The sequence below is a fragment of the Pezoporus occidentalis genome, unplaced genomic scaffold, assembly GCF_034315485.1.
Source record: "Pezoporus occidentalis ecotype Australia unplaced genomic scaffold, CSIRO_AGI_Poc_V1 ctg55, whole genome shotgun sequence".
Classification (NCBI taxonomy): Eukaryota; Metazoa; Chordata; class Aves; order Psittaciformes; family Psittacidae; genus Pezoporus; species Pezoporus occidentalis.
The window spans coordinates 4,666,161-4,738,249 of NW_026915888.1; the positions used below are offsets into that span (position 1 = coordinate 4,666,161).

At 47.5% G+C, this 72,089-nt stretch overlaps 2 long non-coding RNA genes across 2 annotated transcripts; both read right to left on the reverse strand.

The window, feature by feature from the left end:
- Nucleotides 1–15,710: 15,710 nt before the first annotated feature.
- Nucleotides 15,711–26,005, reverse strand: LOC134173802 (uncharacterized). The gene is made up of 4 exons (XR_009968405.1): nucleotides 25,867–26,005; nucleotides 23,841–24,021; nucleotides 20,345–20,558; nucleotides 15,711–17,216 (listed from the first exon to the last, which is right to left on the reverse strand). It is a non-coding gene; the product is annotated as an uncharacterized LOC134173802 (long non-coding RNA).
- Nucleotides 26,006–29,219: 3,214 nt separating this feature from the next.
- On the reverse strand, nucleotides 29,220–36,209 carry LOC134173791 (uncharacterized). The gene is made up of 3 exons (XR_009968400.1): nucleotides 35,997–36,209; nucleotides 31,927–32,097; nucleotides 29,220–29,720 (listed from the first exon to the last, which is right to left on the reverse strand). It is a non-coding gene; the product is annotated as an uncharacterized LOC134173791 (long non-coding RNA).
- Between the last annotated feature and the right edge of the window lie 35,880 nt (nucleotides 36,210–72,089).

A 72,089-nucleotide genomic window follows, 5' to 3' on the forward strand; every position in this document is an offset into this window, starting at 1 on the left:
ATCCTCCCATCCTAGCTTTCAAAGAGGCACTACTAGCCTCTGGAGAGGTGCCGGCAGCTATCTTCTCTTTCTCCCAAGTGATTAAAGACACCACAGCATTCAGGCACCATCAGGTGAACATTGATGGCTGGGAAGTTCATCCAAGAAAGGGAAAAATAAAAGCCTTCTGGTAGAGGAAAACACTTTGGGGTGGAGAATCACTCATTGGAAAGGACCGTATGGATATGGGCTGGTGCCACTGTGACCATGGAGCCATTCACTGAGCCAGTGGCATCACTATCGGGGCTGCTGTCAGAAACCCCCTTCATTGATGTCTTTAGGAGCAGACGACACAGGTATCAGCCTTCTGGGTACAAGGGGTCTGAAACAGCATAACAGAATCCTGCTTGTGCTGCCTGTAGCTGTAGAAACCCGCCTGGATGGAAATTTTCCCTCCTCTATCCACAGATAAATCTTTACCCCTTTGTCACAGAAAAAGCCATGTCTCGAGCTCCGATCATATCTACCATCAAGAAGGGAAAGAAGGGGTTGAAACAAGGCTGCTGGCGCCTGGCCAGCATAGGCCCACTTTGCAGAGATATAAATCTTTCAAGATAACAGTTTTGATTTGGCACAGCATCATAGGACTGAAACACCTCCTTTGAAGCCCACAGCAATCATCGTGACTCACCCGCTGCCTTGGTTTTACACTGACATTTGTGACTCAAGCCCTCCCTGTGAAAAGCAGGGGTTTGCACATACTACGAGAAGTGTTGTACAGCAGTTTCATCTGGCAGCGTAGGGAAGAAGAGGCGGATTTTACACACAACCTTGGGAAAAAAGAAAGAAGGAGGAGGTTGGAGTCAGCTAAAATGTTAACATGACAGCTCTCCTTCTGTTCCCTGTTTGGAGAAAGCCTGAGCCATGGACTGCCAGAGGATAATGTCATATTCAAAAGTGTTTGGTTACTATGACCATACCGCATGAAGTGGAGTGACAGGGCAGAGCAGGCACCAGGGGACCTGAGGAGGGGATGGATGCTCAGTGCCCGGGACAGCAGCACCGCATCTCCAACTGAGAGCAGGTCCAGCCTGCCCCGGCACACGCCAGCAGCTTCTGTAGAAGAAACCAGGATTTTTGCAGCAGTCCAAGTCCCCTCTTGCTGTCACCCCCATGGGGCTGCACAGAATCACCAGCAAACCCCATAATTGTGGCCTCTGTAGAAACACCCAAACCCAAGCGAAGCCAAGGTCTGCGCTCCAAGCTAGGTGAAGAAACACATAGAATGGCTACTTCCCTATCGGCTACTAAAGCTGGATGTTACACAGATGTTTTCTTGTCCCAGGAATGGTATTTTTCTCTCTCCAGTGTGTGCTGTGCGGGGCTCTAATGCCCTGATAAAATGTTTCCTGGTTGGAAAGCTGCATGAGCATTGCCAAGGAAATAGCAAGGCATTCCAGATAATTATGCTTTAGTAGAGTTTAATCAAAGAAGCTGTGGACTGTGCTAGCACCAGAGGCATCCTGCAGATGTATTGATTTCCACTATGAAAGCCACATCTGTGTGCTGTAGCATGTAGAGAAACAAAAAGAGGATTGTGAATCCTGGCTGGAAGATTGTTGGAATAAGCTTGATAAATCAATGTACAAATGGGCTGTTAAAGACTGAGGGTCTTCTGCCTCAGCCTTTAATAGTAAGACCAGCTGCTCTTGGGGTACCCAGCCCCTGGGTGGACAGGGAGCAGGATGAAGCCCCCATAATCCAATGACAACAGTCAGTGACCTGCTCCACCTCTGAGACACACACGAGTCTCTGGGGCTGGAGATCAGGAAACTCCTTCAAACTGCTCTGGCTTTATGATCCTGTTCTCTTTTTCCGACAAAAGGAAGGAATCTCTTCCCCTCTGCTGCCACCCAAGTGCTTTCCCTTCAGAAGAACACACAGTTTCCTTTGAAGCGTGTGTCTCTGGTTGGTAGCTGGAGATACGCTCCGTGGGCTTGGGGAGGTTCAACTGTTCTGTCCTCTGAAGTTCAAGTCATGCAGCGACCCGATAATGTTCTTCCCAGAGGTAGCTTGGGGGGTCAGCAGGACTGCTGAGGTGAATCAGTGCGTTTCCACATGTCACGTTTCATACAAAGCTGTAATTCAGGGGTAAGATTGTCCAGACCTTACAACAAATCCCTCTTCTTCTGACAAATCACATCTACTCCAGGACATAGAAAATTGTCTGCATTTACAGTGCATTTCATGGGGTGTTTATGTGCACTTAGCATACCCTTAACACGACAATCCTGAAACCAGCTCTGTGTGTGGGAAAAGGGTTGATCAAAGTGCTGCATCTGAAGTCTAATGTATTTTATTAGTGCCACGTGTGGCCCCTCTAAGAGGCTGCTATGATATGTGGTGTGCACACACCGTTTGCTGCATAAATTCATAGCAGCAGCTCCCATATGGAGCTGTACTTTGTGTAGAGCTATGCTGGGAGCCACTGAAGCTTCGGTACACTCCACTCCTCTTTCTGCTGTCTCCAAACGTGCACTCAAAGCTGTGATGGAACAAAAGCTCCCCTGAATGGAGAGCCCTGATTATCCAGGCACATTTTCACTTCATTAAAATACTGTGGTTGGTAGGCAGAAATAGTGCTTGAAAGACTGTGAGTAGGACAGCAATGGCTACAAAAGGCAGGAAACTCCTCAGAAGGAGGAGCAGGGAGCCTTCCCGCAGCAGGATGCTTTCCAGCTGATCCCAGCACTTCTGGCTCAGAGACCCCTGGAAAAGGACAGCAATAACAGGGATCTGTTTTTTTCCCATGGGCTTTTCTACTTCACACACTGGCCACAGTTCCAGTTTTATTGATGGCTCTGGATCCACGCAAGTAAACACAATTGCCTTATGGCAGCTGACCTGTCGGGTTGTCCCAGCTGCCTTTGCAGGACCTCAAGAGCCAGGCCCTGCAGCACCACGCTTGTCTAACACTGCTTCTCCATTCCAACACTGGGATGCTCACATTTCCAGTAGGCTGAAAAATCTGTTTCTCTCACCAGATGTAATTCAGGAGCAACCAGCTCCCCTTGCATGGGAGATAGGCCAAAATGCTTGGAACCTGGGCATTTTGAGTGCATTTTTTCTTATTTCCATTGCACTTAAACCCCATTAACTCCCAATGGGAATGCTATTCATCACCTGCACTGCATGTAGCTGGCTGGAGCTTACAAGGTCATGGTTATTTAAAAAATAATAGGAAAAGTACAGATCCATCCCATTTAAATACCTTCTCTGTTGGTTTATTACCGTGCCCAGCAGCAGCTCCAGGCAGAAACCTCTGCAGTGGCTGCAGGACCAGAGCCCAGCTCCGTCTGCGCTAAGGAGCTGCTGCTCTGAGGAACTTACAGTAGCGCCAGCAAAGAAATTGCAATATAATTTATTCCTCCCTCAAAAGGCTGATTTATTATAGTGGAAACACTTATGAGAACAAAGCTGTTTCAACTACATGTTAGCTGGAATGTTTTTCTCAGCCACAAGATGAAAGTATCGATCAAAAGCAGGGAGACTTCCAGGGGATCTGAGTGAACCGATCTGCTGTGCCCAGCTCATCACACAGGGATGAGAGCACAGGCTGCCCATCACAGACCTGAACGTCCTCCCTGCCAGGCAACAAACCCTTCTGAGGCTGTCTCTCCTCCTCCCCTCTTCCCAAATATTCAAAAAGTCTTTGGTTTCACACTGTAGAGCAGGGAAACAAATAGAGCTACAAGTCTTCTGCAGGCAGCTGGGCAGTTTCTCACCTATCCAAGGTTAATCTGAACAACCAACACACACTCAGGCTTCCAGAACCCGAATTTTCAGACACAACATTTTCATTGGATCCCTTTTTTCCAGCTCCAGCGCACTGCAGCATCACACCCGCGTGCCCAGATGTGCTCTTCATGGGCACGTCCTTGAAAACAGCTGGCAGCCACTGGTGGCTGCCTGGAAAACAGGCTGAACAATCGTCTTCCCCTAAGGCAAGGCAGACCAGAAACAGTGTTTTATTAAAAGGAGCGATTGGTATTTAGATATTTGGCATATCCATTAAGCAACCTGAAAGGTCACCCTGTCAAACATTTGTGAACAAAATGCAGGAAAGAAGTCTCACTGCGCTCTCCCCCACATACCAATAAGAAGAAATTTAAACAAGAGTAGTCTTTCAGTTGAAGAGCAAACAGAAAGACTTGCGCTTCTCTTATCTGCAAGCCTTACCCCTCTCTCCAGAGATTTGCTCCAATTAGTCATTTCATATTAACAGTGGCTTGTCCTTCTCATTTCTTCCTATAGCAGCTTTCCACAGCCTGTGAGTGTGCCCAAGGAGCTAAACCTCAAGTATCACTAACTCCAGACTCCGGGCAGGAGACAATTCCCGCAGTTTGCTGCTCGGCCCCTGCACGGCTGTTTCAGGGAAGGCAGATAAAGCTCAGCTGCAGGTGTCCAGTGCCCTTCCCCACTCTGACAATCCATTTCTTTACCAAAAAGCTTTGACACGACTTCTACACATCTGTCAGGTACGTGGGGATGTGCAGGTAAGGAGCTCTGCTCCAGGGAGATCTCATAATTACTGTTCTCCTATCCTGAAAGCGTCGCACAGACACCACTTTTCAATATACTGGTTTCTTCCATCTAGGGTTGGGATCACCTCTGTTCTTCAAGGTGAGTACAATAATGCTGCATACCCTCTCTGTTGAGTTTGTACGCTGGCACTGATAAGAACATCTGTAAAGAAATCAGTGTTGAGTCTTTTGTCTCCGCTAGATCACATTTTGTGTTTAATACATTTGAGTTCTCTGGAGATGAACTGATAGGCATATCTCTTGACAGGGCTGTACTGTCTTACATCTCCGTTATGTCCTTCAGAAAGCTTGCTTGATGAAAGCATCCTGTTCTTGCTGGGTACCACAGCCACGGTGCCACCTGATCTCCTATTGATTGCAGTGTTTAGAGAATGCTGCATTCTGTCCCTGTGCAGTACATGGTTAAAATACGAAGTGAGACAGTGCTCCCTGTCAAACCACACTTGGTTATATCGACTTTGTCTTACAAGAGAACAACAGACCTAATTTAATTGAGGAGACTCAAAAAGACACCACTGTACTCTGAAAAAGCCATAATCTGTCCAGCATTCAGTTTTTCTAGCAAACTCATTAAATACATTGATCAACAGCCAGTTCCTTGCTCCCAGGTATGTCTGAGGTACTCCTTGCAGTGGTGTTATTCAGGTAAAGCCTTTTCAGAGAACGCAGAAACCTGACCTGAGCCTGCATCCCCATCATTGAGTACTTCACAGTTACTTGACATTTGTCTTTTCTCCAGTACTTAAAGTGATATTTCAATTCTTTCCACTAAGAAGTTGTCATGAGGATCAAATAAAAGCCATCTTCACAAGAAGTCTTTATACCTGCTGCTCTGGTTTGTTTACAAGCCTGCAGCTACTTCAGGCAACAAGCAAAGGTGAAGTACAATTTACAGCATCTCCCGGAAGTCTGAATTATTATCCCATCTTTTAAAATGAGAGGTTAAAGGACTAATCCAGGCTCCACAGTCAGTCTGAGCAAGACCAAGAAAAGACCAGGGACCAAGGACGTTTCTTCTTAGCATAGAATCATCTTTCCTCTGTAGCACAGCAACACTTCACAGAGTTGAAAGCTTAACGATGAACAATATATGAGGCAGAGTAAATTTCTACAATGGCATCATATGCCAAGGGATGCAATTCCAAGTAACTCCTGCCTTCATGATTTCTGCCTGATGAAGCAGTTTGGGAATGCAAACACGGGAGCTGTACCCTCTCAGCATGATGGCAACATGTTTTACTACTTTTGGAGATATTCAGACCACAGCAGGGTCGTCACATTGCTCCCAGCTCCCAGCAACGGGCACGCTTCCACGCTGCAAGGACACAGCCCTCCCTGGGACAGTGGAGCAGCACTCACCATGGAGCAATTCAGGGAGCTTCAAAGGAGTTGAAGCCAGGTCACTAACAGGAGGTTTATTTGCTTTTCCAGAAACTGATGGCCTCCTTTTTTAACCATATGTAAAGGAAGAGCCCATTTGCTCCATAATCAGCTCCAAGGGGATTTTTATGTGAAACAAATCTAGTGTGGGAGAGCACAGTGTGAAAAACAATACGTAGTCACCAGTTTAGAAGCAGGCATTGATCAGAGTAAATGCTGAGATGATCCTAGTAACAAGTGGGGTTTGTTTTTTCCTGATTTAAGTTGCAAATACTTGTTTTAAATACCTTTAGTAGAGCCTGGGCATCCAGACAAACTGGTAACAGAAGGCACAGGGACCTTTGCTGGGTATCCAACTGAAGTGGGTAAAAATAAACCACTGCTGCTGGATTCAATTTCCATATGGAAATGCCTCACAGCTCAGCCCACAGCAAGGAGTGGGACTTACGTTCCGTTCCAGCGAAGAGCTTTGCTGGCCCCATGCACAAAGATCTCCACTCCATGGAACGCTGCTCATTACCTGGGAAATGGGGTGTCAGAAAGACAAAACTGTCAGGTCTGCCATTCCCATCCCCCCCAAGCCAGGGGCTCTCTCCCATCCTTCTCCCTCTCCCCCCCATCTTAGACCTTCTCCACACTCACCCACATCAACCATGTGAACTCAATGTCTGAACGATTACTTGAGCTCCAGGTTCTGAATCCAGCAATGCAAATCAAACCTCTGTGAAGAGAGAGGAATGTGCTTTGTATTCCAGTGCGATGAACCTTCAAGTTTCTTACCAGTAAGTACCTGCAACATGCTCATGAGCTCAATCCTAAAAGTAGCGAACATGCCCCAGATCATCCCATTTCACCTCTCCCAATGTATTATTCTCATAATTACCTTCATTAAGTAACTGTACTTGAGCTCCATGGCTGCAACAAAGTAAAATGAAGAACGCAGCAAGGCATGTCTGAGCGCAGAGTCCTGCGGTGCAGGAGCCTTCCCCGGAACGCATGGACCAGATCTCCATCCCATCCTTGGCCTGTTGCCTTGGCAACATGGACACCTTCGAGAAACCTCCTGCGCAGTAAAGCCGGCTTAAATTTTTCAGTAGAAACATCACAAATGGCCTTTTCAGTAAACTCAGAGGTGTTCTATTTGTGGTTGAACTATCAGGGGAAAAGTAATCAAACAACTGGAACCTGTTTCCCTGTTTTGATCTTTCTTGACCCTAAAGCGTTGAGAAGGTTCAGCACTTTGCCAGTCTGGGACAGATTAGTCTGCTGTGCTTCACACAGCCTGCCCAGAGCGGCAGCACTGCAGGAGAGCAGCTCACGGCTGAGTGACATGTTTCTGCAAACACCTTACCGGCAGCCCTCTGCAGTGCATACCCGTGCCATGACAAGCCCTTCTCCCGGGAAATGGTCCCGTGTTCGTTTTACTCCTCCAAGTAAAAAATGCAAATGTCTTTTTCCCCTACATTCTCTGCCTTTGCTTCTGTGTATTTTGCAGAGCATCTCCTCGCCGTGCTGTGGCACCAGGGCAGCGTTAACCTGCAAGTGTAACCCTGCTGCACGCAGGGTGCCAGCCTCCAAAATCACCGGATAACTTGGGAGAGAAGCAGGCATCAGAGCGAGTGCTCTGGAAGAACTGAGCTCCCCCAAGGCAGAGTAAGAAAGGTTCTGGTTTGGAAAACAAGCGCCTGGGCACTGCCAGTCCCCTTCTCCTCCTCCTCGTCAGCGATTTCAGCTGCAAACGCAGGACTGGAAGCCCAGAGCGGGGTGATGTGGGGAGAAGCTGGGCTGGTTGGAAACTCATGACAAACACCAACCACCCACTTTCTGTCGTCACTCCTCCTTTTATGCATTCCCTTTGCCCTGTTTCTGAAGAAGAGAAATGCCTTTCCCTTAGAACTGGCAGTCAGTTTACAGGCTTTACTGATGGGAGAATACATCACTGCAGCTCATCCCCTCTGCTGCCATCCCTGGGCTTATCTCCAGCCCTTCTTTGGACCAGACCACTGCCTGGAAATGCACTGAGCACCGGGCTCATGGTGACACCAGCCCCTGATCACTCACCCCTCCTGCAGCTCAGAAATAAGGGCTCTTTGAAGTGATTTATTTCCATAGGTATAGTGCCAGCTCTGAAAAGATACAGTTTAAATTACTGCAGGTCCCCGAAGCACCACCCTAACTAAGCACCTCAGAGACCTGCTTAGATAAACCTTCCTACTTAAGCAGAGGCTGGATGGAGACTTGCTACTCCACATCCCCTGGGAACAAGAAGAACATCATGTGTGCATCCCAAACCAGTGCAATGGGGAGCTGGAAACACCACACATGGGCGGTGACAACGCTGTTCTACACTTACCCAAACTCTGCTCTGAGTGACTGCTCCTTGTTTCACCTCTGGAGGAAGAGGCACTGTCCTGCAGCTCATGCAAGAGAGCGGAGAGGGAAGCCAGACTGGGCTTAACGGGCAGCCATCCAGCTAGCTGGGAAATAACAAACTCATTAACCGGAAAACATGTCCCAAACTGTCATGTGTAAGGGTCACAAGTGCTTTCAATCACAATCACTTTCCCTCTAAGCAGAAGTGCACAAAGAGCCCTGCTTATCACCGAGGACAGCAGGAATAAATCAATAAGCGTCTTTATTATCTCTGGGCTGGAGCCCTTTGGCATCACCCGTGCAGCCACCAGCTGCAGACCACAGTGAGCCAAAGCATCCTGTGTGCTTCATGAGCTGAGTCCCTGCAGTCAATTCTGACTGACTCCAGCACACAGCAGGAAGATTGAAGTGCCAGATCCAGGCCAGACCTCTCGTGTTTGGTCCCCAGTGTCACGCAACGCCTCAGATCAAGGCGGGCTGCTACTAAACCAGAAAGAATCAATTTACAGAGGCATGTTTTCATGACCTCACATTAAGTGTCGTTGGGTCTACACCGAACACCATTTCTGGCTCGTTTTTCCAAGAAACTCCTCAGAAGCTCATGCTTTCAATCCAGTATGAGCAAGACGACTTTCTGAAATCTCAAGGCTGTGTGAGGAATGGGAGAACTACAACCCACAGCTCCTAAACCAGTGCCACTTTTCACTTTCCTGAGGCATGACAAGAAACAGCTTCTAGTCTATGGGGCTGAGAAAAAAATGGATGTTTAACTCTGGTGGCTTTCCGTGTGGCTGAGCTGGAGAACTCCTGACACAACCCTGCACAGTTACCGTGTGAGAACGATGGACGGGGACCTAACGGAAGGAGCATCAAAAGTTATTTTCCCACAGCCATGAAAAGCAATGGAAGCTGAACTGAAAACTGCATGAGACAGATCTCAGACCATGCCACAAACCTCCACCCCGGTCTGCACAGACCAAAAGAAGGCTCCCAGCATTAACGGCTGGACTGGATGATCCCACCTGAATGATTCTACAATTCTATGTTCTTTTCTTTATAGTCAAAAGCAGTGCATAAAGTGGGTGCTTTTTTTAAGAGGATGAGGCTGCTTTTAAACCACAGGCATGTGTTAAATGAGAAGGAAGTTCACTCCAGAAATCTTAGAGCAGGATGAAACAGTTGCCAGCAAGAGGGAATGATTTATTCATGCTCAGCACCAAGCTTACGCAAGGAGGGAAGTTGCTCCTCTCCTTTCTCTCTGCACTGCGCAATCTGCCTTGACACTTGACCAATCCAAAGTCCATTAAGAGATGCTTCATTATTGATATTGTAAATTGATTTAAGATTAAATTAATTATGCATGCTCAGCCAAAAACTATTGCAGCATCCCACAAGCATCTCTCCTGGACAGTCTTCCTGCAGCTGCCTCCTCCGCACAACCAGCCACAGTCAGAGGGCACATACGTGTAAATAAGCAGTTGCTACTTACTGCAAATATCTGCGTGTTAGCGCCTTGGTGCGTTATTTCTAATACAGAGACATGGTCGCACACAGAACTTTGCCTGCCGGTACTGTGGGCCATTAGACACAAACCCCCCAGTAACAGCTGCCATTATTCTGCTTTTATGCTCAAGACATTTTTACAACTGGTTTGGGTTTGTTTGTATGGACTTTTTTTCCTACTCCAGAGCCATGATTTGCCCCCAGCTGAGGCTAATCACAGCAGTTTATCACACCACATGCAGTCACCAGCCTGGGGGAATACTCCCTGATTTGTTGTTTTTTTCTCTCTGCTCCCATAAAATGCTTCATCAGTTCTGTTGATGTAAAGAGTATATCAGAAGCCAAAACTGCAGTTAACGCATTATCACACTTCCCATTCTCTAAGATGAAGCCTAATTATTGATTCCAGCTATTTTTGTGACAGAAGATTTGCTTCAACTCCTGTGCAAGTCAAATGCAGGACCCCAGAGGATTCAGCTGGCCCAGGACCTAGTGAACAACTTCCAGCAACCTTCTTAACAGGACTGATTAAACTTTTAAGGTTTTTCAATGACAAATGGGCTTTCACCAGTTTTCCACAGAGTTTCTCAGGAAAAGGCTTTCTTCTCTATTGGAGGGTGAAAACTGAACTGCTCAGACCAGAAACGCCGCTGAGGCCCCGCGTGGCTGCGGCGCCTGGAGCTCAGCCGCATCCCCAGGAGGGAGGCTCCTGTCCCACCGCAGGCTGAGTCACAGCTCGGGCTGCAGGAGCAGCTCCAGCTCGCAGCCCTTTTGTTCCACACACAGATTTTCCTTAGATGTGTCTCTGCTTTCTGGGTCAGTCCCTTGCCTCCAGCTGCAGCAAATGGCTGCGGGCTGGGCACAGGAACACGCTAGGGGCTGAAGCATCTTCTTGCAGGTAGGTCAAAGTGGCCTTGATCAGGGCACATCTGGCAAGTACCTGTGCAAATGGCAACCCATTTTAGATATAACCATGTATTTATGAGGGTGCTGTTCATTAGATGCTGTGCTTCTGCAAGAGGAGCACGTGCACCTCATTTGCATACCTTGTCCTTTCCTGCACAAAAACACATTCACCAGTTCCAGTCAAGTCTTCCACACGGGTCCCACTGAATTTGTTACTGCCTTGTAACACCAGTAATCCTGAAACTGGTAAGAAGGGGACAAAGAAAGAGTGAGGCAATAACTGGGAGCAAAACAGCTCTCAGTAGCAACATACCGCATGGGCTGTGGGCAAAGCCACCAGCCGGCTGGAAAGTGAGTTTGGTAAAACCCAGGCACAATAAGCACTCCATATGATGTATAATTTATAAAGTGTAGCAACACTCTTGAAAAGGCTTTTAATTTTAGAAAACCCACTCAAGAAGATAAAAACGCACCATTTAGAGGATAGAGTGGCTCCATGGGCAGAAAAGCCCTTAGATAGGAGGAATGGCTGTCTGGGACATTTGCATTTTGTAACTGCATGTGCACGGGGCTAATAAGAGCAGTGCAAGCAGAAAACACCAGGAGAATTTATACTCTGTATGGTAAAGGATAAGCTGTGCAAGAGAAAAGAACTAGGAAGAAGTTAGCATAAAAAGGACAAGCACAGGAGTGTGCCTGAGCCCGTGGTGGCAGCTGCAGTTAACCTTGGCCACCGGACCTGCCTCACTTCTGCATCACCTCTATTGAAATGCTGGCTCTGTTCTATCTCATCACTTTGTTAGAGAGGGAGTTTTCTGGGAAGTAACGGTAGCAATGACCTGTACATAAACCGGCTCTGCTGGTATTTCTAGCAGAATTACTGTAATGATTACTTCTGACAACCAGGCTGTTGAACAACTCTACCCGGCACATTTCCATATCAATCTGTGGCAGGAGCAATGTTTTCCCTCAGCAGCGAGTGACCCTTGTGTCCACACGAGGCTCTGCCAGCGTGTGAGTGTATGGTTTGTATTCCCAGGCCTGGCTTGGGTCACTGTTACACACAACCCACTACATCCTTGCTTGCAAAAGCAGATTTCTTCAGTGCTCCCTCCTGTAGATCATTAATCAAGAACTTCTATTTCAGCAGACACTCCAATAAAATGAATGGCCAAATAAATTCCTTCTATCAATGAAAGATGATTCATAACCACTTTTTGTATGTATCCACAGTAATGGAAGAAGATGAAATGCAGTTTTCTCCAGGTATTTTTTTGCTAACATTATGAGGCAAGTGTATTGATGGCTGCTTTCTACATTGAGAGTACAAACACAGAACAACAGCAACAAAAAATCTGCTTCCAGAGTTCTTATTGGGATTCTAGTGAATGTTTTAAATCCCTGTCTTTGAATGGATAAAATCACATTTCCTGGTTTTCAATTTGGGATGTTTTCAAGGCATCAGTTTCATTTTTCTGTATTTTCCACAGTCCATGACAGAAATGTCATCAGAGCAATGGCAAAGTTTTGTTCAGGATTTCAGAGACTGACTTCTAATCTCCATCACCTCACTGATCTATACCTCAGCAATTCCATTAATTTCCTTGTGTTTTCAGTCCTTTGTCTACCTGGATGACTTAGTATTAAAGTTTTCCAGAGCAGGGAATATCACTGATCAAATTTCTGCATCACCCAAGACATCAGGCCCCTGATCTACACGCTAATACAGTGGCAGTGGCTTCCTTCCAAATATTTCTTTTGTATATTACAATGAAACCAAGTTTTCAATAACGTAAAGACAACAGAGCTGATTAAAGACTAACTCCTGGGGAAGGACAAACACTGCTTCTACCTTAAGGGACGCATTTAGAAATTACAGCTCCCTTTGGCAGCTGGGAAGATGCTGGAATCCATTATTCATCAATCAAGTTGTCATCACCTAGAAGACCAGCTGGTGGCCCAAGAGACATCACCAATATACGTTTATAAATTTCCCAAGAAGAAATAATCAACAAAAAATCAAAGTTAAGGAGGATTTGGTGCGGAAAGAGAAGAGAGGGCATGTGGGGAGGAAAGGCACAGGAGGGGCAAACGAGAACGTCACTGAGGCAGGACTAGACGAGGTCTGGAAGTAAACCCCCGGTGTGTTGTCACCCAGATGAGGAACCTTCGTGACAGGGAATGCTGCGTCAGTCCCCAGTGCTGACTGTGCCCAAAACCACGCCTCCCCTGCTCAATACTGCTCTCCAAGAGTGGGGCTGAGGGACCAGCAATGTGGGATTGCTTGAACCAAACCATGCCCTGGGAACTGGAGGCTCCCGTGCACCCTCCTCATGGCTTTCCCCCCAGTAGTCCCTTGAGTGAACCAAAGTGGCTGTTGATGCCTCCTTGTCATAGAGCAACCTCATCTAACAGTGAGAAAAAGATGAAAAACAGGGAAAAAAGGCCATTAAAAAGGTGTCTCTTCAGCAAATACATAACAAAAGCATTTCACACACTTTGAGTGTCCCATTATCAAAATACATATAGTCACCTCTCAACGCTTAATATGGTTGAAATTATCTCACCTGTCTTCACCATTATTCTTGGTGACAAGTGAGCAGTATAAATGCCCCACAGCTCTAGGATAAATGTTCTTCCCATACAGATTATGTTACATGATATAGTGCTAACAAACATATCCATGGTAAGCAAACAGACATGCTAATCTATAAAGACTTAGATGAAGGAAGAAGCCAGCAATCTGTCAAGAGTTATCAGTTTGTTTTTCTCCCTGTGTAACTATAGAGATTTCTTTTTACACTATCTCCCCTTGCTGCTCAGGAGATTAAGCATGAATCGCAGCTGGAACACCATTTTCCTGGAGTTTAACCAAAAAGGCCTCCATCTCCCACGCCCCAACAAGGAAACAGTCTTCTCTGAAACTTCTAGTTCTGTAATTAGGAATGCTCTTACTGTGTATTTATCAGTAGGAATAAAGAGGAGAAACAGGTGAAAACAGCATTCCAGCACTGCTATCAAAACAAATAGAAGTGTGGCTTCAGAGAAGCTGTGCCATAGGTATTTGTAAGCACTCCTGTCTGGTTTTTGTTGCTGTTTGAGTGCTCCATCGCTTTCTTTCCTCTTTATCTTTGAAGACATTTGTGGCTTCCCCAGCCCACTCAACATTATTTCAGCTCTTGTCAGCACCAGGTATTGCTCCTTAGGGGCTGGGCAACCCATTGCACTGGAGGAAATGAGAAATCCAAACCACCTCCTCAGCTCTTCCTCATCTCATCTCAGCTCAGCTCAGCTCAGCTCCAAAACCATCAGCCACTTAATCAGGGTCACTGTCCCAGGCTCAGCACTCCTCATGCACCTGTGGTCCCAGGACAATGAGGGAAGTGCTTACCCTGTCGCTTCACTGTGTTGAACCAGTGGGAATTCCAGGCAGCCAAATCACCAGAAAACTATAAAAATTATTTAAAGCTATACAAAAAAACTCCCAAATTTTAGATTCAACCTGCATTTAGCAGTTAAATGAGAGAAAAACATGGGAAATATTAACTGAGAATCTCACATTGCCACTTATATTAAATGATAATTCACATCATGTTTTCTTTAATGAATGGGACAGAAATGCCTTCCATTCTACGTAAATTAGAAGCATTTATACCCTAAACAACTGAATCATAACGATGCAGCTCTGGTCCAACTGATGTCAATAGGATTACTCACGTGAGTGGTTACTTGTCAGTGTGATTAAGAGGTCACTTGCTAATGGCAAGTGAGACACCATTTGCAGAACACTGCTATCAGAGTCCCACAGTGCTTTGGAAATGATGGCCAGCTTCCCATAACTGTGCTCTGCCTCAGTGCAGGACATCTCCTGGTGCAGAAGGTGTTCCCCCAACACCTGCATGCTCACACCTGGGTCTGTCCTCTGGGCAGCTTATGGATCCAGCCCTGAGGTGCATCCCATTCCTCTTGGGGAGGAAGGAATCTATGGGACATGCTCTGTACAAAACAGGCATTTAGAGGTTTCTAAATGGCCAAGCATCTCTGTGGTTGTCTGTTTGGTACCTGCACACTACCCCACGTGCACACAAGTCACTGTCAGCATCTCATAACTATCTCTCCCACAGACACAATCTCTCCTCCTCCATCCTTCTCTGAGATGCTGCAGCCATGCAAAGAAAATCTTCAGGAACAGGTTAGGAGAGCATGAAGAGGAATAATACCTTCTCTGGAAGATGTGAATGCAGAGTTAAGTGCATACACCTGATTTTGCCCAGGACATCCATTCTGCACATCATCAGATTGTATGGCCACCTTTTACACATCCCCTGCAGATGGGGCTTGTGGTGTTCCAGCACCCTGGCTCCTTGCTGGCTTGTTTGTTCAGCATAAACTCATAGCAGAAAGTGCCATCTTCAGTCACAAACAATTCCTCACAGCACCATGAAATTCCTATGAAATCTCACATCCAAGTACTGGCCAACCTCCAACCCGCTTAGTTTGCAAGATCTGATAGGATCAAAGACTGAAGTGGAATAGCCCCAGGCAACAAAAAGTACAAAAATGTATGTACGCCAATGCAGTGAATGCTAATTCTACTCAAAATAAGTTTGAAAATAGGAATATAACACCTGCCTCTCTCTGTGAATACTCTGAGGTAACCCATGAGTGATACAGCTACCCCAGAACATGCACAGGCATTAATCTATAGGGGGTTTTCATGCAAACCCAGTCAAAAATACTACCAAGTCCATAAGAGCCAGTGAGTGAAGCTGTGAGGAAGTCACTCCACGAGCCAACACATGGGCAAGGCTGAGGAGAGCTGCTCTAAGAGCACAGGCAGAGTCAGCTCTTCATCCACAGCCAGTGCCAAGAGGTGGGCTCTTGGATGAGCTGTTTCCTCTCTATGTGACAATGTAAAGGGCCCCATGGACCTGCAGCAGCCCCTGGCATGACGTGGGGCAGCTGGGCAGCCAGGACACAAACCTTCACCTGGCTCCACCTGAATCCATTGCCTATTAGAAGAGCTGTTACAAACAGCACAAATTACTTCACATCATTTAATGTACTACTGGGATTAGATACTCCGCTGATGATAACCTGTTGATAACTGGGCCCTAAAATCTTTCTGTTACCCCACTGCACAGAAAACTTGGCCAAAAGCAGCATTTGTTGGGGTCCCACTTGGGAAACACACAGTGCTGGGCTGGTAAACAGGCAAAAAGGGCTATTCATCTGCAGAAGAGCAGGATTTGTTCATTACTCTTCCTGGACACTATTGACCTTAGCACAAATAACCAGACTGATGGCTTAGAGGCTCCATTTGGCTATCAGACTTAAACTCACTTTATAACATAACCTAATTCCTGCTGAGGCTGCTGGCGTGGCTAGCACGGCTCCCAGCTCAGCTGCTCCTGAACGTAAATGATGTTTCACTTACTTCTTTACTCTTTATCTACCAAGAAAAAATAAATACTGCTTTTAACTTGAAGTAACTTCATAAAGGGCAGAGAATGGACAAATCTTCCCACGTGTACGGACCCATTCAACAAAACAAAGACCCGTTAGATCTGCCGACTCCCTCTGTAACTCTGTCTTTGGGGAGCCAGCAGTAAGGGAACGTGATGAAATGGCTTCCCTGCTGAAGACAAGCTCTTGTGGGAGCAATGCACAGCTGATGCAGAGAGGGACTTTCAGACAGGACGAAGGGAGTTACTGCAAAAGTACAGAGAAAGGTGTCAAATTCTTACCTAGGGAAACCCGAAGTGTATTGTCTGTCATGCTGAGGGAGCTCCTCTGAGAAGAACACTATAGAGGAGCAGGGAGAGCAGTAGTTAATCTCTGATACATTTCAGCAGTGACACCTGGGATTCTAGAAATGCTTTTCCCCCCTTATGGCACCTACAGACAGTGCCAGTCACCTCCAGAATTCTATTTACCAAAGTTATTAGGATGTCTGTGTACCATTAAGGACCACTTGACTGGGTCCATCCTATTAGAGAGTAGGCTGGATGGAGCAGCAAGCAGCCTACTCAAAAGTTCATGGCAAGATGAATCAATGAGGAGCATAGTGCAGCAATGGGAGATTCCCCCATGGTTCTAGAGAGCTGTGAATAACACCTGTTAGCGAGCAGATGGGCCTGCTGCTCCAGCACATCCCTTTCATCCCCTCATTCAGCAGGTCCCTTGCAGGGGGATGTTTTGATGTGCTCCACCTCCCACCTATGGAGGCAGTGGATGTGTTTCTCCACTTTGCTTTCAACTCCTGCTCTGTGCTCACCTCCAGATGAAAAGGCTCTCCCTGGGAACCCTGCATCAGTGGTAAAGTAATTCCAACTCTTTGCAAGAGCAGCTCTGACTTCAGGACAGCAGTATGTGCATTTGAAGTCTACCACAACCTTTTTGTCAACAGCATTCTCATCACCACCAAGTCAACTTAATAAGCACAGTTCATCAGCCCTGTCCCTTTGACTGCTTCTTTCCTGAAGGGAGATATAATGCATTTAACATGTCAGATACTTAAAGGGTTCTTTCATGCACAGCCTCAGTTCATCGCTAATAAAATACAGTTCACTCTGCTGTTTTGCTCCCCGTGTGCTGCATGCTGAGCACACAGGTACTGAGCTCAAGACAGAGCTTCTCATCACGTTTTTTTTTAGCAGGAAATGGTTATCTGAAGACTCATTAAAGCCTTCCAGACCTTCAGTTGCCCTGTGTCAGATGCCATTAAACAAGTGCTGTAATGAAGAACAGCAGCAAGTGCAGGCAGGCGATGCTGGCGAGGCCCTGGCAATGATGCTCCTCTGCCTGGAGCAGAGGCAGCTCTTCAAACCCATCCACAGAACGAGCTCTTCTGACCACCTCCGTCCTGCAAGGCAGAGAGCAAGTGACTCTCTCTCCATGGGGAAGATGTCTCTGCAGGAACAGTGCTGAGCTGCTGGCTTCAGAGACCAAGCTGGCATCCCAAATATCCTGCTTTTCCAAGAGGAATTACTTCCTGAGATGAAGGCATTGCTCACAGGCTCTCAGTCTTTGCCTCAAACAATTTTATTTAGAAAGACACAACTTTGGGCTGTTTGTCCTGAGCAGGATGGATGTCATTCATCTCCTTTCACCAGTCATTAGAGCTTAATGCCTCCCAAAGCTTCTCAACTGCAAATTCCTTCCTAATACAAAGTTAAAAACAAGCTCTGAAATGCAAATAGCCCAGCAACCTACACAAGATGATTTATGCCATGCCACCTTTTTCATGCAAATAAATTAAAAGAAGAAAATGTAATTTAGGATGAACTGCATTGTATAATAAAATAAAAGAGTGACATTATGTCTGCAGAGCTCTGGGTGCAATGTGCTGCTGCCATTGCTGCTGGAGGTTTCACCTTCCCAAACAGGGTAACAGAAAAAGATTCTGATTTGTTCAGTTTGATTTTGTATACAAATCATTTTGTGGCTTCGGGCACGTCCAGAAAAGACACTTCTTTGAATTTCTCTATCCTGATGTCACTTCAAGGGAAGGCAGAAAGTCTGATTCCCAGTTAATGTTTGAAATAGCAAAGGAGAATTAAGAGCCTCCTGTAACAGCAAACCAAGACAAGCCCAAAACCCTGCAGTGGTCCAGGGATATGCTCCTCATGCTGGCTGGTTCAGAGAGTGCTGAGGATATCAGCAGGGTGAGATGGCTCCTTATCAGAAACCATTAGAAAAGCAACCTCAGAACAGGCCCCATGTTTTGAACAAACAAGAACTGTGAGATGCAGCAAAAGGTGAATGCTGAAGAGGTCAACAGCAGCAGCAAAACTAATGTGTATTCAGGTCAGCATTTTGTGACTCTGTTCCAGGAGTGCAACAGAGAAAACAGCTTCTGCAGGGGCTGCTGGAGACCAGACTCTGTAACTGGGAGCACTGGGAGTTGGGTGCTAGTGCAGACCCCCCCCTCGATGCTCTGGGGTGCATCTGGTGAGCTCTCCAGGACTGAGGTCCCTGCAGCTCCCTTTGTTCCACCTTATGGTAGATGTTAATGTTTGGATTTTTGTTCTGCTCTATTAAACTTTATCAAATGGAGGGGAAAAATCCATCCTGATAAACTGAGCGGCTATGATGAAGCCAGATGTAACTGTGCTCTGTTCAACAACCCCCCGCAGGAGCCGGCCCTTAGCTCTGCTGGCTGCTGTGCTCTACAGCACACTTTGAACAGGGAGCTAAATGGAAAAGGACTTACGGATTGGTTTGCTATGGCTCTGCGGTGAGTCAGGCGGGTGTAAAAGCACCCAAGGAGGAACACTGAAGCGTTCCCAAAGGGATGGCTTGCACAGTGCATAAATCTGAGCCAAGCGATGCTGCTCTGAGCCCCATTAATAGCTCAGAGCTTGTCCTAAGCCGTCAGCAGTCACCAGACACTTCCAGCTCAAGGATGCCCTGTTCAGGCACCCAGCCACACTCCAGTCAGAAGAGAAGAGGTTGCCAGAAGCTAAGGCATGACAGACAGCTCATGCACAGAGCCTGGGAGGACTCAGTGGTCCCACAGCCACATAAATTGAAGCTAGCAGTTTATAAAATCCAAGGATTGATCTACAAGGCTCTCCAAGTTCCAGTTTAAATCACAAATTTCATCTAAGACAAGACATGGCCCTTAGTTTTATTTTTATTAATATTAAGAGCAGTGAGGAAAAACGGCACTATTAAAAAGCAACAGCTACTTGTAAATGAACAGATTTTTTCTATAGCAGGGTCATTTCTCCTGGTAACGAGAAGATCCTGTCAGGTAATCATAACCCTTACAGAAAAATGCTTTGCCTTCGCTGCTGTCCTCCAAGACAGTAAATCTGAGACAATCTGTCTAGTTCTTAAAATATAATTCCTCTTTACTAGAACTGATCTTCTAAACAGGCCGGTGGACATCTTCGCATGCCTTCCTTTTCTCTGCTTTTTCATTGGCAAAGCCTCCAATCTGCTTAGGATTGTTTTGTTCATCTCCTGGTATATGTGGTCTTGCAGGAAGGGGAAGTCTTCAAACAGAAAAATATCCTAAGCATCAGCCAGGGACTGCAAAATCCCAGGCTCCGACTTGAATTCTGCCAAGGAGACAATGTGCGGCCTTGGGAAAAATCAGCTCTCCTCCCTGCAGGCTCTCCATCTGCTTCTCGCTAATAAAATGGGATTATAAAACTGCCCCATCCCAAAGGGCAAGTAAAACTTTGAAGGTGAAAATTGTGTTACAAGCATGATACATTATCATAACACAGCAAAACCCTTTCAGGCCTCTTTTCCCTCCTATTCAGTGAAAAGCAGCCACATTTCAAAATGAAAGCTGTGGACCTGCTTTTCCATTTGCGCAGACTTCTTTCAGCAGGCGGCAGATTAAAGCTGAGAGAATAATCCATTGCAATTAATTTATTCAATGAATTTAGCCTCATTTTCTGCTCACAAAATGTCTGCAAGCCATTTACTGTTTTTCTCCCCCTGGTTTACTCATTATTCACAATTATAGCAGTGTAACTCTTGGTCTGTAAATTACTCTTTAACAATTAGCTGAGTGTATTTTAGAAGCTATTTGGGTTAGTTTCAATTTAATACACAGGGCATATTGTCTCTTCTTTCTCTACTCATCATCAAGAATAAGAAGAAAGGGAGCAGATGTGGCTGGGATTCAAACACCCGCGTTCTCCACTGCACCCAAACCCACCCTGGTCGCTCTCGGAGGCTGGTTGGCCTCTGCAATAAACAGAGCCCACCAGAGAGTTCCCTGTGCACTTTTCCCCACACAGGGCTACTGCTGCCCCTTGATAGGTCCAGCCTTGCTCTTTTGAAACATTCCTCCTGAAAAAAAAAGGCATTTTTTGAGAAACTGAGCATTATTTGTGCCTCTGGGTACTTTCTTACATTGTTTCAGGTACATGTTTTCACAATCATTTCCATCACCAGAAAGAGTTGCTGCAACATTAACAATTTCCTTCAGTGTTAACCAAAAAAGGTGGAATCCTTCAATGCACGTTGAAGGGGGAACACTGAGAAATGGCATTTCCACAGAAAATGGCTGGGGTTCCTGGTGGTAGCAGGGATGCTGCCAAAGTCCGTGCAAGTTACCACCAGAGCAGCTTCACCTTGGTTCAGAGACTTTTGAGCATTTTAATGCGCTCAGGGCTTCACAAATAAATAAATTGCAAAAATGCAAAAAGAGCTTCTGGAAAATGCATTAAGGCAATTTGCAAATAATTGCAGTGAGCTGGGCTATTATGACTTTGACTTCTGAAGTATAAAATCTCCCAGAGATAATGATTATAATCATATTGAAAATAGTTGCCACCCTTTAATCTTCTAAGACAAAACAGAGATCTTGGGGAATTTGGGACCCTGTCACTCTAATTGAGCATCTGACAGGAAAGTAATTAGAGTGGAAAGCAAAGGGGTCGCCTGATTGCCCGTGCAGGATTCATCAGCTTCCGCTTGCCATCACACGGGGCGGCCAGTTCGTCTCCTGCACAGGTTTCTCATTTAAATAGCTTCCTCGCCAACGAAGGGGCTGTCAGACAGCCTATTTCCAGAACAGATTTGGATCTCGGCAACTCACACGTAAAGATTCACCATTCATTTTGAAGACAGCTCAGGAAAAATGGCACCAAAACACTGGAACAAAAGTCATTGCCTGACGGCTCTGTTAGGATGCAGGATCTCTACCTGAAGCTTCATTTTTCTAAAGCCAACTGAAACACATCAAAAATGGGCTGTGCAGAGGAAAAAGCACCATTTCCAGCAGAAACATCGTCCTTGTTCCCCCAGCCCCATTTCCAACGCACAGTCTGCTGTTATGGGCCGTGTTTCCTGGGGTCAGGTGGGCAGCATGCTGCATCCTCAATGCCTGTGCCGCGTCCTTCAGGACATCAGGCACTGCCGGAGGGACAGCATCACACAGAGCGTGGCCTCTGACCACCAACAGCCTAGAGGTATGGGAAGGGTCCATGGGCAAACTGCAGCCAGGCTCCTCCGCAGACCGAAAGGAGATTTAGGAAGAGCAGTGAAAATTGCAAACTGCTGCTCTTGCGTTAAGGGAGACTCGGAGTAGATTTAATACAAGAGCCGTGGAATTCAATGGAAAAATCCCACTGGCTTCAAAAAAGTTAAAAATTCAGCCCAAATCCACTGCAAGCTTCAGCGCTCGGTGGGTATCTGTCAGTGTAATGCATGACATGGATGCGCAAAGAAATCAAAAGATCATCCATTCAGTTGATTCAGCAGCTGCTCTCAGATGGTTGAAGGGAAAAGTAAATACCAACTGACAGTCGCAGCATATTTCACAGACTTTAATTAGGGTGAAGTATGGAGGCAATTCCACCCTTGATGCCTGTCTTTGGGAAATAATTTGATTTTCTTTTTAGTTGAAATGCCTGTATCCCATTATGTGTTCTCAGCACGTAATTTTAACCTCAACGCATATTTTAACCTGACTATTTCATAAGGATATTTCCTCTGTTTTCCACACATCCCAGCTGTGTCCATCCTGCTGCAACTCACCCTCACAGCCCTCAGAAAGCACTTGTTTTCCAGCCAACTCATAGACATTCAGCTGATGCTGTTTAACTCAGGGTCATTGCTCAGGGCTAACTATAAACAAGCCTCCCTGCATTTTCAGAGCTCTGGATGAGGTATAAAATCAAATTACCTAGAAAAAGCAGCACTTTGAGAAAGTGAACTAAAGTAATTGAAAAATAAGTTTGGTGCTCAGCCAGTATAACATTTGGATTTTGAAATACAAATAGTTCCTAAGATGAGAGTTAAGCTCATATCAAAGAGCTGTTTTCTGCCTTCAAATAATCTTAAAGGAGTGAAAGAAAAAAGGAAACCCAAGCCACACAGTGTGGGGAAACGCAATGCAATGTGGATTATCATTTCCCAAGTCTGTTTTCCATAATTGATTTAATGCTGTACTTGGATACAGGTCCCGATTAACAAAACAAGAAGGTTTTCTATCTTTACTCATGATGAGAATTTTTTCAGTCAAGCACTCTAAAAGTCTCTCCAAGGTGTAACCACTGTGTAGGACTACACTTGCCTTAGTGCTGGCAATAAAACTCCTGTGATTATACTATGAAATACATAAATGTGAAGACAGTGACAACAGCATCCACTTGACCACACAGATACTTCTCTGGATACTCCCTAGAGCCTTCCAGGCTGCCCTCCTACAGTACGGCTGCAGTTAATTCCTAGCATTAATTCCTTTTATTTCTGCCCTGGTTAATCTGACAAATCCATCAAGCTCATCTTGCCCCCAGCCCAGAGACCTGCCGCAGTCTGTGACTCGGATCCAAGGACAGCCCAGTTCTTCCATCCTGCCCATCTTCCACCCAGTGGCTACAACTTCCACGTGCAGTGAAAATTCCCACTTTCCACCCTAGAAATAGATTCTTAACAGTGTCTCAAGAGCAGTGGGGAACACGGTACCCCACAAGTCGTTCTCTCGATGAGGCACCAGGACTATGAGAGGCACAAAGCTCAGCCTTGTCGCCTTTTGCTAAAGCTCTTGTGGAAGTGGGCTCTGACATGGACATCCCTTGCTGGCAGGGAGGTGCAGGGACTTGATGGAAAGATTCTGAGAACCCTAAAGCTGAAGAGGTCTGCACAGATCTAAGTCATACCCATCACCTCCATGCCGTTAGATTTTGGTTTTCCCTTGTTCTTAAACCTGATCAGATGGTGCTGCCAGCATTTGAAAATTTACTTTTTCTTAGTATCATCTCATTACTCTTTGTAATCCTGCTGGTGACATGCTAAATGGTTCCTCCAGTCCTTGATATTTGTATCCTTGAAATGCTCATGAAGAGTTACACTTCCCCTTAAGTCATCGTTTAGCCAGGCTATACATATTTAATTCTTTAATCTTTCCTCATAAATCCTATCCCAGCTTTAATCATTTTTGCTGCTCTTTGAATAATCTCCATCTTCCCAGAACTGGCACAATGAGCAGAGGCCCCAGCAGAGGCTGACAAGAGATGTACATTGACAGACAAGTGCAATTGCTCTGCTCTGCAACTTATTACCTGTAATCCGTAATTATGTTGTACTTTCATTCAACTTCAGTCTTAAAAGTAGAATTTAACCTACCATTAAAGTCTCTTTTGAAGTGTATGTTTCCCATGTGATGCTCCTCCAGTACAAGGATTTGATTTACGTCCTCAATACCTCAGGTCTAGGAAACAGCAGAGAGGCAGCTCTCCCCCTCTTTGCATCTTCCAGGACAAATACCAGATTGGAGAGCTTGTCCATAGGGATGGCAAACGTTTCCCTGCAAAAGTCAGGTCAAGATGATTAATTTGAATTCACCTCCATTAAATACCTCCAGGTTATATCCCCCAAAAGTGGGCTGACAAACTTCTTCTGTTCTTTGGCAGTAAAGTCACGGTACCAAAGTTGTTGTCCCTTTCCTAACACCCACCAGCTTATGATTGCAAGGGACCAGCCAAGGGTTTTAAAATGTTGGCGTGGAAAGCACTCATGAGCCTCATGCTGCTCTAGAGGAAGGGAAGGATGCAGGCTTTGACAGACAGATAGATAGATGGGGAGAGATGGATGCAGCCATAAATATGTTTAATTATGCAGTGTCACATTTCTGAGTAATTCATTTCTTCTCCTCCCTTTCTGGAATAACAAAGACAAATGTGAAAACTTGAGTTAAATTACAATACAGGACCAAACCTATTCATTTGGACTATGCAGATGGATGATTCATTCTTCAGCAGATGTGGTCTCAACCATGCAGTACACAGTGTGTTGAAAATTAGCCAGCAGAGAGCCGATAGCTGCACTGTATTATTACTTAATGTATATGATTAATACAGCAGCTCAATGTTATCTGTGATCAAACACAATACCTAATACAAGTATTTAGGAGTTTGCTTTTAAGCTCTATTGTTACAAGGATTTTTTCACTGAACAAGTCAGACATTATGCTGGGTCATCAGGAAAGCCATTACACTTTGCATCCAAAACTCAAATAGAACGGGTGAATGTTCCTCTCAAAGCCAGCTTATCTTACAAGACCAAGGCACAAATCTTGAAAACACAGAGCTGATAAGCTGCAAGAAACACTAAGTCGAGGAATAGCTTTTGCCTAAAAGAACACATGATCAGAACAGACAGGTTTTAATCATTTACTACTATTTGTTTCTATAATCAGGAAATTAGGCAGGACAGTTTTTCTCAGTCAAGGACCTGAGGACCCACAGTCAGTGCGTTAGACTCACCAAACATAGCCTGGGACTTACCAGTACTTACAATTGTACTCATGCTAAGGTAACTGTACCCATGACAGCCACTGCTGATTTCACAGCATAAGCAAAACTCTGCAGATTGATAACAGTGCCAAGAAGGGCACCAGGCTGAGCTGGTGGGAAGCTGGTCCTGCTGGAGGCAGCACACACAAGGAATTGCTGCGGGACGCAGATGCATTTCAGAAGAGTGTGGAGAACTTCCCACAAGGCAGCGAGCAGGTCAAAGCGATGCTGAAGCTGTGTGCAGTGATCTGTTTGCCATTATTAGACTTGTGAATGACTCACTGTTGCTATTTACAACATATTAATATTCATTAAGATGCTTTTCTTTTTATCTTATGTTTGCCAGGATGGTTTTGCCTATAGCCATAAACTACACCAGGACACTTGCAAGGTGAGGAAGGGTGGTCTACCACCCATTGCTCAAACCAGACAAGTAGTAACTACTACAGTAGAATCAGAAGGAGCAAAAGGCTCCATCTAAATAATTCAACACAGTTAAAAATCACCAGTACCTTTAAGAGAGCTTTAAAAGCATTCCCACTCCCTGTCCTGCTGCAGGTCATGGGCTCTGAAAGCAGCAGACAATTGTTAAGTGTTTCTAAACCTTCACAGGATTGTTGCATGCATCTGCCAATGTCTGAGCACCCCATCCACCACCCCATGTAGTGCCCTGCACACAGAGTCATTCCTGCTAAGCCAGGTCCTGCTCTTACCCTGGCATTTGGCAGCACTGGGATGGTGGATGCTCCTTGGACCCATGAGTTCAACCCCACCACCTGTCCTCTGCCTCAGGAGATGAAGAGCACCGAGGGGGTCAGTGAGAGTTGAGCCAAAGGGTCCAGGCTGGGTCCACTCACCTGTGACCTGCTCAAACATGCAGTGGGACTGAGCTCTCTGGCAGCCGTGCCAGGAGCTGACGGGCCTTTGCTGGGCTTAACCACCATGAGCAAGAAGAACAAGAGCCAGCACCCCCACCTTTCACTAGGATTTCTTTTTCCCTTTTTGTTCACCTTCAAAAAAACCCAACAAAGATGTATCAGGCAGAATTAAAGACTCACCTTGTGTTCCTCCACGTATCTCATTAATCTTTGATACCAAGTCTGCTGTAAAATATCTAGCTTTTTAATAAGAAGCCGGTAAGATCTTGGAAAGCAAGAGCTCGTACGAATTGCTGCTGTTGTCTCTAGCACAGAACTTTGACACCAGCAAGGCAGAGCACCACACACAGTGAAGAACACTGATTTTACAAACATGCAATTTATCAAATGACACAAATCAGCTAAATGACATGAAAATATATCTGGAGACTTCATAATGTCACCCTACATTCCTGATCGGATTTGACAGATACCAGCTGAAGAGAGCTGCTTTAAGCTGCTCAGAATACTATTACAGGGTAAGATTAATCTATCACTTTGATGCCAGCTATTTTCTCATCTCTTAGGGGTTTTCTTTCCTTCTAATTTTACAAGTGTTAAACTATTGACATGTTTCCTACTCTTCTAGTTAAAATTGCATCCTATTTTCAAATCAGAGTGCCTCTTCATACCTCAGTTATATGCTGAGCAAGCAGATGGAACAATTCGTTTTCAATCACTCAGTGGAAGGCTGGGAAGGAAAACCAGGTGAAGCAACCCATCAGTCTTCGGCTGTCTTTGACTAGGAGACAATGAGCATGAAGCTTATCTTCATTGGTTTCTGCTGCAAAAATGTTCTGATGCAGGATATTGCTGCAACTGAAAACCACTTTAAGTGAGGCTCCAAGCAGTAACATTGAAGAATGTTCTTGGGGGATTCCATATTTTCCTGATTTTCTTTTTCCTCTCCTTCGCATTTTCTATTTATTGCTATTTTGCTAGTCAGCAGCAGCTTCGCCATATTTCTTGGTGTTATAACATCCACAAGCCACATTCCCACACTTCAGCCCAATGTAGTAATTGCATCTAATTTACTAACTTGGATACTCCAACTGCTATTAGGCAGATACATAAGTACTGCAGAATCAGAATAGTTAGTTGCACCTACTTTTTCACCTACCTTGTCTCTATCACATTACAAGGCACAATCCAGGTCATATGCCCTTCTGTAATACACATAAGCTATGCACTTGAAAGGGGCCGAGACCGGCTGTACCCCAGCAGAAGTGGTATCGTGCGAGAGCACAGACTAAACGAGCATCCTGCAACACAATGTCATCTGAGCTCAGCCTGAAGCAGCAGAATACAAACAATTACGGACAAATACTCCCATATACTATCACTTATGTTGGACTGAACTCAGCCGCTTGTTTTCCCACTCTCCTGAAGCAGCAGAAGGGGAAGCTCTCCATGTCGTGGGCTAAAATCCCAGTTTTTCTCTTGCTGCTTTTGTTCAGTTTCTCCACACAGAAGGACCTCGATGTTTTTAAGAGGTGACTTATTTTTTATCATTAATATCGAACTTGATCTGTAGCAAATGAAGCCAAGTGAAAGAAACGTACGCTAATCTCTGATTTGCTCGGGAGCACGTTCAGCTCACCCCAAATGCAGCAGCGCCAGTTTCCTGGTGGTACCTTTTTCTGCAATCACTTTAAAATAATGAGGAGCAGAAATAAAACCTTTCCCATGAAGAGAAAATTTGGTGTAAACAGAGATGTAATTGTGTGAATGGTTTGTAGCAGAGCCCTTCATGGCCAATACCTGCTGGTTATGGCAATCTGAAACTTTGGAAAGGGAGCAAAACCAAACATTCTACAAAGCTCAAGGAACGTTATAAAGCTGATTCTCATCACTCCAAAGAAAGCTAAACCAAACTAAGGGGGGAAAAGCCAGGGCTGGCGTTTCCTGTGTTCCACTGCAGCTCTCCTCACTTAAGTTGCTTTGGGAGAAAGTGAAACTTAATTTAACACAGTTCTAAACAGTAACTGCTGAGATGATTAAATGAAGGCTCCAGAAAGCTGCTGTAGCCTGGAAGAGCTCAAGACTTCATCAGAGAAGCCGTGCCTCTCACACTGCACGCCTGATACCCAGCACCCAAAGGGCTCCCTTTCGGAGGGCTGGCTGTACTAGCTGCACACTTGAGGGCTTCAAATCGCATCACAATAAATCACAGAATCATCGAACAGTTTGGGTTTGAAGGGGCCTTAAAGATCACCTAGCTGAATATACTGGGAGGACAAAGACAATGGGGAAGGACAAGGGGCGGATGGCACTGTGCCTCTGGCTATCCCCATTCCTGATACAGCACTGGTCATAATCTCTGGGGTATTTTTTCATCCTCCAGCCTCAGTGCCCACAGGGTTCAAAGGAAGATGTTGATGAACAGTGAATAATGTGTCCGTGTCCATAGAGACAGCATTGGCCGTGCTAAGCACACACAGGTCCCTGGGGGCTGCTGGCCAGGCAGCAACCCCAACCCAGCCACAGATTGGTTTTCTGTAGGCAAGGTTCCTTGGACCATGTCATCGGTGACCCTTTGCTGCTTGTTACCCCAGCTATAAGCACATTGGATAACAAATGCTGCTTGAGACTTGACAAATAACTTGCCTCCCAGCTACTCCCTTATCCCACCTACTATGTGGTTCAGAATAGATGGTTTTGGCATGTTTTGAAGTACACGAAAAACTAACATGGATCATATTTGTATCGTCTAAGTTTAATACAACTTGATGTAAGGCTGAACTGGGTTAACACAAAACTAAAAATAGCTGCTCCTGTTACCAGGATTGTTCACTAATTTTGACACAAGCCAACATCTGTTTTTATTAGGAGCTCACAGGAGTAATTTATCTAAATGAAATTGTAGCACAGAATTAGCATTATGCACCTGGGCCTGCTGGTTTTGATGCTTTGAATTTTTACACAGCTTTCAAGGCCAAGACAAGACATCCCAAACGCATCCTGAACTGCCCTGCTATCACTTGCTGAATGTGTCAGACATCATCAGAGGAACAGAGCCTGCCTTTGGCATCCAGGCAGAGGAAGAAGGACCAGCAGCACCCTGGCTGTCTTTATCCCTGGGTATCTGGACTGCACCACATCAGGCATGCCTTGACTTGTGAAACCCACTAAAAAGATGGGGCATCTTCCTAAAGCCATTGTCCAACAGCTGCATTTTGATCTTTGGTTCAAAAACACCCAGTAACGAGAAAACAGACACAAAAACCCTGATGGACGTTTGCAGAGAAGGCATTTCTCCCGCACATGGGTTTTCAGAACCAGGTAAGTCCCCATGGATATGCGGCTGTTGGTTAATGACAGCAGCGATTGCACCAGGCTTGTCCTGTGAGGTGGGGATCCGAGATTCCGGCTGAATGGCTCCGTGCCCCTGGGGCAGATACTGGGTGATGCTAACTCCAGCTGTGCAGGACAGGAGAACCCCATGCTCAGTTCTGCTGCAGGTTCCTGCATATCTGCTCCTAAATGAGAGCCCTCTGAGGAATGCTGGTGGGGGAAAGGGGATTACCCCCCCACCCCCATCATATTATGGAGGGGAGGCTTGGAGGGTTTGCGCACAGGTGAACACTGGAAAATGAACAGAAACATTCCATACCTCGGCATTCCAGTTCCCAAGCATCCCTAGCAGTGACACTGGCAAAATACGTAGTCTACATCCTTCTATTTCCAGGGTCCAGCTCTTCCCATTTCTTGCTCTAGCTGGAAGCAGTGAAGTCACTCACTGCTTTCTGCTTCACACTCAAGTGATTGCTTGATCAGAAACAGATGTGCAGCTGCTGGATAGAACAAAACAAAATAGAGGTTGCAGGGGAAAACATGTTTATTCAGCCATAAATATCCCCAGCAGCACCCTGGGGAAAGCAACAACAACCGAAAATCACTTTGTTTCTCTGGGAAAAAGAGAAGGCAACTGAAGCAGCGCAGCACTGTGGGACCGAGGGGCTGCCCCCCTGTTTTCTTTGCACAAGTTCTGCCTTCCCAATTGCATCGCGCTTGTTCGGGTTTCCCGCGCTATCAATCACGGCTGCAGTCTGTCCTTTTGAGATAGCAGCTCCGGGTCACCCGGCTGCGCCGGATCCACCAGCCTGGCAGCGATGCCTCCTCTTGCGAGGAGCAAACTGCTCGCCCTGGGTCTGTGGTCCTGCGGCTCTGACCCACCGCAGTGCTGTGGAGGTGCTGCCCCTCGGGGGGCTGCCGAGAGCTGAGGCTGCCGTGCGCGCACTCACCTGCCCTGCCGAGAGGAGCAGCTCTGAGCCCGGTGAGCACCCACTCCGTTTGTCCCTTGGCAGTACAGCCACCACCCACAGAGCTGTTCTTGACTGGGGAAAAACCCAGACCCTTCTAGCTCTGATGTGCCACTCGGAGCCAGCGCTAACACAGCAGTGGAGACAGGCTAGGGCTACACAGCACCAGAGCTGCTGCTCTCAGAGGTCCCAGAGCTGGGGGCACCAGTTTGTAATGCAGAGGTGATCACAAAGCCCAAGCTCATGTCTGGGGCTGAAGCTTAACACAAACCGGAGCACACAGAAAAGGTACTGCTATCTGGGAGCACTTAAATATAAATTATGTCTCCTTTTAGTCAAGAACAGAAGCATTGCTCACGTTTTACATACGTGCTGAGTTCCCAGGGGAGGAAGAGCTTTACGCTCACCTTTAACTGAAGCATGACCTGATGTGTGTGCTTTCCAGAGAAAGGCTAGAACTGGGGCAGGTTTAGGAGCTCTGCCTAACCAAAGCCTGGAACAGTTTATTCCCTCAGCCCTAGAGGAACCAGCCCTCATCCCAGCTCATTCCCTGCGCTCCTCAGAGCTGACTGGAAGCTCCTGTGCAGGTGGCAGGACCCCCCCACCAGAACCAGGGTCCCTGGGCCCACAGCAGCCCCAAAACACCTGACCCAAGCCCCAGCCTGCAGGAGATGCACGTCCCGAACCTCTGGAGCTGAGGACTGGCATCTACAGCATCTCCTTAATCTGCTGAGGGAGCGGCTGCAGCTCCCTTCCAAAGGACAGGAAAAAGAACAAGCACTTTATCTGCAGCAGCTACAGACACTGGGGCTTTGCCTTGCCTCTGTCCCAGAGCAGTACAGGAACTCAACCGCCATTTGATTAAATTAATCCATCCGAAATACTCACCTTGCGACAGTTAGGTAAAACGACCTAATAAAACCTCCTCCAAACAAGGTAATTCACAGTTTCAAGTCTGAATCACGTTGGCCTGAGAATACAGCAACTACAGCAGGTACACGAGAGACACATGAAGGGATTTTAATTGCCTGAAACCTTCAGTACTGTCAAAACTGTGGGACAGGGAGGGAGAAGCCTTTATAGTTGTCTCACTGCTATAGATGAGTAGGGTGTTTGAGCTTGAAATGCTTCTACATTATAAGAGCTTAAAATAGTAATCAACTTCTCTTATTCAAATAGATATCTGTTTTTCACTCCCATGGCTTTCTGCATGTACCAAGTCAGTAACTAGGTCACGGAGAGAGGAGAGCTGTGGGAGGAAAATAACTTGTCTTATATGGGGATAATTCATGCAGCCAGTTCCTCTGCTGGGAGGCCATCCGGGGCTGGGGAGCACAAAGGTTCCTCTGGCTGCTGGGTGTGCTGGAGCACCGGCCTTGGCTGGTGTGCCCCATGGACAACTGCTCCCACCCAAACCCCCCCGTGCACCCCCAGCCCCTGCACATCACACTCCTTCTGCCCTTGGTGACCACAGGCTCAGACCAGGCAGGTAAGGGCTGCACCCACTGGGATGCAGTCACTGCCAGGGGAGCACCCACTGCCCGCTCCCAGTGGATGAGCCACCCATGTCAGGCTTCCCACGGCAGATGACGGGGAGGAGCTGTGGGGCAGGGATGCTCTATAGCTGAAATGTAAGTATTGCTCTGCTACCCAGTGGAGAACAGAGTAACTGAGCACTGAAGACAAGTTGCTTTCATACACTCAGAGTGGCTGGGGATGAAGGGACCTTAAAGCTCACCCAGTTCCAGCCCCCGGCCATGAGCACGGACACCTTCCACTAGAGCAGGTTACTCCCAGCTCAGCTCACCCAGCAGGGGGGGGGGAGCTCCCTCCATCCTCCAGAGAAACCTCCACTTCTCAGGGCTGAAACCAGAGGCTGCATTCCCCTAAGCCAGAATTCACATTACACCTTTAGAATGCAGCAAAATGAAGATGTTAATTATGAAGAGAGAAGCTGCCAGGATTATTAGAGGTGTGTTGAGCAAATTAGAAACTGTTATTCATGTGGAGAATAGTTTAGCATATGCTTGCAGTTCTTTTCATCTATTGAAACCCAAGACTCTAACATATTGAGCTGCTTCTTGTCCCCACGTTACCTACCTGTGGCAGGCAGATCATAACCAATCCCCACGCTTCCAATTTATTTCCATCTTCCAAAGGCACCTTTCTGGCACGGTAACGCACTGAAGCGCTGCCAACGGTGCCCTCCAGTGTATGGTGACAACTGGGCTGCAGCTCCGACAGAGAAAGTTCTGCAGATGGGTCCTTCAGATCGAGTTAGCATCTCCTTGCCACCAGCCGACTGTGCCAGATTGCAGCTTAATTAATAATAGGCTTCTCTGGAATATATTCATTAGAACAACAACAACAAAAGCTGCCTAACGCAATGTGGCAGGTCCTCAGCCACTCACACCGGCCTCACGCGGCAGCAGCCACATCCCTGCTGAAGCAACAGAGAATTTCCATTATGCAGACGGTGAGAGTGTTGGTTTGGAGCTGAAAGCACAACCGAGAGGTATTTGTCTCAGCAAACCTTGCAGAGCTGGTTAGGGGGCTCCTGCGTGTGCCTGTGTAAGAGAAAGCACGTGAGGGCTCCTCGACGGCTCTGACTCCCAAGCATTCTGAGCTCCTGCTGGTTTTCAGGTATTTGCATGCTCTCTCAAGCATTTAATTTGCAGTTCTTCTTTCCTGAAACAGGCACGTTGTAGCTGTCACAAACTTGTATGCACACAGAATCATACCAACTTGCATGTACAACCAAGCAACTGAGCATGCCCAAGCTGTGTATGAGCAAGAGGTTGTATAACAACAATAGCTTCACAGTAGTTATATTAATGCCCATTTATTTCTAGGTATGATGTTCTGAATAATTTGCAGTAAAACTGCAAAATAATGTGATTTTATTCTTTATGGTGCCCACAGTGGGTTAAGTATGATGACATGCAGATATGCTGAATTGTGAATGTACAGATCAGATGCAGACGCTGCTCTGATGTATTGGAGATGGAGGCACCATGAGAGGGTGATCAGGGACCCATTCAGGCAGCAGAAGCTCACGGGTCAGAGGAGCTGGGTCTCTCTGAGCCCCCCGAGGACCCGGCTGGTTCCTGCCTGCCAGAACACAACAGAAAATTACAGACCACAACCTCCAAAAAGCGCTCCTGAAGCGAAGCTTTTGAAGACCGGAGATCAGCTCCGAGGCACGGAACACCCGCAAGGTTGGCAGCGCATTGAGCGGCTCTTATGCGACGTTACCTCAACCATCCAGCTCCAAGCCGGTGTGTGTACGTTGAATACTAAAATGATGCCATCGTTGTACAGAGGCACAAAAATCTGCTTCCCCAAACCCAAGTGAAGCCTGAAGCCCATCAACCAGAAGTGTCAGAGCTGTGAGCAAAATGAGGGGAAAAACCCAAGATTATCTTGAGGCAATTGTAGGCTTTTCATGAAGGGAGTCACGCTAGGCTCAGCGGCATGTCGCATCACACAGACACGTACATAATACTGACAGACTAACGCTGGATCCATACAGGAATCAGAGCTGCTCATTCAGAAGCTTTTAGCACACAGCTGTGGATGAACATTTGGCACCTCACCTCTGGACCAGAGCACAGCTGGATGGCAGCAAGCTGCGGGACTGAGCGTGCAGACAGGGCTGACCTTCATGGCACTTCACAGCAAAGAACCGTGTTGGTGGCCAGCAGGAGCTTCCCATAACTACAGGTGACCACAGGATGAGCCCCACACGCAGACTGGGTTATCAGCAACTGAAGTACATGGCTCCTGATACAGAGGCAGCAAGAAGTCTTAATCCTTGCCTGGAGTTAGTCCTGGATGGTTAATACAGGGGAAATCGGGTATTTGCTGGTTTTCCCTAGCCTAGGTTTCTTAAATAAATACTAAGTCACAACCAACCACGCTGAAAGTGCAAATGTGTTCCTGCATCAGAACAGCCATCGCGGTGCACAGAGAAACCTCTGGAGCAGATGGACAGAGCGAATAATTACATCTGACAGCTGACAACAAGACTAAGGCGGCGCCAGTCCCATGAAATATCTTGTACTTTGAAAGAGGTTGAGCTTAAAAATCCACACACAGCTCAAGCCCTGACTGCTTGAACTGTGTTTGTTTTGCTGCTCCTCCATCTTCCTAATGCTCTGTCCTGCCGGTTTCTAATGAGAAACTGTCCAAAGCTGAGCTATGAATGCAGAGCACACAACCTTAGGGCTGTATGAAAACCAATGGTCTCTGATCAGGTGACTCTCTCACTTGGCAGCCCAAATATGAAAATAAAACATTTATTTTCCCATCTATAACTGCATATTCTTGCTTTCTACTACCTATTTGCCTGCATTAATTCAGCATTAATTCAGGTTCTCGGAGCAGGGCTCTGCCCTCCAGCCCTGGTGGTGGCTTTCCATCCATTCCAACAACACACATCAACATTTGATAAAAAGCCATAAAATATGCTCCAGTCTGGTTTTATCTTCTCCTTTTGAACATGCAAATAATTTGCCTCCATCTTACCCAGAAGCTCAACCAGCAATAGGAAAGAACAGGATCATTTACTGGCTGGTGCTGGCAGAGGGAAGGGGCAAAGGGGCAGGGCAAGAGGGAAGGTGCTGTGCAGCCTCCCTTCTCCTCAGCCTTTTATCACCACATCCCCCCAGTCTTTTCCATTTCCAAGTGAAGGGAAAACCTGAACACGAGCTCCCACTTGCCACCGTGCTGCTCTTCCCAGTCACCTGCTCTCAGCACCGGGGTTCCTCTCCCTTTCTCCATTCTCATTAAACAGCCTACCCTCCCAGTTCAAACCCCATAAGTGCAATAATCAATTAGTGAATCAAATTGATTTGGCACTGGAAAAGGGCTGTGACAAGGAATGGGGCTGGCTGCAGCCTGCGGTTTGCTCGCTGTTACAGGGCAGTGCTTTGGTGAGCAGAGCCTCAGGACTCCCTGTGAGCTCCCAGCCCAGCACCCTCCCGGCTGTGCTCCACAGCCTGTGTCCATGGGCAGCCCACAGCCACCAGCGACCACAGACTTGATCTGCACACAGAGAGGCACCCAAGAGTTAGCTCAGCTTGGATTCTTTGTCCTCTCTGAGGATCAGGGAGGGGATCAGAAGGAAGAACGTGGCAAAAGGCAGCAGCGCAGCAGCCAGGATACAAGGATACAACCCAGGCACTCCATGGATGCTTTCATTGACTTTAATGAAGCTCCTCCCAGACTCACCAGCTCAGAGAGATTAAAGTACAAGCAATCACATCAAGCAGCTCGGGTGGCACGAAGCTTTCCCGTCAGCCCTCCCAGTGAATGCACACTCCAACCCATCGCAGTTTGCTTTGCGGGAAGCCACGCTGACCTACTTTAAGCCCATTTATATGTACTCCACGGATGCGTTCACTCACTTTATAAACAGAATATTTTTGCCTTGGTTAGACAAATGTACCCTTTATAGAAATCCTTCTTGTCCTGCAAAAGGGATGTTCCATTGTGAAATACTGCACGAGGATTGCTTACAAGAAATCACCTTGCATTTCCATGTCATCTTAATCATTTGCTATTACTATACACACAAAAACACACCCCTAACCAGCCTTCAGCTCTGACTCACCAGAGCTGAGAGCGCTCTTCTGGAAATACTCAGTGCTTTCTTGCCCATCCTAAGTACTGGAGCTTTGAAATCACACCTGAATCTCAACTTCTTTTTCTCAGTGAGGGGTGCAGCCTCGTTAGCTGGAGGAGCCGACAACCCTTTTCTGCCTCCTGCTAAATGAATTCTTTTTGAAACACCCATGAAGAGTACACACGTGAATGCCCCAGATTTGAAAGCCTGATGCACACACTAAGTCATTTCCCTGGTGATGCTGCATCTCCTCATGGCTGTGGAGCAGGGTGTTAGCAGGCTGCTGGAAGGACACAGCCCCTCCCAGCAGGCGGAAGCCTGTGCATGGGGTGGGATGCACTAAACAGAGCCAGGGACCAAGTCATACCTGTCCTATTTAGGTGCCCAAGAGCCGCACTGGAACAGAAGCAAACACAAACCAGGAGCAGGGCCAGGGACTGCAGAGCTGCACAGGGGGGGTGGAACAAGCAACAGGAACCTTTCACAGCACCCACAGTTCTCTGCCCGTATTTTCAATGCACATTAGGAGCTTCCTTTATGCTTAAACTTGAAAACTTGCCTACAGCAGCTGGAGCTCTTTGACAGCAATTAGATAAGATGGGTTCACTAGCAAGTTAAATTCACCCACAGCCACCCCTCCTTCTCCTTCCCACCCATTTCATGTTAGCAGGTGAGCTCTGTTATGATATCTAAAAAGTTACAGCCTGCTGGTGTTTCACCTTCTGCCCTAAGTAAGTCAAAGCAAATCACGAATCTGTTACCAAATGCATCAAATACTGAGAGATTAAATGATTTTGAAGAACCCCAGAAGCAGGCTCTCTGTAAACAGCTCACACAGAGCAGAGGTGCAGTCCGTTCAGCTCCTAGAGGCCAAACTTGCAAACTCATTACTATGTGTAGATACCCGTTTTGGAGGCTTTTGTCAGAGGCAGGCTTGTGCCCTTCCAGAGCCACACGAGAGCTAAGCCAGGCGCAGAGGAGGACTCCTGCCATCCAGTCCTCAGTGGCTTTCATTTTTTGCTCCACTTCACAAGCAATAACTGTGGGATGATAAGGATTTGCAAAACAAACAGAAAGCTGCACGGCGCTTGTGTTTGGAAGCTCGGAGCATGAAAATCCATTTCAGGGCCTATCTCCCCCCTCACTGCGATAAAACCCTCCTGAGTGTGCTGCATAAACCAGAGAATCACAGAATCTCCTACCAGAAACATAAACAATCCCAAACCTTGTTATTTTCTTGGCACAGTCAGGGCTCGGAGCACAGGACCTGAGCCCCCGTCCGTCTGCAGTTTGCATGTGCAAAAGCTCTCCTCACAGCTGAAACGGGGCGAGAAAGGATGCTGCCTTCCACACAGCACAAAACCAAGCAGGTGCCATGGACCAGCCCTGATCCGGCGCCCCGGGGCAGCGCGGAGCGCCTGAGTTCCCACAGCCCGGTGTAGTTTCCCTCTGCTCCATCCAAGCCGAAACTGCAGCATCCGTCGGACACCCGGGAGCGCTGGAGCTGCCTCTGCTGCTCCCAGCCCCAGCACCCGCGCTAACGGGCTTGCTCACAGAGGGGTTCAGATGTGACTGATGGAGCCCTGGTCAGCAGAGCCCCTCCGTGTACAGCCGTGCTTTGCTGAGCGCTTGCTTTTCCATCCCAGAGCAGGGAACCCGCTCCCTGTTTTCCACAGGCGGGCAGGGGGCACAGCTGCTGCAGGGAAAGGGCCCCCTCCAGCAGGCGCTGCGGGTGCTGGGAGCAGCCTCCCCAGGAGCCCCGCAGGGCCGTGCGGGGCCGGGGCTGCACTTGAGGGGTGGAACGCATTTAAGGAGTGTTTAAAACCTCTGTGCCATCCGCGGGACTTTGTAACTCACGCACCCAGGGGAGCGATGCTGCTGCTGCCCGGAGGAGGGACCACATTCACCGGGACGCGCAGCTTGTCATCTGACGTTACAATGAGTTGCTTTATGTCAACGCTGAAAGCACAGATTTGATAGGAATAAAAAGTAGAGTGGACAAACATAATGGAGGGAAATCCATTAAGAGACAGTAAAGGCAAAAGATTTGTTTTGCTCTGCAGGTTTCAGGAGCTGAAACCAGTCTGAGACGGGTGAGTATCTGAGGGAAGGTCAGAGATCTGCCTTGTTCTCCTCTCTGCCTCTGCTGCTGGCCACTGCTGGAGATGGGTCCTGGCAGTAGCCAGAGCACATCCCAGGGTCAGTAGGATACAAGCAACTCGCATCTCCATGTACACACATCCTGTTTGGGAGGAGAGTAGAATAAAGCTGTTTGCCTCACAAAACTTCAAGACATTTTATTTTCAGAACAATAAAGCCCCGAAGGGGAAAGAAGCAATTTTTTTTAACATAAAATTTCCCCTTTCACTCAGAGTCTTCACAACCTGTTAAAAAGCCTGTTGCTGTCTCTGCCTTGCCAGTCTCCAGCTCTCCCTCTATAGGTTTAAACTAATTAATTTCCCAGAATAATAACCTCCCAGGGACATAGAGCTAGACAATCCTTAGCTCCTCAGGAAGTTAACTTCCTGTAGGGTTGGGTAGCAATTACAACTCATCTGTCATGTGTCTTACGAGGAGACGACAGGGGTCAACACCGATTGTTTTTTCAGGAGCACTGTGAGAGAAAGCAGGAGAGTGGGGGTGTCCCTGTCAACAAGAACTTTACAGGGAGAGAGCGTCCAGTGATGCACAAGAACATACACAGCTCTTCCACCGGAGCTTGCACAAGGCAAACCCTCCCTGTGGAGCAGCAGCGGGCTGGCTCCTATCTCAAGGTTTGCTTTCCACAGAGCAGGGTGGAACCGTTTAAATAACCTCCCAATTAGGCAGCAATTAGCCTATTCTGGGCATCCGCACAATGACAAGAACAGCTGAGGCTAAACTGTTTCCACCTGAACGACAGATATTGACCGCACTTCCTGAAGAGAGGGCTCGAAATATTGATCCAGATACCTGGAGAACTGAGCATGTACCCATGAAACTTTAAACTGTAGGACAGATGGAGCCTAGTTCTCCAAACAATGGTACTACTGCTCTTATAATATAGCATTAATTCAAATGGGGCTCCTGATGCTAGGTGGTGAATGCAGAACTGTATGAAACCACTCCTTAGCCCATCAATAGCAATAACCTGCGAGATGTTAGGCTGGTGATCAGCAGCTCCCTGCTGCCCCAGGCCTGGTTAACACCAGGTTTCCAGCTGAAAAACACATCTGGAAACCACTTGCTCAGGGAGGAGTGGGAGGCTCTGGGGATGCATGCCTGGGCCCATGGCGACGTTCAGGGGCATCAAGCGCAGCTGAAGTAAAGAATTCATTTACCGAGGTAATCTATTTTCCTCTCTGATGTCCACCTACCGCAAAATTTACACCTGTGGGATTGATTGGAGCCTTTCATGGTCTATTTTTGACCTATACATTGCATATATTACAGTGCAATAAATCTGACATTTCAAATGCCAACAAATGGCTACAAAATTGGCCTCTGGTGAATAACAGCCCAGCAGTATTTACATGTAAGTATTTTGCCCCAGAATTTAATTTGCTAGACATAAAAGTTACGCTGAATGAAAGAGCACTGCATAATGCTCGTTAAGCACAGGGGAGAGACAGCGTTACTATAGGCACTGCAGCACGTGTCACTTCCCCAGCCATAAAGCAAATTCCCTGCGCAGCGGAGCTTTTCTGCCTCAGATGTAGACCACGCTTCACGACAAACGGCTCTGCTTGTTTTGCAAAGGCTGGAAGTGTGTAACTCATCAGTCACCACACTGCAGGTGTACGTGGTTATCTGAGTTACCCCCGTCTGAGTGCAAACCCGTGTCCTCCAAGGCCAAGGAGGAGGAAGAGGAGGGAGGTGCTGTGGCCGCAGAGGCTAGCAGTGCTTGTTGGACTTGAGATCCACGCTGACACCACAAACAGTTACAACACTGACAGCAAAAGGAAGATTTTAGTCCATACTAGTGGACCTTGATGTCTGCTGTGGCACTTAATTCCATCAAGGTGATCTCTGGCTGCTCCCGGTGAGGGTGAAAAGAGTGCATTGCTGCTGGCCACACGTTTGCTTTTAGAAGTCATCCTTTGTGGGGCAGACAAGCCCTGGGTTGTGGCTGACCTCTTAAAGAGTAGTGCGCTGTGAGCACTTCTACACACATAGCTCAGATTCAAGCAACTCCAAGCAGTTTCTGGCAGCTGTACTAGTCAAAATATAACTACTGTTAAATATAACCACTGTTAGGAAACAAGAGATCATCCCATCATCTAAATATTGGCTGAGCATGGCCGCGCACAGGAGCCAGGCAGGAACAGCACACTGCTAAGGAGGATGCAGCGAAAACTTGCATATAGCATCTTGTCCTGGTTTTGACAAAACAGTGACGTGAAACTAGATTTGATTAACAGCGTCCAAAACGTAAGGGTTAAACAGCTCATTTGTACACCATATGGGTACCTAAGGCTGTGACCAGCGCCTGTCCTCCTGCCCCGCTGGTAATGTGCTGACTTGTACAGGGTGCGCAGGGACTAAAGGATTTATTGAACTCCAGCCCATCCTTTCCAGACTGATACCTGGCTCTATGTGATAATAAAGCAGCATTTTTTGCATGCCTGGGCTGCCCAGAATTATTACCGCTGGATGACAGCAAGCACTGAGTGAATGTGAAGCAGATGGCATTTGAGAAATTTCATATTGGTTCCATCTTGATTTACCCCAGATAAAGTTCTTACGTAACTTTGACATTTAGTGGTTTAATCTAGGGAGATATTTCCCATTTCTTACCTATACTCTACCTCTTTTCTTATTATTTCTTGAGATTTAATGTTAAATGTTGATCATGTCACTGTTGAAAGAGATTAACTCTTCCAGTCGCCAGGGAAAAGCAATCAACGGAGCATGATGTGAGCTGTCTGATCACCGTATTTCAGACCCAGCTCTTTGCTTTTCTGGCTGAATGCATGTTTGTTAGCACAGAGCCAAGGACGAGCCTGGAGCAGCTGGGGACTGGCAGGGAAAGCTCTTTCAGCAACACAAACCAAGCCATTAGCCACCTCCGAGACGCCTTGCACCCCGGGAAGCCTGGGATCTGGACACACTGCCCACCCTCCGCAGAGGGGTTCGGTGTTTACACTGGTCATGGGCGCTGCTTGCTCAGTTCTGACTTTCACAATTGCCCACATAAGGGAGTTCGAGCCTGGAGGCACTGCCAGGGCAAGGACTGCAGAGCCCAACAGCAGCTCTTTGTGCTTCCTCCAGTCCAGAAACCCTGCCCAACCCATCGGCTGACAGCACAGCTCATGGCATTTCACACGAAGTGGAAGCCTACAAGGCTGGATGCAGTGTGGTGCAGCCTCTGGATCAGAGTTTACTCAGGTACAGCCGCCTGCTTTACCTCATCAGCTTCCTACCACGGACTCCTGCGAGCTGTGGAATCTCTGCTTTGACTCCCCAGTCTCTAAAGAAATAATCACAGAATCCCAGATTGATTTGGATTGAAGGGACCTGAGAGCTCCTCCAGCTCCAACCCTTGCCACAGGCAGGGACCCCTTCCACTAGAGCAGCTTGCTCCAAGCCCCTGTGTCCAACCTGGTCTTGGGCACCCTGTGCCAGCACCTCAGCACCCTCCCAGGAAGAGCTTCTGCCTAAGAGCTCATCTCAGTCTCCCCTCGGGCAGGTTAAAGCCATTCCCCTTGGCCTGTCCCTATATGCCCTTATGAAAAGTCCCTCTCCAGGTTTCTGGAGGCCCACGAGAAATCAAAGCTACAGACATCAATCACATTACAGAAGATATTAAGCCTTGAGTTGTTTGCTAGCACAGTATCCTGCATGTTGGCAGATTTCTGGCAATACCTGCCTGGTGGAGAGGGGACTTGGTCACAGTCAAGGCTTCTGAGCAAATCATGCCAAACCATTTACTTGTTTTTTCAACTAATACCATCTGTTTAACAGACCACATGTACTTACTCTGGCTCTTCCTCTCTGCTCTCCTTCACACAGCTGCAGTCCAGGAGTCTGGAACCCAGGAGCCCTCCAAAGGGCACCAGCTTACAGCGATGAGTGGGAAAGAAACACAGCAGGAAATATCCCATTTATTTGAGCCTTTAGGGGTGGGTTATTTACTGTATTAAATCAAACAGTTTTCCAGGTTCCAGCCCCTCCAGCCCCTCCTGACCCATGGAAGTGCACAGTCCCACCTTTTCTCTTCCCAAATCTGGCACACAGGACAAATGCGTGGCTGCCCTGGTTTACCCTGCAGAAGGAGCACAGCTGGGCTTTTCAAATCACTCAGCATCAGTCTATTTCTCAAAGTAATGACTGGCATCCTGCTGAACCAACAGAACATTAACTAAAATCAACGTGGGTCTGCAAATCCTGCCCATGTAACTTTTCTGTAGTGACAAGGATTATTGGCAGCCAAATCTTTTCTCACAGCCAAAACATCTTCAAAACAGAACATTGTAAAACTACTTAAGTGTAGTTATCTTCGTTCACACCAGGACACAGCTGATTATCCCAGGATATTAAAGCTTCAAACTAAATCAATTACTTCAGGATATTAATTCCATTCTAATTCCTAGACTAGCAAATTATCATCCCTTACAGCATCCAGAAATTATCAGTGTGAAATATGAAAGATATTATAGATTTAATATGTATATGTGTATTCAAACTGCTGTTACCTCATCTGCTGGTTACTCTTTCTCCAGATGCAGAAGCCTCTCACACAACCACCCACTGGTTACACACAGCCCCAGCTCTGCTGCTTCTTGCCTCTGCGGGGCCCACAAAGCACAAGGGAAGTGGTACAATGGGTATTTTAATCCCTATCCAACCATCTTCTTATTTCTAATGTATTATCCCATGAATGTGCCCAGTACATTACAAGAGATTACTGAGGCAATTAGGTCCTATGCAAATTACTCAGTGAACCACTTATTCAACCAACTTTAACCCCTTTCCCTTTTCTAATTACCCACTAATAGACTTTGACTGCTATGGGTGCATGTGGCTAATGGTTTTTAGAGAACATCTCCTGAGATCTCCTCAGGTGAGCTGTTCACAGCCAATGCATCCTAGCTGTGAACTATCTGTGGCATGTGGCCCCTCAGAATATCACCTTGGAGTATTTTTATTGTGGGACTGGAGGAGCGGAGCTTTTACAAGTAAAAGGAGTAAAATAGCAGTGATGCAAAGGTGTGAGAGCTGTGCTTCAGAGCGTTCAAAAGGAAAAGTAATTCACATGGGAAAAAACACCCAGAAAAGCTCATAAAACAAATTTATGTTTTCAATTTCATCAAATACCTGCGAGTACATTTTAAACAACATTCATCCATCTCTACCGCTAAATGCTTCGCCCTCAAATCCTACATTACATAGAATTAAAGTACATTTTCTCACAACCAATTTCCTGCCCATTTGCAGCATCAATCCCATGGCCATAGGGGCAGCCGTGGCACGCACCGTCTCGCACAAAGCTGCACGCATGGCTTGGCAGCAAGTGTAACATTGGCCAGCGAGCCCTGGGCTCCTAAACGCCAAGGCTCTGTCCAAACACTTCTGTGACGGGTTGTTACAACCTTCCCAAGGGGGGCTTAGCTGCTGCACTAACGATTTGCCACTAGAATGTGCTTTACAGGCAGATGAAAACTAACTAGGAGGGAAAAACAGACTGATACTGAGGCAACAGAATGCTCTTGTTACCCCAAGTAATAGAGTTGGTGAATTAAACACATTCTGTCCTGCCACGGATTGTGCTTCACCAGGTACTGCCAATATGCTCCTGGGGCTGAGCTCTGGAGGGGCACGGGGCAGCGTGTTTGCTCCAGGTGACTGGATAGTAAATGATTTGTCATTCCAGACTTGGTACAGGAGCAACTGCTGCTGGGCAAAGCTGGGCTGGCAGCTCCTGTCCCCCTCCTCAGCCCATGACCCCCCTGCATCCCTCCCCTTCCCATTCTCCGAGGGGGTCTCTGGGAGCAGGACACCTCTGGGGCATCACTGCAGAAGTCCGAGTGCACACTGACACAAGCACACTTTAGTGCTTATACTTAAGTATTTCACTTGTTTCATTGTAAGAAACAGCGTGGTTCTCACCAGAATGAGTTTAGGCTAAAAAGAAGGAAAAAAAACCAAAACCCTGGTGTCTGTTGAAAAGATCTTATCTCCCCTTGCGACCCCCCAGCAGCCATGCTTTGGGGCAGAAAACTGGAATACTGGTCCCCATGAAACTAGTCACAGGCAATTAATTACTGGTTAATGGGCTGAATTAGTTGCCATGAAAAATTACCCCTCTCTGACTTTATCATACACCTTTGTCCACACAAGCATGCTTAGAGGAGATAGAGATCCATTAATTAATACTTGTTATTGTTGCCTCCGGTGGAGCTAATCTTGCCTGAGCTCAGGCAGTCGGTTTCCCAATGCAATTATTCCCCATGGAATTCATCACACTGGGTCAGCCCCTGCTTCCTTGGGAATCTTATCATCTCCTTCGCACAGCACTGAGTAACTTCTCCGGAATGGGGACAACCGTGCCAACAGCCCGAGGACACCCCCATCCACCACCAAAGTCACCTGCAATGCCCTGGTGCTTGGGTGAGCAACACACACTAAATACGAGGTGACCATAACTGCTGCTGGGAGGGGAGTGAATCCTGAAGCTTGGCAATGAAAAGCATCTTTAAAAGTTCATGGATATTTTCAGGGGAAACATATGAATATTAATACTAAGCGCTGAGATAAACAGCTCTGCTATGTTTAAAAGGATGCTCTATTTATTCTAGGGTTTTTTTAATTATATAACCAGTGAAGTGTTAATGATTCCAAGCATTACTTCAGATCACTGGGAGTTCCAAAGCAACTTCTTCCAGTCTATGGCATAAATTCCTATGTCGCTCAGTTTGACCAATTTGTCAAGACCATTTCCATTAGTAAACATGAATATTTAATGAAAGGGAAAACTGGCATGAGCAACTTCACTTAAGCGACTAATGACTTACTGGAAACAAGTAAGATACATTAATATGCTGCTTCAAGTATTTGCAGAGCACAACATTCCAAATATTTCAGTAAAACCTTATTTTCCTCTGTCTTTATTTCTCCAGGTATCTGCCATCGTATATAGATGTCAGCAAATCGGCTCAAAAATAAATACATTTAATCACTACTGTTTGTTTACCATGGCTTTCACAAAAAGACCTCAAAGCATCTTCACCTCTTTCATTGCTAAATTAGCTAATTTGTTTCTTTGGTTGCTTAAAGATAAATACAAAGGCCTTGTGACTATAAAGCACTTGGTAATGTACATGGAAAGGGAGAAAACTACTGGAAGGCACTGAAAATCCAACTGAAGAGCCAGGAGTTATTGCAGAAGATCTTAAACCACAACAGGCATCTGAAAACAGCCAGTGAATACCAGGTTCTCTGTTCTCCAGCTATGCTATGGTGCGGTATTCCCCTATGAAACCAACATCAAAATCAGCTCTACTAAATACACCCCAGGGCATCTGGAGAAAAGTACCAGCAGAAACAGAAATGCAGGCGCTGAGGCAAGACAAACGATGAAGCCCTTTATCCTGGGAACCAGGAGAGGAGCAGGGAATCGTGTGCAACTGTCTGCACGTGTTTCTGGTCGCTGTCAGCCATGAACTTAACCAAGACCACCCCAAAGATGAGTTCTCACACAGAGCGTAAGAGCTGGCACCAAACCCTGTGGCTCTGTGTGACCTGCTGACACTGCCTTCCTTCAGGAGCAGCTGTGGGTTTGGTTTCAGGGGTTTTTGGTCTCAGAGCAGAGCACATGCCCTGGGAGCACCAAGCCCACCCATATGCTTGGCATCTGTAAAACATCATCACTCTGATGAACACAATTACGTCCATTCAAGAAGGAAGCTGGCATTTCTCCAGCAGCAGCTCTCTTCCCAACTGACCTCCCCTTGCCACGAATCCCTTTTGACAGGCGCTCACAATTACTATGGTGAAAAGCTGTTTCCTCCAGTCGCTATCCCCGTAAAATATACTGAGTCTTAATTACATGCTCAGTTTTTTCCAAAGGCTCTACCCATGCATGCAGGCAATAACTCAAGCTCAGAGGCAAGGGACCATGTAATAGAGCCAGAGCAGCAGAGTTGGGTGGACAACCACCCACCCCAGAGCCCCAGGGACACCGTGTCCAGTGGCAGACGCTATATAGGGGCATAAAGGCTCACAAAATCAAGGGATTCCCAGTCCCACGTGTACCCTCATTGGACTCTTCCCCAGTGTTATCAGCAGCAAAGTCAGAGGAACCAGGAGCCAGTGGAGCAGGACCCCTGCAGTCCCCACGACACACCAGAGCAGTTACCAAAATACGACATTGTCTCAACCCTCCCTTCAAAATACCGAAGAAATCCAACCCCAACCTCTCATTGCTCGTCACTTCAACAGTGATGAGCAGAAGGGTCAGGATGGGAATACCTGCGAGGTGCCTCCCCCAGCCCCACAGGAGGTCCTCCCCAGCAGCACCCCCCTGCGTCAGTTGGGAAGCAGAACGTTACTTCAGTGACTTTCACTGCCCCATCTGCTCAGCGTGCGTGCCCTGGGCTCCACAGGGGTAAAAGCCAAGCCACTTTCCCCAGGGACGTTTGGGAGCACCCAAGGACACCGGAACGCTGAAGGTGATCTGCGTGTATGGACAAGAAAGATCCAATCGATCATCTCGTTTGAGAAGGAAGAGAGCCCCGCTATCAGCCAGGGCTCACTGCAGATGAAACGTTTTGGTTTGCTTAAAGAAGCGCCTGACTGGCCCCCAAATCTGAATCGACAATCTCTGGTGAGCGTTTTCTATGCACTCATTCAAGAACATCAGACGCATGCCCAACCAGCCCAATTTTACATGGATTTGATATGGATTTGCTCCTAGAGGAGTTTGTCTGAAGTCTGCAACAAGACACCTTTGTGTTCTTTCACCTCATGCACCCCAAGCACCTTCCTTCCAGAGGGAGCAAAATGAACCCAAACCAAATAAGAAACCCCAAGGAGCATAAAAAAAAAAAAGCAGATGTCTTTGAAAAGCATGAAGTAAGTTTTCAAATGCTGCCGAGCCATTTGCAAACTTTGTGATAAAACTTAATTATGATTGTTATCAGGAAACAGAAAACACAGAAAACGTTTCAGTCTCTATAGGAACTGAAACACTGTCTTTGGAGCAAAGCATTGGCTGGGGCTGCCTCTGGTGCCAAACCAAAGAACAAGGACAGGACGACCTGTGAAATACAGAGCTATAAACTTTGATGGCCTTTCTGAAGAACTGCTGGGACATGGCAGAGCCGGTTTGGTGCTTTCCCAGCCTTCAGAGAGCGCTTGGAGGCAGCAGCCTCCCCACCGGTGGCTCTCGGGCAGGTTTTTAGTGAACGCTTTGAAAAGTAACTTGCTAAAAACCTTTCCACTTCCAAGCGCTCAGCCTTGAACGTCCTTTTCCTGCAGTTTCAGCACTATTAATTCTCTATCCAAGACAAGCCCCCCATTTGTTAAGGGAGCGGCATCTGCCTCATCCGGCTGGAGACTGCACCAAACCCAGGGGAAATGGGCACGCAGGTAACGTTCCTCCCTGACCTGCAGAAGATGAAAGAGAAAACCTCTTTTTCCCTATGTTATTTCCTAAGACCCATGCCCATAGAAGCTAGAGATCCATTGACTTCCCATAACATTTTCTTCCTTATCACTCCACACTCAGCATGGAGAGGGCTTATATCTACATACATTGCACTTAATGGGATCAACCTAAACCTTCCACCCTCCAGAAGGCACAGCCAGGAGCAGAAGGAAAGCCCATGCAGACATCCCCATGTTTACAGAGAAAACCATAACCCAAAGCTTCCGCTGGGCAGGCAGTGTCCCTCGGCCGGCAGAGCCCTCCACCCCACAGTGCCCCCAAGCCCCAGCCCTGCAGACCAATGGCCCACTTCTAACAGCAGCTTTTTGCTCTCACAGCATTTCAGCCAAGGGCTGCGAATATCAGTCAACCAAAATGAACTTTATCTTTGCTCCTCTGAGAATTCAGGAACAAGCCTGGTTTATCACTGCTAGAAATAAAGACACATTTCATGGCTCTCCCAGGACCACTTCACAGCCCATCCGAGGAGCTGGTGCAGAACCACCAGCCCTCACCCACTGCCCTCCAAACTTCTATAGTTAACACGTATGTGTTTGAGGCTTGGGTCAAAAGGGAAGGACAAGACTTCTCTGAACCATAAAAAAAGGTCTTGATTAATAAACCTGGCTGCAGGGTATCTTTAATATCAGTTCTCAGCCCCTTCACAGCAAGTGGTCATGAGAGAGATGGGAAAAAGGAAGCAGAAAAAAGAATCCCCAGAACTGCACTCAGCAGACCAAGGCTGCATCCCCACTCTGACCTCACAGCAGAGCATCTTCCTTGTCATATAGCACACAGCATTCAGAAACTCGGGTCATTGATTTCTCAATAGAAAGCTATTCTGGTAAAGAAAACAAAGGCGGCAGCATGATGTGGCCAGCACACTGCAGTTGTGAGTGGTGAGAAGCCAGCACAGGCAGGAAGGAAAGCAGGGCCCTGCTTAGCAGCCAGCTGAGGGGAAGATGGGCAGAGCAATCACAAAACCTCTCATGTAAGACATGGGAACTGCATTTATGGTTTCAGAGGACAGAGAGCAGGGACTAGAGCACGCGTGGCCACATAACCCACTGCTGAAATCAGCCTCTTCTGCAGATGAGTGATGGAGCTGCTACTGCCCATGATTTTTATTAAGATGCTTGTTCCCTTGGGAATCATGCAGGGAAAGATGTTTCAGGCTGGAGAACTGATAAATCATCCTGGGTTTCTGCAGGTCATGGACAGCCTCACTGCAGCGAATGAGCATGTCCTCAGCACAGGGTGGCACAGTCCCCTCCTGCCCTGGCTCCCCCAGCTACCACTTGGGCAGCTGCAGTATCAGAAATGTCTTTCCTGGACCTGCTGACCACAGATGCCCTGGAGATAGCCCAAGGAGCGGAAAGGCAGCTACTGTCATTCCCTAAGGAGCCCCGGATGGAGCTGCCTGCCTGTGCTTCCCCAGCGAGCTCTTTCCACCTCCCCGAGCCGATGGATTCAGTCAGGTTTCAGTGAGACAAGCTCAGATGCCCTGGTCTCAGGTAGACAGAAAGTGTGTGAGTCAATTCACCAAACTGCAGTGATCCATCAGGAAACACCATCCCTGACAATGAAGACCAAGTGGGCCTGGCTCTGCTTGCTAAAACTGGTGTTAAAGAGGCACCCTGTTGCAGATCCGGATTTATGAGCAATTGCTGGGTGCTGAGCACAGCAGTTACTGTGAAACCAAAGAAGCTGGAAGCAATCGGAAGGAAGTACGGATGCAGGGATGCAGCTGGAGGAGGACTGAGGCGTCTGGGGAGGAGAAGGAAGAAAGAACAAAGATCAGGAGGAAGCAGAAGAGATTAATGGTTTTAGAAATCTGTACCCAGCTCTGCCTGAAGCTGGGGGCTGTTCTGGGGTTTGTGGGGTTGAGTTACTCATCTAACCCTACCCTTGTGTGTTCCTCCAAGCCCATTCTCCCTAAACCCAACAGAAACAGCTTCGTCCTCACAACTTTCCACAGAGTTCCCTGCAGTTCTGAGGCACAGCCAGAATCCTGTCTGGAGCAGTGGCTCTGGGTCTAACTCTATCACCAGGGAATGGCAGCACTAAGCAGTAACTGCGCTTCTGGTCAGAGAGTTTATTGCTGCTTCTCTTCTGTTTCACTCGGAATTCCATCTTTGCAGTGCATTCTTTTTCTGGAGCAATCATTGCACAAGCAGGGCACTTGGACAACAGCTTTCTGGGGCCGGGACTTTATTTGGAAGGACATAAACCTCCCTGAGAACCAATAAAATACTCCAGTGCCCCTAAGACAGAGCCTGTGCATGGTGATCAGGGTCACTCCGTGTGGATTGTAAAAACACAGCAAGTTTCTCCAAATTCCCTCCCGCCCACCACTTTTTAACACAAAATAAGGCAAAACAGAAAAACAGCTTTGAGCACATAGGGGGATTTAACTTAGTACTGGAGGAGCTGAACCGCAGGGGGAAGGTGCTGGCACAGGCGTTATCCCAGTGAAGCAAGGCTAGAGCAGGAGCTGGAGGAGCAGGGGGAGATGTGAATGATGCGGAGCCTTGTGGGATGCAGAGGGAAGCAATAACCATGTCACCGGAAAAGCAGTGCTGGGAATTCCAGTGCCATTTCAAGACAGCAACGAGCAGATCCAAACCCACCAGGATGTGGAGGATCCATACTTGCACTGAAGGGCAGGCATGGAAAGACACTGGGATTCATTGCAGATATATACCCACACGAACACTTTGATTTAATGTGCACAAGTAAAGCTTTCCTTTCCATTAATTTGCACGATAAACATCATCACTAATTATATGCTGCGCTTACACTAATCACCTGCCTGAGGCCATCAGATTTTATGCAGGGCTCCTGCCAGATCTCATAAACCACATAGGGCTGGATCAGATGCTTGGATGAAAAGCCTCCTTATGATACACCCTGGTGCTAATATAATGTAATTGGTTGCAATTCTTCCTGCCAAATGGGCAGAACAGCAGCTAGGTCTCAGCTGAGCCTGCGTCTAACAATGCTCCCTCCTCATCCTCACTGCCTTCACAGTAAGGCTATGGGGTTTCCATCTTCACAGATGAGCATGGCCAGGGATCCAGCCTATCTACGAGCTCCTGCATAAGCTTCTCTATTCTACAGAATAGAGAAGGGAAAGCAAAGAAAGAGAAAGAAGCAACCACCAAACTTGACAAACTGCACAGACTTGGTGTCCCTGCTTTGTTTTGGTGCACTCGGAGAAAGCATCCAGCAGTCCCACGCAAGGAGCATCACCGCATCCCCAGCACAGCACTCGCACACGGGACACCAGGAGCTGACATGAAGACAGGCTCCTCAAGCCCAGGCACCCTCCTCCTCCTGCCTCCCTCCCCAGTTGTCCTGAAGCAATCCCTTATTCCGAGCTGAATAACTCTCGGCCGTGGTAGCAGCCCCACATGGTTCCGAATGCTCTGTGCAAATGTTTCTTTATTAATGAAATTAAGCAGCAGAGACACAGACTGTCAGGATAAATTGATACTCTAAGCTCTTCTTTAGCCCAGGCCTGATAAATCACGTGCAACACTAAGAACAAGATTTGTAAGGGTTTATTAAAAAGCTCAACTACTTTTCAATTCCCAGGCTCTGATCCAATGAGGTTGAAACTAGTATCCCATTAAAATTAATTGGAAGTGCTGAACCATTTCATGATGAATTCATTTCATACTTAAATATACATAAAAACAACCAGACTGGAATGACCTCCAGCCATACATATAAAAAATAAATCAAAATTACTCTGAAAACATATGGAATAAAATTGCTTTTATCATTGGCAATCACCTCTAGTGATGGCTCCAGCAACCTCACACCCCAAACATTTAACACTGAATAGCTTTGAAATGATGCAGACAGCACCAATTAAGTGTCAGTTTTACCGGTGTGGAGGAGCTTGGATTGCTGTGTAACAGCAGCCCGGTAAGAGCAGCCTCCTCTGGCTTCTGCTGTGGCCTCTTCTTAGGAAGAGCACAAAAAAGATCTTCATTTTTACCATTATGTTTTTTAAACATTTTTGCCATATTCAAACAGCTCCTCCCTGAGCACTTTTATTTTGGGGGAATAACTATTTATTTTATTCACTTCTCATGAAAATAAATCAAAGCAGAGAAGCAGAACACATTTGTTCGAGAGTTTCTAAAATGGACTTTAACAAATGGACTGTGAAACTTTGAGTCTGCCGCAGAACCAGAACTGAGAGAGGGGATTGGATTTGCAGTGCTTGCCACCTGTGAGCATCAGCCAAAGCCCTTATCTCTGTTCTCAGCACCAGCCACTTGTCCCCAGGCCACAGAAAACAGGCACCGACATCCAGGCAAGAAATTCACCTTCGTAGCTCATTACGAATCTTTGCCTGATCCGAAACGTTCAGCTCAGGACCCATCTCACAGGAACGCGAGTGCTCTTCCCTGGAGTCGGGAGAGCTCGCGTGTTTTAAACACCGTCAGAGGTGGAATTACAGGGATGCGTGTGGCGCTGATGCAGATCAGCATCAGAGACTGGGTCCTTTGCTCAAGCCCTGCCCTCGAGGGCTCTCCCCATCCATTGCTGTGCTCAGGAGCTGCCCTTGGGAGCGTGCAGGCTCATTAAGGGTGCAGCTCCCCAGGAGCGCTCATCAGGGCGGAGGAGGTGGGAGCTGGCGCTCGCCGGAGCCCGGCAGCAGCTCCGCGTTCCAAGCCAGCCCTGGAGGAGCTGCGGCGCTGACCTCCGGCCCGGCTGCCGCTCCGCTGCGGAGAGCCTCAGCCACTAACCGCGCACCGAGCCCCAGGCGGCCGGGAGGGGAATGCTGCTGAGGGGCAGGAGCAGGTCCTGCGGAGGGAGGAAAGGGCCCATAACCAGGGGGCAGGACACGCACCTCCGGCGCCGTTAAATGGGTAGAACTAAGGGTGGGAATGGGCCTTTTGCCGCCTCTGGGTTTGTCTGTGACAGCCGGTGCCGCCCTGGGAAGGCACCAGCGGCTTCCTTCAGCCTTGAGGAGTTCCCTGCAGCCATGTGGGGAGTCCCAGCCCTGGCCCATGAGGGCAAACCACAACACGGGCAAGCCCTAGAACCAGCATTGGGTGGGAGATGCCTGGGCACAGGGAGCTGCCCCCTGACCCACGAGGGAACTGTCCTAAATGGAAGAATCTTGGAACCAGCACCTCTGCTGCCAGCACTTCCTGTACCCAAACACCTCAAATACAGCCGGGAAAGCAAAAGACAGTGCTTGAAAACAGTTTAACAGCCTTACAGCAGAGGATGGATTTGACAGGACAGAGATCCTCAAAGTTACACAAACATCATTTTCTCTAGTGCAAAATCCAACAGGAAAAACAGCACCTCTTTAGAAAAGCTCCAAGGAACAGAACAAGATGCACCACAGGTAGAACTGAGTGCACTTTCTCCCCCAGACAGCGGGCAAGCTGGCATTAACACTCTGCAAAGGACGAGCCGATAGAGGAGAAGTGGCACAGGCAGCGTTAATGGTTTGTGCAGAACCCAGTTTCTGCCCCAAAGAGATGGCAAAGCAAACCCAGCCCACACTGGTGCAACGGCTCCACAGGGGTACCCAGGGGTAGTGGCTGGGAGTTACTTCTACAGGGAGCAAACACGTTCATGGCAGTGAGAGCCTGGACACCGGTGGCCACAATGCATTCTGCCTCCAGTGCAGCTGCGATATTTGGACTGACACCAAGAGCTGTGCTGCTGCAGAGGCTGGGAAGAGGGTAAATTCCACTTTTTTCCCCATTGAAAGCGATATTCCCCTCCTCCCGTTCTCAAAACCAAAGACTGAGTCAAGCAGCATTCCCTATGTTGGTTCCTATTTGATCAGAAAAGCTTAATAAACTTTTTTCTGGCATACAGTGAAATATTGAGAGTTAAATTCAGATAGGAGTTTGCAAGCAGTGTCTTTCTTAATTATAATCAAAATGCTTACATGGGAACATCCTGGCACCACACATAATCCTGACTGCAACCCACCGGGGTTCCTCTGCTACTGTGGAAATGCCACCACTACGCGGAGCCCATGGAAAAGGTGATGCCTGGCATTTAACCACCTGCCTCCCAAGACAAGTTTCCTGCCTCATTATAGTGCTCAGATTCAGCCGTATCCCGGTTGTAACCTGAAAGCAACTCATGAAGGAAGAAATCCCTGTCAGGAAAGTATCAGGAACACAGCAGATGCTCAAGTGCGGGCACAGCTAAAGAAACATCAAAGCCCAGAAAATTCCAACTCGAGACGTTTCTAATCAGTTTTCAGCGGGGAAAAGGTAACAATGCTTTAATCTATCGTTAAGCCCCAAATGTTTTTTGAAAGCGAGCACAAAAGAACCAGGAATACAGCGACGCTGGAGCCCCATTCTCATTTGAGAGTACTTCAGGGAACAATTTTCCCGCTGTCTGCTGCAGGTTTGGGGCTCTCTTTTGTTACTAGCCCAGGAACACTCCCTTCACTCATGTGAGGGTTCAGCACATCCCAGTATTTTCAGCTGTCGCCTGGGGCCGTCCCTCTGCTGCTTTCTGCTAAGCTGAATCCAAAATTCCTTTCGCACACCACAGAGACCCGTTCCGGAGCCACCCTACAGCACAAGGAGAACACACCAGCGCATCACACAGACATAAGTGACTTGTTACAAGGCCCACAGGACCCCTAAGACCAGGCTCCATTGGTGCAGCAGGGTTCAGGCCCCACGGCTGGAGCCCTGTTGCTGCTGCCATACATAGGATGATGTGTCCCCACTCGAGCAGTCACGTTTCCCTTTATCAATGCCCTATTGCCCTCATTTGTCCCCAAGCCTTTCCTGCTTGCCACGCTGCACCGTCTCCTCATCATGGAAGTTTCCGAAGCTCGGTGGAGGATGGGCAGGATGAATATTCTGATCTCACCTTTTTATACTTGCTGAATATTTAAGGGGGTTTAGCTCCTTTAAAATAAATCTTTTCCAATTGGGAGGACAGAGGGCTACTGTTGCCATAACAACCACTCCTCAGAAAATGTTCTTTTGGTAAATACAGCAGAATTAACTGCATGGCTTTAATGTTTAATCATATTCTGTTAGAGAGGTACGAAAAAAGGCAAACTTCAGTTCACCTTGCCTCTCCACCATCTGTCTCAGTGGCCAAAACACAGCTCCTTCTTTCAAACAGCCGAAAGACAGACACAGAAAAGCCTCTGTGAGCTCATTCATTATGCTGCTAAGTGAGCGGGCAGGCACCGCTGGAAACGGAGCAAGACCAGAAATTGCTGATGCATCTTCCATCACTGCACTTTCACAAGGTTAAAAAGAGTCACAGTGGATAAAATCTTGGGAGCACTGAGGCAATGGTCTGCGTAATTAAGGCAAAAAGGCATCCTGTGGTTTGTATTAGGTGCAGAGACACCAGGACTGAGTGCTCCTGGCAGAAACAGAAATCCAAGGTCAGAATTCCCCAACCCGGGTATGAGAGGAGCAAGGCAGCTCGAGGGGCCTTGCACCCCACACAACCCATCCAGCGGGCGTGAAACCATTGGTACCCTTCTCAACCCATCTGTAGCCTTCTCCTTGGATAAACAAAATCCTTTCGGCCTCCCAGGTTGCTCTGGCACAGGGAACCTCACTCGACATCCACAGGAACAGACCTGAGCCCTGTGCACTGCAGCACCCGCAGCGTTTGGAAGGCGGTGCCGCTGGAGCCCGGGCACTTTCCCAGCACGGGGTTTAGGAACGTTCCTTTTAGATCAGCCCAGGCCATAGCCAGGATGTTTCTGTGCCTTCGCACACCCGCTCCCATGGTGCTGCCTCCAAGAGATCCTTGCCAGCAGTGCCGGTAAGGCGAACACTGACCGAGGTTACCTGTGAGCGCTCACACGCACCAGAGCCCAGCGCAGGGATCTCCGCTTCTGCGCCCAGGACAGGGAGAGCTCCCGACCTGACAGTGGGCTCAAAGCTGCTCAGATCTCAAATCAGGTTCCCACGTACAAGTGAATTATGGAGTTGGAATTTGCAGGTTCAAGTTCTCACACAAAGCTCAGTAAACAGCTTCCACCAACTGCAGTTGAAAACACGCCTGTAAGTTGATGTCAACTGCTTCTTGCCATGCTTTAAACCATCCAGCACATTAGACATCCAGCACAATGGGCGTACATTTCTGCCCATTTTTAATGGGAACAGCTTAATAATACAGCAGAAACTGTAACAGATGAAACAAGGGGAATACATTTACCGTGGGTAAATACATTCCTAACAGAGTTCACTGCAATGCTATAGACAAGAAAAAGTCTTTGGCTTTAGCCTCAAAGAAGATAAAAAAGCATCTCTCTCCTTCCCAGGTAGAAAGGGTACTGCAGAATGACCTGAGAGGAAAGAACATTACAGCTCATCTGGTTTTTAACCTCTCAGAACAATAAATTTGAAGATACAACCTCAACTGAAAAGCTTCTTTGAGGCTCTCAACAAAGAAAAGATTTCATAAAGGACACTTCCTCCTCAAGATGGCTCAGCACCACTTACACAACTTAAGACACAATTCAGGTTGTGTCAGATCATCACTGAACATTACCCAGCTCCGCTCCATGAGTGGAGCCAGGTATGGAAACCTCTGCAGACACCCGATTGCTGCATCAGCACACGGAAAAGGGAGGACAGAAAGGGAAATCAAGTGGCACTGACAGGAATGCAGTAAAGCAACGAGGCTCTGTGATGGTAAAAGCTATAGAAATATTGTTATAGCAAACAGTTAAAGCAAAGCTCCCTCATTGCCCTTTCCCATTCCAGACCACAACAGTGTGGCAAAACCTCCTAAAGGCCAAACCACCATCCAAGTTCAACCAACAGAAACCTGTGCTGGTGGCAGCCCAGGAGTGAAAAAGGGGCAGAAATACATCTGCCATTGGCTGCCTGAGGCCCTCCCACCATGTCCTGGGTCATGGCACATGGAGAGCGTCTGTTCTGGAACCAGGTGAAAACAAACAGCTCTTCTGTCTCTGCAGCATCTTTTTGCCGCAGCTTCTCCTTCCAAGCATTTAAGTGCACTTCCCACATCAAAGCCAAGAGGCTGATGTGGCTGCATTTGACACCGGAAGGGCTTTTTTCTTTTACCAGGCTATGCCAGAGGGTTCAAAGGATCATGGAATACCAGCACAGGAAATAACAGCAGAAACAGTCCAATGGCTTTTAGATGCCCCAAAACTACCTGTAGAATTCAGCCCATGCTTTGAGGAAGACCATGCCCAATGTGCTGCTGAAAAGGTTAGACAGGGACACAGAGGTTGGAAGGAAAGGAACCAGAGCCTGGCTTCTGGCTGGGAAGAGGGAAACTATGAAGCAGTATCTATCAGAACCATTAAGGAGTTACAAGAAGAAGCAGTTTTTGGCAGGTGTCAGTGTAAAAAACTCCCTGCACCACCCAAGTGGCACCCGGGCTGCTCACAGGTGATGAAAGGGGATACAGAAGGAAAGGGTTACTGCTAGGAATGGGAGCCTGAACTCTGCAAAAGAGGCAAAACAATCTCTTGGGAAGTGCTGCCATCCCTTGAGGAACAGAATTCCTCCCACTTTTCATAATGCAATGCAAATTAAAGACAACTAAATGTGTGTAAAGAGCTTGGATTATCAAGGGGTCAGGAAGTGGGGAATTGCAAATCAGAGACGTTGCAAATCAGTCGAAACAAACTTGGCTCAAACCAGCTAGGAGAAATTCAATCCCGGTTTGCTAATGCCATTATTAAGTAGTTTGGCAACACGATGTTACCGGGATCAAAAAGGCACTGTGTAAGTGGTGATTTTACACTGACAGTGCATCACAGCAGCGGGGCCGGGGGAGGCTTCCCAGCAGGTTCAGCCCTCGCTGTGCTGTAAGGCAGCCCCTGGCAACTGCTCCATCCAAAGAAAGTGGTACAACTTCCATACAAATGCAAATGCAGCTAGTAAGAAACCAAAAGCCCATCCACCAACCTGATGGCTTCATCCGGCTGACAGGTTGTGTATCTGTTCCCTACTGATACAGCTTTGCATATGGAAGTCTTACATTTTACTGGTGTTCCATCATGTACATCCCATTACAGGCTGCCTTTTGTGCCTGCTGAATTCCACATCTACCTGAAAGGAGAGGGCTCTGGATTGTCTAATTCTATTTTGAGAAAGGATCCAGGTGTAGAGCTTTGCATCTCCATTTTGTACTTTCGGTCACACACGAATTGTTTCCTGGGAATGCCATCGCTTTCAGCAATAACCATGGACAAAGTGACACCAAGGTAATAATCTGGGATAGCAAATGTCTTTCGAGTGCCCCAGTGATTGGGACATATTTTGAGCTGCACAGGATGCATTATCCCAGCATACCCAGAAGGGTGAATGATATCATTTCACTATCAAACACTGTCAGCAAGGAAAGGAAGGTTTTTGGTCTCCATGAAAACTACCTTGTACTCCCAGCATCTCTAAACTCCAGTAAAAGTAAAGCCCTTCTGCACCCTGCGTGGGAACCTGTGTATTTTTTCTTTCTCTTCAAAATCTTTCCTGCTTGTGCAGCACGATGAGGACGCACAGAAGGATTTTTCACATGTGGGCAGAGAGGGTCAGTTATCCCCTGGGGATGGGCCCATGCCTTGGACACACTTCTAACAAGGTCATCACGCCGGGAACCAGCCCCGCCTGCCGCCAGTGATGAAACAGAACCCACTTCCAATGCAACAAGGAAAACGGTACTGGTGACAAAGGCACAGTCTGAGCTGCTGCCTGCCCAGCCACAGGATGGTGGGATCCTGCCCATGGGAGAGCCCCACTCCCTGTGGAGCAACACTGGGGACCAACCTGAGCAGCTCCACTCACCAGCTGGTGCCTTCACCCTGGGCTCTCTGCAACTGCACATCTCCAGTTTAAAAGATGAGCAAGAACTGGGCTGTCAGATCTGCCTAAAGGGCTTTTTCCCTGTGACTCACTCATTCCAGTTCCTGATAAGATCACTGAATGCTAGGATATGTCGCATCTGAAGGATTCAAAACAATATTGGAGATTGATCAAAACTGGGGGGAGGGAAATCATGAGTATGGGCAGGAATCCTGCAATTTCAGCATGCTGCTATTTAACTAAAACCATTCAGAGGCAAACTTAGAAGCCAGAACGTTATCCTGGCACAGCAACTCCACGTTCCCATTCTCTACCAAGTACATAGAAAGCGAAAACGCACATCATGGGGGAAAGTTTTCCAGCACAAACCACCCGCTGGTGCTTTAGACAGCCCATTAACGTTGAGCCTTGCTGAACAGCATCAGCAGCTCAGGCATAATGTTACTATCTACATGAAAAACCAGGCTGGCAGTTGCATGTTGTACACTCAAAACTGCTGGCCCATAGTAAGAGTTTGAGAATCTGGTTAAACATCCATATAGATTTAATGGCACGTTGTAAAGTTACTTGCAATGTTTTCTGTTAAACAAGTACGTGCTTTCAAAATCCTTATTTGAAATGTTCCAAGAGTTTGTATATATAACTTCAAGAGATTTGTCATAAAATTCATTGCAAATGACTTAATTTTCTGTACACTGTAGTCCTTAAAGGATGCAACATCTTTGGTTTAGAAAATCATTAAATGCTTTTATGCACAATTACAGGCTAACCAGCACAGTGACCAGCTGCCTATGAATAACTTCACAACACACAAACAGGAAAATGCTTAAACTCAAAATGACTATTACATTATTATGACACAGAAATAATGCAGATTATATTGTGCTGCATTAAGCAGTTACAATCATACTAATAGCAACAGTTTTGTTCACAGGAGTCATGGAATACTTGACACAGAACTGAATGATTCAGTGAGAGGAGAAACTGTGCATTATGGATGTGGGAAACTGCATGCTCCACCTCCTCTTTTCTTTATTTGTTCTCCTTTATGGGAGGATTTTGTAGACTGCTGTTGCTTGACTGACAAGTCTACATGCACAGTTACAGTTAAACCCTTGGGGAAGTCTAAAACCCTACAATAATGACCAGTATGTACACATTCTAATGCAGCTGATGGGTTTTGCTGTAAGGAAGGCTCAGGGCTAAAATGAGTAGTATATCACTTAAAAATCCTCTTTTGCTTTACAAGCACATGCTTAAAAATGGGTTTAGCGAGCTCCCATAACCCTCCCACTGCTGCCAATGGACACAGTCACTGGGTTGTCCTCAGAGGCAAACAGGTGAAGACTGCACGTTAAAGATACCAATATAGGGTATTTATGTATGTGTCTTCATTTGTCCTCTGAGCTAATTTGGCTTGCTAAGTCACAAATGTACCAGTACGTGAAAGCTGTTTGATAACATTTGTTCCAAATATGTTCAGGATACAATTTCCGCATCTCCTTTTTCAAAGGATTGAAGAAAACACGAAGCAGCGAGGTCAGAAGACTTCACACATCTTAAATTGCACTGGGGAAATACGGTCACTCTTTTGGAAAGCTGAAGGATGCCATTCATGGAGACTTCAAAATGCACAATTAGGATCAAGCATGAAAGAAGCTACTTTGATATTGCTATCTCTTAATCAAGAGATTCAATCTGATACCAATACAAGCTCCAAGACACACTAGGAAGATAACATTACCAACTACAGTGCCTCATATAATCAAAAGAGCTTGATGTCCATCTTTCTTAGAGGCCATAAGAATTGGATTCCTTCACAATTAATTGCACTGGGCTGTGCTCATATTTACAGCCCATTTGGGAGGAAAAATATTAAAAAGAGGGAAGGTGCCTTTGACCTTCATCTCAGAAGGATGGAGGTGGCACAGCTGCTTCCTGTTCCATCCTAATTTCCATGGCATTGCACTGCTCATTTGGGAAACATGAAAAATATGGTTGAGTCAATTCCTCTGAATTATTCTGGAGGAGTCAGGCTCTTGGTAAGATGGGAGGTGATTGAAATTCTATGGCTCCACTTTTTAAGTTATTGAAAACAGAACCGTCAGCTGCACAGCCCTGAAAACAGTGCGGTGCCTGTGCAGAATGTGTTAGAGCCCATTATTGGGCTGCATTATTTACTGTGCATTTTTAACTCTTCGCACTCACACAGGAGGGGGTTCCACAGTCAGAGCTCACAGGAGCTCACAGGAGCACACACACGAAGCCATCCCACCCTCAACACTCTTCACCTGGCGCTCCTCAAAACCAGACAACAGAGGGGAAGAGAGGGAAGTCGGGAGCATTCAGCCCCTGCAGACGCTCTCATGAACACCAGGCTGCCACAGCAGCCCCTCATAGAAAGAGGGCAGCACCCTTTCAGCTTATTACACATCCCTCACAGCTCCTGGGGGGGGAAAGCCGGCAGGAGTGGGGGTTCAGTGCTCTGTGTTTGGGAAAGTTTCAAAGCACCAAAGTCCTAGAGGGCAGTAACAAGGCAGAAGACAGAGGTCCAGGCTGTCCCCAGAGGGCTGGGATGGCTGCAGCATGCAGAGCAGGCACTGGGTGATGTTACTGCACCCCAACATCACCTTGTCCTTGCCCAAGGACACTCAGGTCCTGGCCTCACCCTCCCGCTCCAGCTCACCATCACTGCACCAGGTGATGTGCCTCAGCTTGTAGAGATGTTCAGGCTTAACACAGCAGGGGTCAAACCTTTTGGCCATACAACACACCAGGAAAAGCCTCCTCCAGCACCAGCGACACGGAGCTCAGGCTCACGTGTGCACACGTGTTTAACCAGCAACGCAGGGAGACCACCAGCACCCAGGAGGTTTCCTGCACCTCCGGTGCAGTGCTCCATCCTCATGAGTATTCATTCACTTTCAGGCTCCAGAATAAACACCCTGGTTATTTCCAGAGCTCTGAGTCATCTGGGGCTGGCTCATTTGTTACACATGATGGTTGCAAGATGCTGACAGGTGTCATCATTCATTGCTAGTCACTGCCCCTCTTATTACCCTCCAAGCTCCATTCCCTGCCCACTCCAAACCATATATCATTAACAACAAAGAGCCAACACTTTAAAACCTTAAAGCATTTGGTTTGCCTATGAACTTGTTCTGTTCTTACAGCCAGGATGTCAAACCTCCACATGTAGTTCTGCATGTAGCTGGGAATGCCCCATTGTTTGTTAACCTCATTTAAGTGTACTTTCAGCATGAGCTTTGCCTTGTTCCTGAGGAGTAATCAGAGTTAAGCAGCTACAGTTGAAAGTATGCAAGTGAAAGTAGTTTAAATTACAGCTTCAGCATGGATTTGTGTTCTCCCAACTGATTTCAGTCAGCAAATCAGCAGTCATGATGTGGTAAAAACCAACCCCAAACCAACCTTTTATACCACAAAGTCCAAAAGAGACCATGTGAAGGCACCAACCTAGGCTCTGGGGAAGCTGTGGTCAAGTTTTAGCTCTCACAGTCTTTCATAAGGCTGAGCAAGTCACTTTGCCTCTCCCTGCCTCAGTTTTCCATCCATAAGATGGATATAACAAATGCACCCTTCTCAGACACATTCTTGGATATCCTGTGGGAGGCTCCAGGAAGGCCAAAGCCACAAGCTACAGAAACAGCAAATTAAACACAGAAAGCTAGAGCTTTCATTTGTTCTGTTATGTAGATTAAAAGTGGTTTTACAAGTTTTCATCCAAGACATGCAAAGCCAATCAGCAGCAAGTTAACTACTGTATTGAATTTAATCTCATTCCATTTCTGTGGCAATTTTTCCTCTCCCAAGACCGGCAGCATGTTCAAGCTACGAATCCATGCTATATGGAGTCTTTACAGCTATCTAGTCAGCTCTAACAGAACAAAATTATCTATGGGAAAGTAGAGGTGGCAGGAACATATTTTGCCAAGTTTCCAAGTTATCTGAGGTCCACAGAGATGTACAACATGTGCTATTTGTTCTCCTTAAATGAACATGGAAGCTGATCCTGCCTCTGATCACAAGTCTCACAGTGAGTCATGTCAGCACCGGGGCTCACTGCTCCTCAAGGCAAAGAGCAGCTCTGGTGATCGGGACCTTGCTTCATAAGGGAAGAGGTTTTGTAAGCTCCTGACACAGAGAAAGCAAGATTTCACTACTGGAAATAACTCAAGTGCCATTTATCACACTCTTCCTTTAGGCTGACGGGTGGGAGACAGACCCGCTGTCCTCTTCCCCCGAGCTAGGCAGTCAATCAGCTTCCAGTGAGCTGGCCAAGTAGCCGTACAGCTGGGAAAATAAAGTGATGTTGTCAGGTCTATGAACTCTCATCACCTTCTAAATACCCACTGCTTATCATACCTAACGGGAGCACCTCTTCCCAGCACCGACAGAGCGGTCTCAGGGCTCTGCAGGAAGAGGGTTCCCCACCAAGACCTCTGGTGCAGGAGACCAAGAGAACCAAGGCTCCTACTACGCCCATATTTACAGGCACATCTTGCAGTGATTGATTATTTTTAGGGTCACATCCACACTCAAGTTGCTCCTGTGGTAGGCCCAGTTTACCAGCCCAGCTTCCCAAGACAGTTTTCAACCGTGTCCCAGTTTCTAAGCCAGGACCCAAAACTGCCCATTTTGTCCTTCCTGTCTCTTAAGTCTGGTGTAGAGTCCAGTGCCACCATGGCTGGAAAGCACCTAAAAATGGCTCTGAATAACTTGTCCTTCTCTGGCTTTGACTTCTGGGAACACCCTGCATAGGAGGCAGAGGGACAGGACCACTGGGTCTGGAGTGAGAACTTGTGGAATGGTGGTGTAGCTCTGATGTCCAAAGCCTTGAGTACCACAGCAGTTTTCCAATGTTGCAGGAATTAGCTGGAAAACAGGGACAGGTTGGATCCATCCCAAAGCTCAGCAAAGGCTCAGGCAGAACCCATGGAAGATGGCTTGGTGCTGGTGTAGTCAAACCCACCTCATTTTACCAACTAAATGCTAAGGCAGATAGCCCGCAGCAGAAGTTCCATTTATTTCCCCCTGTTTAACCTAAACTGTCGTGCCCATGGTGCTAGTTAGCAGACAAAGCAATCAGAGACACACTTATGTAAAGAATCGCACCGACCAAAAGAGGCAAATCATTGGATTACACCTCGGACTCAAGAGAAGATTTCTGACGTAGTTTTCATCGGCAAACCCCAGCTCTGCAGCAATCCTCCCAAACCACACAAGGCGGGCACCTACCGCAACCCACTCCAGCAGCCAGCTATGAGCCATTCCCCCTCCATCGCACTCATGCCGTCAGCGCTCCCGTTCCCCACGCGGGCACTCGCCGTTTGCTCAACTAAAACCTGGCTCTGACCTTGAAAACTGTAGGCAAAAGTGAAACGCTGTGTAACCCGTGACAGCTAAAATTAAACCAATATTGCAGGAGCAGAAGACATGCATCACAGAGAGAAGGGAAAGTGTCGTGGTTTAAACCCAGTCAGGTAATTCGTTCGCTCACTTCCCCCCCCTTTCTTGCCCTCCCCCTGCTCCCGGAGGGACGGAGAGGAGAATCGAAAAGAATGCAACTCTCACGGGTTGAGATAAGAACAGTTTAGTAACTAAGGTATAACACAAATCACTACTGCTACCACCAGTGATAATAATGATAAAGGAAATAACAAGGGAAGAGAATACATCATCTCACCACCAGCCGACCGATAACTCGCCCCCCCAGCCCGACCAAGCTCTGACCGATACCTCCTCCAACCCTGCAGACTCCCAGCCCTTCCGGCTAACTCCCCGTTACATCCTGGGCATGACGTGTGTGGTATGGAATACCTCTTTGGTCAGTTTGGGTCAGGTGTCCTGTCTCTGCTTCCTCCTGGCTTCCCCTCCTCCCTGGCAGAGCATGAGGCTCACAAAGTCCTTGGCCAAACCTAAACATCACTATCAGCTCTGTTCCCAAGCTGAAAGTCAAAACACAGCACTGCGCCAGCTACCAAGAAGGGGAAAAATGACTGCTACTGCTGAACCCAGGACATTATCCACCCCTTATTCCATACCATTCACGTCATGCTCAGATCCCACATTTTCAATATACCATCACTCTTATCTCAGCGCACTCTTATCTTAGTGCATGGACCAGTCCCTATAAAGCTGCTGAGTCCATCTGGTCCATGATGTCAGGCTCCATCTCTTGTAACAGTCTTCCAGAGCAGGAGAGACTGTGTGCAGTGTTCACACTCGTGAATAACCTGGGCAATAGTGTCCATTGCTAAGTCCACCCCTCGATCATGAGTCCATCTCTGTGTTGCATCTCTGCTCGGATGGCCTGAAGTGCCATGGGCCCACCAGGCTTAAAATAATTCACTGTCCCCTTCAGCAGTTTCTGCAGCTTGTTGCTGGGGACTCCATACAGCTGCCTTCCATCTCCGATGCTTCCAAAGCACTGGAGGGGCCCAGTGGACTAGATACTTGCCCATACTGTCACACACACCCTGCCACTCCTGGCTGTCCAGCCTTGGGGAAAACCTCTTGGTCCCCCTATATTGTTGTCTAACCCCAGACAAGACCCAAACCTGACTCTGCTTAACTTTTGAGATCAGACAAGATGGTTGTGGGTAGAACACAGCCTGTGTGTGTGCCAACATGCTGATCCCCATCACAATCAGCAGGCAGGTACCAAGGATACCCAAAGGCCATTCACAACCTTCAGAACTCTCACACGATGCTGCTGTACTTGTCACTGGGGCTGGTGTAGCTGCTGTACTTGTCACTGGGGCTGGTGTAGCTGCTGTGCTTGCCGGCTCCCCCACCACCAGCTTCTCTTTTCCTGAGTCCAGCTCTTCCTCCTCTGCCTTGCTGGGAAATGCTGCGTGGTCTCCTGCATCCTCCTGGGGCTCGGCGGGCGGCTTCCGGGGAATGCTCTCGGCCGTCGCGGGGCTCGGCTCCTCCGCGGGGCTCGGCTCCTCCGCGGGGCTCGGCTCCTCCGCCGCCTTCTCCCGCTGCTCGGCAGCCGCCTCCTTCTGCTCTTCGACCGCCCCGACCTCCTCCACCGGCAGCCGTCCCCTCGCGGCCTCCGGCCCCGCTCCCGCCGCCGCTTGGTCGCCGGGGCCGCATTCCCGGGCCGGTTCGCCTGCCGCCGGCTCCCGGGGCCGCTCCCCCTCGGCTCCCCGCAGCCTCACGAAGATGGAGAGTAGGGTGAGGGCCAGGACGGTGAAGAGCAGCCGGACGGGCAGGTACAAGTCCACGGCCACGTCCGTCCCGCCCTGCTGCTGGAGCCCGTCCGTATTACAAGCCATTGCCATAAAGCACAGTGAGACAAGAACCTTAGCCCAGGCCCCATACTTGATAAACACTATCACAGCAAATACCGGCTCTACGTAAGTTACAACATTCTGAAGCTGTGAGATCAAGCGAAACAACTCTGAGAGCCAATAAATCAGCATTGTGACGAGTGACTATTAATCTGGTCAGATCTGTCGTTATCTCAACCCTTCGAGCCCCACGTTGGGCGCCAAAAAGAACTGTCGTGGTTTAAACCCAGTCAGGTAATTCGTTCGCTCACTTCCCCCCCCCTTTCTTGCCCTCCCCCTGCTCCCGGAGGGACGGAGAGAGAATCGAAAAGAATGCAACTCTCACGGGTTGAGATAAGAACAGTTTAGTAACTAAGGTATAACACAAATCACTACTGCTACCACCAGTGATAATAATGATAAAGGAAATAACAAGGGAAGAGAATACATCATCTCACCACCAGCCGACCGATAACTCGCCCCCCCCAGCCCGACCAAGCTCTGACCGATACCTCCTCCAACCCTGCAGACTCCCAGCCCTTCCGGCTAACTCCCCGTTACATCCTGGGCATGACGTGTGTGGTATGGAATACCTCTTTGGTCAGTTTGGGTCAGGTGTCCTGTCTCTGCTTCCTCCTGGCTTCCCCTCCTCCCTGGCAGAGCATGAGGCTCACAAAGTCCTTGGCCAAACCTAAACATCACTATCAGCTCTGTTCCCAAGCTGAAAGTCAAAACACAGCACTGCGCCAGCTACCAAGAAGGGGAAAAATGACTGCTACTGCTGAACCCAGGACAGAAAGGTCCCTGCTCCACGCGGATTGGACACGGCAGCGCTCCCCAGGTGAGCTCCGCTGTTGGCTGTACATATTTGCAGTTACAAATACCAGTGATATTAACAGTAAAGGGATTAAAAATAAAAAATCCCTGTTTGCTCCATTATTGAGCTGCCCAAGCCTCCTTCAGACAAACACAAGTTAATGTTAAAGCACCAGGAACAGAACTTGAGCAGACAGGATAATTAAAATTGCTAGATTGATTGAATGTGCTTTTGCAAGGAAGAACTGTGCCGTGATTTATCACTCATGACCATATGAAGACAACAATGCAAAAACAAACGTATTAGTGCTGCTTTTTGGGGGAGGTGGAGGTGCTGCTTTTTGTCAGTCAGCAGTTTCCTCCGCGCTGTAAGATCCTGTTTACTACCACTCTGCTTCGGAGCACTCGCCTCACTGCTCTGACTCATAAATAATTATGAAGCCTTGGGAATACCAACTTTGGTTGCAGCCAGCTGGTTTTATTTATGAGCAGCTCAGGCACCAGTCACTGTGTGAAAGCTGAAGCGAGCTCAGCGCAGCGGGGAGCAGCAGGGTCCCTGGGGGAGCAGAGGGGCTGTGTCCGGACCAGCTCACCTGGCACGTGTTGGCCACTGGAAAGCCACGCGGCACCCGCGTCCCGGTGGCATCCTGTGGTGACATCCCTTAGCACTCCTGTGTGCAGACACACCGTGCCTGGCACTGGTGGGGAAGGGGGGAGCCCTCTTCAGAGGGGCCAAGCTGCACTGCCGGGCTGGCATCAGCTCCCCAGCACATCCCACGCTGTGAATCACAGCACGTGTGAACAGCAGAGACAGGAGGGGAGATCAATGGCAAGAAAAGCAGCTGGTGCTCAGTAGCAGCAGCCCCTATTCGACGCAGTGCTGCAAACAAGGCTGACTTCATCTACCAGTCTGTCCTATGGCAGAGTTTGTTAATAAAGGAAATGAGTTCTTATGTTTTCATGAGGTTTGGGCTTGGTTTTTCGTTTGTGGATTTTTAAGTACTCCAGGTTCCCATTCTGTGAGGACAAGCAGGTCCAGGCTGCAGAGCCTCATCCATTCATATCCAAACACCCTCAGACCCAGGCTGGGATCCAGTTCACATACCCGCACACACCTACGTTAAGTCCTGACGTGGAGGTTTAAGCGACCCACACATCATATCCTGAGACTCACCTCCTGACAGAGCACTTACAAGGCAAGAGAAAAAGCCACCCACAGTAGCCTGTGCCAGTCTCCTGCAGAAGCCATCCCCAGGCTGAAATCTCAAGACCACAACCAGTCACAGTGATGGGATGGTGCCTCCCAAGAGGGACAGGGGACCCACACCGCTCCAGCATCAGTGCCACCTCCCCAGCCAGGGGTCTGGCAGAAGCATGGAGAGATCCCTCCTGCTTCAGTTCACCTCCACGACTCAGGTCAGTAATGGCCACAACCGTCCGCAGTTACAGTTGTACAAATAAAAGGTGCACATGATCTTTCATCAGTAGTTTGTCTTTGTTTAAGCTTGTAACCCTGCTGAGTGCCTGCAACCACCCTGCTCAGACAGAGGAGAAACACACAGCACTTACACACTCTGAACGCAAGGCACCAAACCTGAACACGACAGCCAAAAGCATCCTGCTTTACTGTTACAAGTCTCAAATGTGTCTGGGCTTCACCTTCTCTCTAATAACCAACATTTGATATTCACAGAGCTCTCACTATGTCCCTGAAGTGTGATGATAGATGACAAAGTGCACTGAGATTCTTGTTTAACTTGGTTAATGCACCATTTCAGACCTTACAGGGGAGGCTGCGCAGAGACAGCCAGCCAATAGCCACCAGAAAGGAACTAATTACACCAGAAAGACAAAGCATCCCCCTGGGAAGCTCTGCCAGCCATTAGGGGAAACAACCATGCAGGTGAATGGGCTCCCTTTTTCACACCTGGAGGAGATGCATACATCATACTAAGGTGTTTTTCAGGTACAATACTGCAGTGAAGCTTTGGGCAGTTCCTTCTCACAGCCTTTGCGCTGTTGTCTCTACAACAGCTCTTTTCCTTCCCAGTGGTACTGTGTGGCTCCCACTGCACACACCCCAGCTCTTCAAGTGCAAAGGTGCATTTTTAGTACTTTCATGGTAGATATAACAGACTCTGAAGTTGCTTCATACCCCTGCTTTGTGGATGGTGGCATAAATATTCATGAAGCATTCAATGAACTGTACAATGTACCCCAAACATCAGAACTAATCGTGTCAGTAATTAAAGCTGTGCTTTATTGCACCTCCATCAGTGAAGCTTCACGTGTTGACAGGACACCGCTGCCCACAGAAGATGTGGCAATAACACTGCAACCAGAAGCACCACAGATTTTTATGTTCATCATCATTGCTGCACATTGAAGCTGTCAGACCCAATGCTATTAAAATTAGCAAAGCTCTCCAAGATACTCTTGGAATTTCCAGGCTGCCACATTCATTTGAAAATCACCTAAATTGGATATTGCATTTCAGAGCATAAAACAGAGCTGAAATCCTCCAAGTACCTTTCCAGGTATTCAGGGTCTGTCCAGCAAGAAAGGCCATGCAGAGTGAAGCATTATTTTACACCTACTCAGACATGTAATTTACTTCAAGCCATGCAACCAGAGGACAGGTAAGCGTTATACCAGGAACTGCCTTAAGTGTTCAAATTCCCAAGAGATTTGCTTCCAAGCAATTTTTGGAAGAGAAATGCTTCCAAGACAAACACTGATGGTGGTTCATGACCCATCAGCTACACAAAAACCAAAAGATTCTGTAAGTACAACTCCTTGACAAGTATTTGTTAGAGAAAATCATTTCTCTTAAGCCCTTCACATTCTTTCACTCAAGAGCAAACTCCTTTCACTGCTTGTTTAAATACTGAAGTGCTTTTGTGCCAGAACTGCACTGGGTCATGTTTAGCAGTAGAAGGCAGAGTTGCTCATACTGAAGATGCAGTATTTCCGTAACAAAACCTGGCCACTTGTCTTCCTGTTGCTTGCACACAGGAGAAGAGACAGGAGGAAACCCATGTCTGCACTGAGGGCGTGAAGAACTGCATATCTAAACCAGCAAACAACAAAAGGAACCAAGCTCGACTTCCAAAGAGGAAACAATCCCCATTCCTATTGGCAAAGTGTATGGGAGGTTTCCACATGGTGTTTCAACAGGTATTATTTACATCTGTACACCAAGTCCCATCATTTGAAAAGCAGATGCCTCTGGTGCCCATCATCCACTCATGAAGACCGAGTCAATAAAAGCCTGTGCATAAGAAAGTCAGAATCATTTGACTGTCATTTACATGCTACAGGATAAAGCAGCCAGCCCATGCCCCACTTCCAGAATGTCAGGTATGGACCACAGGGAAAAATAAATATTAAAGAAATAGAAATAAAGCCACAGCAGAACCCCCGTGTTCCTCTGTGTAAGCTAGGAGTTAAAAATGCAGTAATTCAGACTGTTAACAGCCGGGCTCAGTGGTTTGGGGATTTTGGCTGCTGTTTCTGAACAGAGTTCTAGGGGGATCTGAAGAGATGCAGACAGAGATGACAAGCATGAGCACAGCAGCAGCACAGCTCCAGCAAGGGCTTAATGAAGCCCAGGATCCCCTGGATTACAGGGAACAGCAGGAGGATGGATACAAGGCAGCTACATCACAAGTGTCAGAGGAAGTAAGTAGGGAATTCATTGATTGCTGTTATAATGCAGGAATAAGGAGGCATGAAATGAAGTGACAAGTAGGAAGTTAAACTAACAGATGGAGATCCCTTTAACACTGCTCATGGATAAGCTGCACATAAGTGATGAAATACGTTTATGGAAACAGTGGCCTTTGATGGCCATTTTTCTTACCAACAGGGGAAACAGGCAGAGGAGAAAAGGACACACCAGATCATAGCAGCAGGCACTCAGAAAAGAAGGAAACCCAATTTCATTTGTATAGGCATAGTCTAATTAGTACTGTGTTCACTTAATGGCCACAAAGAGTCACCAACTGGTTTTGTTTCATCCCCATGGGAAATAAACCCTCTCTCTTTGCACAGGCAGAGCCAGTGCAGACACAACAGCCCAGATCTGCAGCATCCCAACATCCCAGTGCCTGCACAGGAAAAGATGCTCCACACATCAGCCTGGCCAAGGAAAAACATTCACCTAAGTTCACACCAAACTGGTTTCCCACTGGAAAATATTACTGCGTTGAAACTGCTTTGAGAGAACCAAGTGACAACATCGCACCAAGCCCTGCCAGGCGAGCCAAGACAGGGAACTCGAGCCTCAGCTCCCATGTTTGTGTTTAATAACACACGGACTCGGCACAGGGAGCATCCGGGCTGAGCGCAGGTTTTTAAACCCTCACTTATTCATCATTCAAATTTCATGCCAAAACACCAGGTTTCCAGCCCTGCCCGAGACCCTTTATGAAGTGGACGTGAACCAGAAGTAACCAGAAGCAGGATTTTCGGGGACACCTTCCTCTCGTGGTACCATCTGTCCCTGCCATGACCCCACAGCACACCTTCACCTCATGCAGAGCCCAGCCCATTTCACAGCAGCGACACCCAAGGCAGGGATTGGCCCCATTAAACACAACCCTGGCCCTGTGGGTAGATTCTGAACAGACAAAGCAAAGAATGAAACCGAATTAAACCCAAACCAGCGCTATCTTGTCACCAGCTGTCCCAGCCCTGCTCCCCCAGCTACACGGGGGGACTGCTTTTGTCACAGAGACATGCAGATTTAGACCAAGCTTATTCCGTAATGAAGATGAATGGCTTCTGCAGTTAGAGCTCTGCATTGAAATAAAAACATGAGCAAAAAAGGAATCAGTCATGCTGTGTGAATGACCTCAGGAAGCGGCTCCTCCAGCCTGCCCTGAGTTAAAGGGTCATCTTCAAGAGCCTGCTGGCACAAATTAAAAGATGAGTTGAAATATAAACCTTTCTTCACATCGCAAAAGCAGGCAAAAAGAAATCATATCCTGGTCTTTCCAGGTAATTGCACAAGGGCTCAATATTAACACGGTCAATGAAATTCAATCAGCTGATCAACACAGGTAGCGCTGAGCAGACCAGGCTGTTCTTTCCTGGGGACATTCTGCAGTGAAATAGAGGAGCATTTATCCCATGTACATCCCCTGCTCAGCAAGTGGAGCTCTTTGGAATTGCATGGCTAATGGGATTGTGAACAATCACCCACCACTGCTGGCAATCACCCCAGCTCACAGCCCTGCTCTGACAGGGTGAGCCGTGACCAGGGTCATTAACAGGGGGTTTTGTGGAAGGAAAATGGAAAAATCAAAGACAGGAGAACTGCCGTTTAATCCATGATCTTCCAGGCCCTGGGTTACAGTGATATTAAAAGGCAGGATAATAAATCAGTGATAGAATCATTTAGGTTAGAAAATACCTTTAAGATCATGAAGTCCAACTGTTACCCAGCACTGACAAGTCCACCACTAAACCACATCAATAAGTGCATCTACAAGTCCTTTAGATACCTCCAGGCACGGTGACTCCAGCAGTGCCCAGGGCAGCCTGTCCCAGTGCTTGACAGCCCTTCTGATGAAGGAATTGTTCCTCAGCTCCATCTAAACCTGCCCAGGTGCAGCTTGAGGCCGTTTCCTCTTGTCCCATCCCTTGTTCCTTGGGAGCAGAGCCCAGCCCCTCCTGGCTCCATCCTCCTGTCAGGCAGTTGTAGGGAGCCATCAG